A 71,049-nucleotide genomic window follows, 5' to 3' on the forward strand; every position below is an offset into this window, starting at 1 on the left:
CATAAGTTAGATTGTCCCCTTTATTAATTTGGTGGCTCTTCTAGTTCCATAATGTATTTTCTTAGGATTGGTGTCCAAAATTGTACTCCATATTCAAGGTGTGGTCTTACTAATGCTTTGTAAAGGGGCATAATTATGTTTACATCCCTTCCATCCATTGCCCGTTTGATACAAGATAAGATCTTGTTTGCCTTTGCAGCTACTGCATGACATTGGGCACTATTGCTAAGCCTGCTGTCTACAAGCACTCCTAAATCCTTCTCCATCAAAGATTCCCCCAATATATCTCCATTTAATTTGTAAGTCGCCTTTTTATTCTTGCATCCCAAATGCATAACCTTACATTTATCTGTATTAACCCTCATCTGCCATTTACCTGCCCACGTTTCCAGTCTCTACAATTCCTTCTGAAGAGAAATTACATCCTGCTCTGATTCTATTACCTTACACAATTTGGTATCATCAGCAAAGATGGAGACTTTGCTCTCGATCCCAACCTCAAGGTCATTAATAAACAAGTTAAAAAGCAGGGATCCCAGTACCGATCCCTGAGGTACTCCACTCACGACTTTAGCCCAACCTGAAAAAGTTCCATTTATGACAACCCTCTGTTGTTTGTCCTTTAACCAGTTTTCAATTCAGGTGCATATATTATTACTGAGTCCAATTTTCTTTATTTTGTACACCAACCTCTTGTGTGAAACCGTATCAAAAGCCTTTGCAAAATCTAAGTAGACCACATATTAATGAACAATTGGTTAACTGAGGAAGAAGTTCACAAGCGGCTTGAAAAAATTAAAGTAAATAAGGCACCTGGCCCCGATGGCATACATCCAAGAGTTCTCAAGGAGTTAAGCTTAGTAATAGCTAAACCATTATATTTAATATTCAAGGACTCCATTTCCACAGGCCCAGTACCACAACATTGGCGTAAAGCAGATGTGGTGCCTATATTTAAAAAGGGAGCTAGATCACAACCGGGGAATTACAGACCTGTAAGCCTGACTTCAATAGTGGGGAAACTACTTGAAGGTTTAATACGAGATAATATTCAGGAATACCTAATGGAAAACAAAATTATTAGTAATAGTCAGCATGGATTTATGAAGGATAGATCTTGCCAAACTAACCTTATTTGTTTCTTTTCGGAGGTAAGTAGGAATCTAGACCAGGATAATGCAGTTGATGTGTCTACTTAGATTTTGCAAAGGCTTTTGATACGGTTCCACACAAGGTTGGTGTACAAAATAAAGACAAAGAACCTCATTGGGAAAATCCTAGACTCACATAGATCATGAAATTGTAATGATGTACTCACATATTGATGCCCCAGTGCAGTATATCTTGTAGGCGTGCAACCAGGAGAAGTAGTAGAAATCCAAATGAAAAAACGCTCCAACGCACAGCCATTGTTAAAGTACCAGTGTGGTACGAAACGCGTAGGAGGGTACTTACCTCTGTTTTTTTAATATGGACCAATAAAGATTTATTTTTACTATTTCTGCTTGGGACCCACTCTATTTTGGCTGTGCGTTGGAGCGTTTTTTCATTTGGACCTCATTCTCTCCCGTCTCGATTACTGTAACCTCCTGCTGTCCGGCCTTCCTGCCTCTCACCTGTCTCCCCTACAATCTATCCTAAACGCTGCTGCCAGAGTCACTCTACTCTTTCCTAGATCTGTCTCAGCATCTCCCCTCCTGAAATCCCTCTCCTGGCTTCCGATCAAATCCCGCATCTCACACTCAATTCTACTGCTCACTTTTAAAGCTTTACACTCTTCTGTCCCTCCTTACATCTCACCCTAATCTCTCACTATACACCCCTCTGCCCCTCCTTACATCTCACCCTAATTTCTCGCTATACACCATCCCGACTCTTGCATTCTGCTCAAGGATGTCTTCTCTCTACCCCCTTTGTATCTAAAGCTCTCTCCCACCTTAAACTTTTCTCACTGACTGCCCCGCACCTCTGGAATGCCCTTCCCCTCAATACCCGAATAGCACCCTCTCTATCCACCCATCTAATTACATACTTGCTTAACGAAGCATATGAGTAGCACCGTGGCTAATACTATACACCTGATACATAAAGCTTGGCCTCATGCAGACGCACTTACCAGAACGTCTGCCCACTTTATCTGTATGTTCCTCCTACCAATTAGATTGTAAGCTCATCGGAGCAGGGACTTCTTTTCCAAAATGTAAATTTTTATGTCTGAAGCGCTTATTCCCATGATCTGTTATTTATATTATTTGTTATTTATATGAGTGTCACGTGTATTACTGCTGTGAGGCGCTACGTACATTAATGGCGCTATATAAATAAAGACATACATACATACAAGTGTTGCAAAGATCTTGCACTGCTGGGGAGGTGTGCTAAACCTGCTATAGAAATCAAAGGATGCTTTAAAACTAATTAAAAATGCAATTAAAAGGTTAAATAATAATTAAAAAACACAGTCACTATTATCTAATACTACAGAATTGATTTAAAAAAAGGAACCCACATAAGATATCACATGTTTCCTGCTTTAAAAGAAAAGATCACAAAAATGTCTCTGAAAGCAGGGAGGATGAAGAAGCAGGGACCCGGTAACGGGAGCTCTCATAAAACAAGCGGCAGGCAGCAGGTGCATGAGATACCAACCCCAGTAGTGCAGGGTAGTACTGGGAGGGAGTATTACTTGATGCAGTGTAGTGAGTTACCCGAGACACAGCTTCCAATGTCAGTGATCGAGTGTCAGTCTCCTATGTGAGGGACTGAGGGGGGTGGACAGCCCCCCGTGTGTGAGGGACTGAGGGGGGGGACAGCCCCCCCCGTGTGTGAGAGACTGAGGGGGGGACACAGCCCTCCCCCCGTGTGTGATGGACTGAGGCGTGTGTGAGGAACTGAGGAGGGGGACACAGCCCCGTGTGTGTGGGACAGAGGGGGACACAGCCCCCCCGTGTGTGTGGGACTGAAGAGGACACAGCCCCGTGTGTGGGACTGAGGGGGGGCACAGCCCTCCATGTGAGGGACTGAGGGGGGGCACAGCCCCCCGTGTGAGGGACTGAGGGGGGGCACAGCCCTCTGTGTGAGGGACTGAGGGGGGGCACAGCCCTCCGTGTGAGGGACTGAGGGGGAAAGAGCCCCCGGTGTGAGGGGGGGATACAGCCCCCCGTATGTGGGAAGGAGGGGGGGGGACAGAGCCTCTGTGTGTGAGGGACTGAGGGGGGGGACACAGCCCCCTGTGTGTGAGGGACTGAGGGGGGGACACAGCCCCCTGTGTATGAGGGACTGAGGGGGGGAGACACAGCCCCGTGTGTGTGGGACTGAGGGGGACACAGCCCCCCGTGTGTGTGGGACTGAGGGGGACACAGCCCCGTGTGTGGGACTGAGGGGGGACACAGCCCCCCATGTGAGACTGAGGGGGGGGAGGGACACAGCCCCCTGAGTGAGGGACTGAGGGGGGGCACAGCCCCCCATGTGAGACTGAGGGGGGGGAGGGACACAGCCCCGAGTGTGGGACTGAGGGGGGGCACAGCCCCCCGTGTGAGGGACTGAGGGGGGGCACAGCCCTCTGTGTGAGGGACTGAGGGGGGGCACAGCCCTCCGTGTGAGGGACTGAGGGGGAAAGAGCCCCCGGTGTGAGGGGGGGATACAGCCCCCCGTATGTGGGAAGGAGGGGGGGGGACAGAGCCCCTGTGTGTGAGGGACTGAGGGGGGGGACACAGCCCCCTGTGTGTGAGGGACTGAGGGGGGGACACAGCCCCCTGTGTATGAGGGACTGAGGGGGGGAGACACAGCCCCGTGTGTGTGGGACTGAGGGGGACACAGCCCCCCGTGTGTGTGGGACTGAGGGGGACACAGCCCCGTGTGTGGGACTGAGGGGGGACACAGCCCCCCATGTGAGACTGAGGGGGGGGAGGGACACAGCCCCCTGAGTGAGGGACTGAGGGGGGGCACAGCCCTCCGTGTGAGGGACTGAGGGGGGGCACAGCCTCCCGTGTGAGGGACTGAGGGGGGGCACAGCCCTCTGTGTGAGGGACTGAGGGGGGGCACAGCCCTCCGTGTGAGGGACTGAGGGGGAAAGAGCCCCCGGTGTGAGGGGGGGATACAGCCCCCGTGTGTGGGATGGAGGGGGGGGCACAGCCCCGTGTGTGAGGGACTGAGGGGGGGGGGGACACAGCCCCCTGTGTGTGAGGGACTGAGGGGGGTACACAGCCCCCTGTGTGTGAGGGACTGAGGGGGGGACACAGCCCCCTGTGTGTGAGGGACTGAGGGGGGGGACACAGCCCCCTGTGTGTGAAGGACTGAGGGGGGGCACAGCCCCCTGTGTGTGTGTGTGTGTGTGTGTGTGTGAGGGACTGAGGGGGGGGACACAGCCCCCTGTGTGTGAGGGACGGAGGGGGGGGACACAGCCCCCTGTGTGTGAGGGCTGAGGGGGGGACACAGCCCCCTGTGTGTGAGGGACTGAGGGGGGGGACACAGCCCCCTGTGTGTGAGGGACTGAGGGGGGGACACAGCCCCCTGTGTGTGAGGGACTGAGGGGGGGGGACACAGCCCCCTGTGTGTGAGGGACTGGGGGGGACACAGCCCCCTGTGTGTGAGGGACTGAGGGGGACACAGCCCTCTGTGTGTGAGGGACGGCACGGTCCCCTGTGTGTGTGAGGGACGGCACAGCCCCCTGTGTGAGGGACTGAGGGACGGCACAGCCCACCGTGTGAGGGACTGAGGGACGGCACAGCCCCCCATGTGAGGGACTGAGGGGGGACACAGCCCCCCCCCCCCCCGTGTGAGGGACTGAGGGGGGGCACAGCCCTCCGTGTGAGGGACGGCACAGCCCCCTGTGTGAGGGACGGCACAGCCCCCTGTGTGTGTGAGGGACGGCACAGCCCCCTGTGTGTGTGAGGGACGGCACAGCCCCCTGTGTGTGTGAGGGACGGCACAGCCCCCTGTGTGTGTGAGGGACGGCACAGCCCCCTGTGTGTGTGAGGGACGGCACAGCCCCCTGTGTGTGTGAGGGACGGCACAGCCCCCTGTGTGTGTGAGGGACGGCACAGCCCCCTGTGTGTGTGAGGGACGGCACAGCCCCCTGTGTGTGTGAGGGACGGCACAGCCCCCTGTGTGTGTGAGGGACGGCACAGCCCCCTGTGTGTGTGAGGGACTGAGGGGGGGCACAGCCCCCTGTGTGAGGGAGCGTTACCTCAGACCCCCTCACCCACCTCCACACACCGGTCCCCTCCTCCAATCTCCGCTGTGGTCGGGGATAGGATAGAAGGTTGCCGCTGATTGGCCGCTCCCCAGTGCCGGGCCGCGTTGATGGGCCGCGTTGATTGGCCGCTCCCAGGTGCCGGGCCGCGCTGATTGGCCGCTCCTCGGTGCCGGGCCGCGCTGATTGGCCGCTCCCCGGTGCAGGCCGCAGGATCCTCCGGCTGGTAGTAGAGGGAGTCGCGGCGGAGGGATGTCTGGGAGCCGGGCTGGGGAGGCGGCCAGGGCCGGAGCGCTTAGGTAATCCCGCCCGGACAGGTGAGGTCAGAATAACACTGACTAACTGCGTCACTTAGATTGTAAACTCTTCAGCTCAGTCACCACTGTGCAGGAATATGTATATGCACCGACACTGACTTTATATATTTATATATAACACACACTATATATGTGTGTATTTAGGACATGGCTGCACACTAAGTATCCTACAGAGGTTATCTGTGTAAGATGTCCATACATACTGCGCTGTACACCTGTCTCTTACACATACACACGTACTATGTCATCCTATCCCTTTTTATACCAATAGGGACCACATAGCAGCCACACACCTGCACCGAAATGCAACCCCCTCTCACACTCCCACACCATAGTTACACACACACATGCACCACCCTCTCACACTCCCACACCATAGTTACACACACACCTGCACCGAAATGCAACCCCCTCTCACATTCCCACACCATAGTTACACACACACATGCACCCTAATGCAACACCCTCTCACACTCCCACACCTACCCACACCATAGTTACACACACACCTGCACCGAAATGCAACACCCTCTCACACACCTACCCACACCATAGTTACACACACACCTGCACCGAAATGCAACCCCCTCTCACATTCCCACACCATAGTTACACACACACATGCACCCTAATGCAACCCCCTCTCACACACCATAGTTACACACACACATGCACCCTAATGCAACACCCTCTCACATTCACACACCTACCCACACCATAGTTACACACACACCTGCACCAAAATGCAACACCCTCTCACATTCACACACCTACCCACACCATAGTTACACACACACCTGCACCGAAATGCAACCCCCTCTCACACTCCCACACCTACCCACACCATAGTTACACACACACCTGCACCAAAATGCAACACCCTCTCACATTCACACACCTACCCACACCATAGTTACACACACCTGCACCGAAATGCAACCCCCTCACATTCCCACACCTACCCACACCATAGTTACACACACACCTGCACCGAAATGCAACACCCTCTCACACTCCACACCATAGTTACACACACACACACACCATGTTTCTGTGATATCTAATGTATTGGAACATTGTAGCAGTGTGTGCAAGTCAATTAAAAAGCCGTGTCACTGTGTTGCAATGTATCAGTCTCCATCTCCTGCCTGTACTTCACATTCTTCCTCCCCTGTGGATGTGGGACACAGGAGCTGACCTGTGATACCTCCTATGAAGTCTCCATAACACATGGAATTTATTACCATTTCACCAATAACACACTTGTATTTCTGGGTTCCTTTGTACGTTCTTGTATATACATCAGATCGACGCAGTGATATATTCCCTATAACCCGCTGATCACTCAGATCAGTCATTGATCTTCAGCCTGCTGGTATTGGCGGAAGGGACTTTATTCCTGTGCCTTCTTTGCATCATGATCTTCAAACACGCGTCAGATCGGTTGTAGTGTAAACATCTCTGTCTAATGATCGCTATCGAATATAATAATATTGCAGGGTTCTTGCACCGAGCGGGAAACAATGCTATGTAGGTGTCTGGAACATCATTATCTTTGTGTTGATGCCTCTCGGAGATATATGGGTTTTAAGATATTGATCCCGTTGATTTCATTAGGGGCGACTGGAAGAGTGTGTGTGTGCAGGGTAATGCTGCCCTTATAAGAAATCGAGTGTACAATATGTATATCTTTATATAGCACCTACTGTGTACTTTACAAAGAGACAATACAGGGAATTATAAATGGACAAATAAAATCTGGAAGGAAATTCCTTACCCGGAGAGCTTACAATCTAAGTGTATATATTCTTGGATATATGTATATTTGTCTGCGTTTTAGATTGTCTCCTTGGCTTTATTTCCATATCTGTGGTTCTATGTAACTCATTGTAACCTTTTGCAGGACCTGCAGTTCCTACGCCATGTCGGCGAACCCTTTATTTGCTAATAAGAAAAGGAACAACTCCATATTATACGGTCTGGGCCCTGCGCATGTGACTTCCTCGCCCTCAATACATCGAGGTGCCGCCGGCCGAGACCATGATGGGGGCAGGTACCCACCGCCCAAGCGTTGCCGGACTGCCGATGCCGCCGGAGCGAAAGCCACGGAAGACCCTTTTGGCGACCACGAGGATTTTACCGCGGACGACCTGGAGGAAATCGATATCCTGGCTTCGCAGGCGTTCACGCAGGACGGGGGAGCAGGGAGTTCTCCCAAAAGCCATGTCCTAAGCAAAGCACCGCCGGGTAACGGGTCACCCTATGCAGGGAACGCCGTCGTCCAGGACCTTGATCTACGTGTAAAGGGGAATTCTGGGCGGAGAGATCTCGCGGGTATGTCCAGCACATCGTCACAAGCACTCTTATTTCTGCGCCTTCCCATATTAAGGGACAATAAAGGCAGATCACATATGCAATGTTCTCTAGTTAAAAATAAAATCTTCTCTCTTGCTGAGAATTGTTTGTATTTTACCGTAGACCAGTGATTCCGAACAGGGGGTGTGAGATCCCTTACAGCTTCGGGAGGCGTCTCCAAGGGGTTCGCCCAAAAATTTGTAATGGAAGATCCAGGCGGTATAGTGGGGTCCAAAGCCCATGTGGGGACTGCGCACTTATTGATGCCCCAAACTGCAACTTGGCGTGGTGGGTATCGCTGTCACAGCAGGGGTTTTCAAATTCGCTTTCCACAATGCTTTGCATCCACAGCAGCAAAGCATTGTGGGACATGATTGGAAACTCCCACAGTGAGTGACAGCAATACTCCCCCATGCTATCTGCACACACAGAGGGTCAGTTTGGGGGATTATTAAGCAGGTATTCCCCCCACACGGTCAGGACACTATACTGCCTGGGATCGGTCACGCAGTATGGGGGATTATTAAGCGGGTATTCCCCCCCACACGTTCAGGACACTATACTGCCTGGGATCGGTCACACAGTGTGTTAGTGATTGTCTGATAATTCAGCAATATATTTATTCACTAGGGGAAGTAATATTTTCTAGCAGGGGAAGCACAGTGTAACGCAGGCTGGGAACCGCTGACAAAGATCAGGGGTGGCCAACTGCAGTACTCAAGGGCCACCAACAGGCCAGGTATTCGGGGTATCCCTGCTTCAGCAGAGGGGGCTGAAGCAGGGTCATCCTTAAAACCTGGCCTGTTGGTGGCCCTTGGGAGCTGGAATTGGCTGCCCCTGCCATAGACTATGGGGAAGTATTATTTGTTATGTCCGTTTAATTAAATGTCTAATATACCGTTTCTTACATAAAATAAAAAAACAGCGCTTCCCTTTTTCTTAGAATAGGAAGAAAAGCAACCTATTCTGTGTGTGTGTGTGTGTGTGTGTGTGTGTGTGTGTGTGTGTGTGTGTGTGTGTGTGTGTGTGTGTGTGTGTGTGTGTGTGTCCTGTCACTTGTCATTCTAACAATGGAATTCTACCTCTACCTGTTGTAGAAACTCATCCAGACAGAGATACATTTGGGCTGGAGGTTCTGCAGGGTCAGCATGAAGATCTGCAGCAGAAGGCAGGTGTCCCTTATCTTACACAAGTCATTATTTGTCTGCAGGGCTTTGCATGGTTTAACAGCAGAATGTTTCCACCTTTTATTCTGAGCTGTATATGATCGATAGCGATATCTTGAGCTGAAACTCTCAACAAGGGAACTTCTAAATCCGAGTGGACCGGAGACTCGGAGATGTATCGTAGTATAATATAGGATACAATTAAATACTTAGAAACGCTATCAAAATTATGACGTATAATATTTTTGCATCTGTACCATATATACATACATACATTACCTTACTAGTGAGTTTTAGCGGCCCCTTCACTGCCGGGGAAACGACAGTGTCTCAGGGCCACTTTAAGCCCCTGTTGTAGGCGGCATTTGGTCCGTGTTACGACAGTTGAAAGCCATTTGTTATAGCCTCATCTACCGTCAGACATTGTACGAGAGAAGTTATGGAGCATAGAATCTAAGTATTTCTGGAGTATTGTTACTTCCACACTGGCTTGAGTAAAACTACGGGCCGAGCCTGGCTGTTCAACCGTGAAAACCGTACTCTATGTGCTTCTTTTTGTAATGTCCCCGCTACTCGTAATTTCCATGTCTGCCCATACAGCTGAAAGCGCTGCAAGGCGAAGTCCTGGTTAAAAACGGCGAAATCCGAGTCTTGCGGGACATGCTGCGGCAAACTGAGACCGACGCGGAGCAGCAGAAAATCTCCCACGTGACGCTGGAGAAAGAAAGGGCGCAGGTGCAAAACGAGAAGGAGAAAGAGCTGTTCAAAAAGGTATCTTATCTTCATGGCAATTCCCTTAATCCCGTTACACACATATCAGGGGGGTGTACTCGAGACGAGTCGTTACAAAGGAAGTGCTGCTCTGTGAATCTTTCATAAATACAATATAAGGTCTGCGTCCCTAATCAATGCGGCCGGACTGTCTTCTCCTGACTCCCTGCTAACAAATGTTCACCCTGCGCTCTATGTGTGAACACAAATGCAGTGAAGTTCAATCTTAAAATTAGTGCACAGATGAAATAAATATAAAAACTTGTGTGTGTATAAAAATACAGCAAAACTGATCTCTGTGCAAACCGTGAATAATAAACTGTTAAGTGATGTTACACATATTACATCAGGCGATAAAGTGATTCTAATAAAAATAGGGATCCGGTTTTGCAGCTCCAAACCCAAGCGGAACCGTCCTCTGGGGTTCTAGAGGTACTGGTCTCAGAAATATGGGGAGCGCAAAAAAACCCCCCGGAAAACAAGAAAAGAATATACATGGTGCAATATTGTAGTGATCAGGTAGAGAGAATTTCATGTGTCTCACAGAAATGCGCACTCACGGTGTGATAGTTTAAATCAGGCACCAAACACCATGTCCGAATCGGGAGGCTCTTCTCTGGCCTAACGTAGATACTCGGGTAATGTGTCCCCGATATGGTGAGATGCAGTTTCCCCGACGACAGGATGGTTCAGATCGTAATAACAAAGTATTGTAATCGGGTAAGTTTCTCACCAATGTGCACTCACATCTTAAAAGTTCTTTTAAGCATTGATAGAAAAACCAAAACCTGTCACGGCGGTGCGTGATCCCTGCACGGGAGACGGATCTCACCCACACTATTGTGTCGAGGAACAGATGCGCGCCGCCGGCTCTCTCAAACGCCTGGGTCTGCTTGCTTCCGTCTCGTGACCTGCGTGATGACGTCTCTCCCCTCCGATTGGTGACACTAACTATGACGACGCGTTTTGCTGCGTGCTTCGTCAGGAGTCAGCCGGTGTAACACTGAGCGGTCTGATTCCCAAACACTTGGCTCCCCAATCAGAAAGCTCAAATCTATTTAATTGTAACTTGATCCGTGATCTTTCATTCTAATCAGCATGCCTATTTAATTGGAACGATCTATACATTAAAAGTCATAATTTAAACACATCTTTCAAACAAAAGTATTTGCCCAAAAATACAGAAACATTTTATTATATAACCAATGTAACATATTGGTAAAAAATATATTTAAACATGTATATTAGAATAAACATATAAAATATATCAAATATAAAAACAACTATAACCAATCTATCAATTAGAACTACTAGTTCTTGCATGTAGAACCTGTAAGACAGATATGGGGACTCTGTCATAAGGAGAACATGCATAAATATGTGCAGCCATTGAGACTACATATATAGTCCCAATGCTATGAGAGAATGTCCAACTAGATTGAATATCTGACTTGGTAAAAATATCTATATATAAAAAAAACCTATACCCAAACAAAAAAGGGGATTGTTGTGTGTGGGTTTGTGCGCCTGGTCATTGGTTGGCGACGGCTCACGCTGTGATTGGCCTGCATGGTGGGGTGACGTCAGCAACATGGCTACGCACATGCCCTCACGCTCACAGCCTCCTCACACCGCGTGAGAGCCACACGCCGTGCACCCATACCGTCCTGACCTGCCTCAGCCAAAGCCGCCTCCCCTGGAGCCGCCACCCCCTCACCCGAACTACCCCCGCCGCGCCTCAGGCAAACACGCCGCCTCACCTCCACATGTGCCGCCTGCGACTCCGCTCCGCAACATCCGCCTCACCCAAACTACCCCCGCCGTGCCTCAGCGAAACCCGCCACCCCACCTCCACCCGCGCCGCCACCCCGCCGCACCTCACCTCCAGCCCCCCACCGCGCGTGACCTCCAGCCGAGCCACCGCGCCTCCGATCCGCCCGCCCCGCCACGTCACCCAAACTCCCCTCACCTCCACACGCACCGCCCCACGCACGCACTTCCCCCCCACCGCATCACCTCATCTCCACACGCACGCACTTCCCCTCCCTCCGCACCTCACCTCCAGCCGCCACCCCCGCCACACCTCACCTTCTTTTTTTAAAGATAACTCTTCAACCGCATTTCCTAAAATGGGTTCTTCATTTAAAATGTGCCAATACTTTGTAGTTACTTTTTTTTTTCAATTTCTGTAGCTTTCCTGTTATATTTCGGGATGAAGGCAGTTTGAAAATGAATATCAGTATTTCTAACTGGTTTGGGGGTGAGGAGTTCTTTCCTCCTTCATGGAATTTGTCTTGTCCATCGCCATCGTGATTTTTTTTTCTGGATCGTAATTCCTTTCTAGAAACCTTTTATTATTTCTGCCTTATTTTGATGCACCTCTTGTGTAGTACCGTTCCTTTTGATTCGTTTGACTTGTCCAAAAGGGATATTAGAAATCCATCTTGGATGATGGCAACTCATCATGGCAACGACTAAAGTCGTGAGTGGAGACCTCAGGGATCGGTACTGGGACCCCTGCTTTTTAACTTGTTTATTAATGACCTTGAGGTTGGCATCGAGAGCAAAGTCTCCATCTTTGCTGATGACACTAAATTGTGTAAGGTAATAGAATCAGAGCAGGATGTAATTTCTCTCCAGAAGGACTTGGAGACTGGAAACGTGGGCAGGTAAATGGCAGATAAGGTTTAATACAGATAAATATAAGGTTATGCATTTGGGAAGCAAGAAAAAACAGGCGACCTACAAATTAAATGGGGATAAATTGGGGGAATCCTTGATGGAGAAGGATTTAGGAGTGCTTGTAGACAGAAGCTTAGCAATAGTGCCCAATGTCATGCAGTAACTGCAAAGGCAAACAAGATCTTATCTTGCATTAAACGGGCAATGGATGGAAGGGAAGTAAACATAATTATGCCCCTTTACAAAGCATTAGTAAGACCACACCTTGAATATGGAGTATAATTTTGGCCACCAATCCTAAGTATAGACATTATGGAACTAGTGAGAGTGCAGAGAAGAGCCACCAAATTAATAAAGGGGATGGACATTCTAACTTATGAGGAGAGGCTAGCTAAATTAGATTTATTTACATTAGAAAAGAGGCGTCGGAGGGAATATGATAACTATATACAAATATATTTAGGGACAATACAAGGAGCTTACAAAAGAATTCATCCCACGGGCAGTACAAAGGACTCGGGCCATCCCTTAAGGTTGGAGGAAAGGAGATTTCACTAGCAACAAAGGAAATGGTTCTTTACAGTAAGGGCAGTTACAGTGTGGGGTTCATTACCCATGGAGACTGTGATGGCAGATACAATAGATTTGTTCAAAAAAAGGTTGGACATCTTTTTAGAAAGGAAAGGTATACAGGGATATACCAAATAAGTATGCATGGGAAGGATGTAGATCCAGGGATTAATCCGAATGCCAATTCTTGGAGTCAGGAAGGAATTTATATTCCCCGTATGAGATATCATTGGATGATATGTCTCTGGGTTTTTTTGTTTGCCTGCCTCTGGATCAATAAGTAAGTATATATATAGGATAAAGTATCTGTTGTTTAAATTTAGCATAGGTTGAACATGATAGACGTATGTCTTTTTTCAACCTCATCTACCATGTAACTATGTACATGAGCAGGGTGTCGCCTCTGCTGAACCGCATTGGTTTCAGCCTCGGGACCCCCAACTTCAAGAGATACAAGCCCCGTTATGGGGTACCGGTATACTCCTGCAGGATTTAAATCCCCCGGTCACGTGTTGCGGGATCTTTAAAAGCACAGGGGATACCGGCACCCCATAACGGGGCTTGTATCTCTTGAAGTAACTCGATTTGTATATATAATTATTTCAATCAACTGTTGAAAAAAAAAGTCCTAGTATTCATTTTGTCATCTTCTATATTTCTAGGTCTACAAATTCGATCTTTTTCATTCCATTTTGTCGTAAATGTAAGATTTAGCATATTGTTATTTATATATTCCAAAAAGACTTCTAATGTTTCTAAGTCCCCCTTATAGATAAAAAAAGATATCGTCAATATATCTTTTCCATAGTGCCAGGTCTGCACCAAAGGGATTGTTGGACCAGATGTTGTCCAACTCCTAAATTCCCATAAATAAATTAGCATAGCTTGGTGCGAAACGGGTCCCATGGCCGCACCACATTTCTGTAAAAAGAAATCACCATTACACCAAAAGTAATACAGGCATACCCCGCATTAACGTACGCAATGGGACCGGAGCATGTATGTAAAGCGAGAATGTACTTAAAGTGAAGCACTGCCTTTTTCCCACTTATCGATGCATGTACTGTACGGCAACCATCATATACGTGCATAACTGATGTAAATAACCCATGTGTAACAGGCTCTATAGTCTCCCCGCTTGCGCCCACCTTCGGTACAGGTAGGGAGCCGGTATTGCTGTTCAGGATGTGCTGATAGGCGCATGCGTGAGCTGCCATTTGCCTATTGAGCAAGATGTACTTACTCGCGAGTGTACTTAAAGTGAGTGTCCTTAAACTGGGGTATGCCTGTATTGTTTTAAAATGAATAAAATACTATTTAATAAAAAAAAGTTGCTTGTCTATTAAAAAAAACTGGGATCATTATCTAAAGTCCTCCGAATTGCCTCACAACTGTGTTCGTGGTTTATGGAGATATACAGTGATATAACGTCTGAAGTTACTAAATAGTACCCTGGTTGCCAGTTTATCTTATCTAATATATCCAGCATCGGCATAGGTAGTAGGATTTGGTGCCTACTACATATTTGCACAGATAAATATCAACGTATTCAGAGAGATTCTCTGTTGGTGAACCGATACCCAAAATGACCGGTCTTCCCGGAGGTTCATGTAAGTTTTGGTAAGAAGTAAAACGCCGGTGTGGTGGGTTTACTTCTCCATAGATGCCTGAATTCGTCTTCTGATGCCAAACGGTTTCCCCTCGGATAGAAATATAGGCATCTCTTCCAGATATTGACCGGTGGGATCTCTTTCTAATTTAATATAGGTGTTGGGATCTCTTAGGATTTTATTAGCTTCTTGTTTATAGTAGCACGTTTCCGTCACGACTACACCGCCACCTTTTATCTGCTTGTTTGATGGCAATAGCCTCATCACCCATCCGCTCCTTTTGTGGCAGCTTTTCTGCCGTCCTGAGATTACTTCAAAAAGGTGTTTTTTTCACTTGCAATCTTTTCAAAATCCTCCTGAACGAGACTGTGGAAAGTTCCCAAATGCACAATGCGGCACTGATGTCTTCTTCCGACTTCCTCCTAGAGGGGCTGCAACATATTGCAGGGAAGGGGTTAAGCTATTTATTGGGACCCTGGATCTTCCTAAGCATATTGAGTAGGGGCCACTGTTGAAATCACAGTCTCATTATTGGAAGCCTCGCCCCCCCCCCCCCCCCCTGCTTTGGCGAGTCCCGTTGTTGAGCGCGGCCATGGGGAACTCCCGGGAACAGAGGAAGCGTAGATCTGGCCATCATTTTATTTTTGCTGGAAAGTCCTTCAATGGCCGTGCTCGCCAATTCCCACCCAGATGCACGATATTAACGTATATATATTACACGTTTCGGCTTTTGTATCATAAGACTGGCAGGGGGGGAGTGGTTAATTATAGGGTCTCCCACAGGGGGAGCTGTTTCTATCTTATCTCAGCAGTAGGGTGGAGCTTAAGCCAGGGGGCTCAACTCCAGTCCTCAAGCCCCCCCAACTCCCCCAACATGTCAGCTTTTATGGATATCCCAGCTTCAGCACAGGTGGCTAAATCAGTCCCTGCTTCAGCACAGGTGGCTCAGTCGAACCCATTGGTGAGCACTGCCATGGAAGCCCTTCCAGGAAAAGACAATTACAGTAAGATCTTAAACCATTTTCTCTTACCTACCATTCGCACGGTGCATTGCTGAGTCCTCTGGCACGCAAGAGGTTAACTACCCTGGATCCTAAAACCTGTTTTTAGGGATGGGATTCAGTCGGAGGGATCTGTACTGTACTTCTTCAGGTGTAAAGCTCTGTACACTAAAAGCCATCGGAACATACACGGGATCAGAAGACATCGAATCTCCTCATGGATTTTAAATGGATGGTTTTGTTTCTTCTCCGCGTCTTATTTAGGAAGTTTAGTTTCCTGCGTTCTTGGAAAGAGAATCTGTGCCTCTGTTGCAGGTGCATTCTGCGTAAGGCTATGGCCCCAATGGTCACTGCTGCACGCGCGCCTGGCGCCGCGTGAACGGGTGAAAGCCGCGGTCTATTGTGGAGCGATGGGATGCGCGGGGGTGCGGCCATGATGGGGGGGGGGGGTGCGGCCATGATGGTTTACAATACCTGCACTCCTATTGGTCCACATGATCTGCCCTGCCATTGGCTGCCCGCACACCACTTGATCGCGTCGCGGCAAGGAAAGACAAAATTCTTGTCTTCCCTGCGAGCGGACGCATCATTGCGCTTTGCTCGCCCTCACACACGGCGACTGGGGCCTGCCCCATAGAGGGCTGTGCTGTGGTGTGTGGTGCGCACGCCGTAGTGTGCACCGTAGTTACTGCAGACCTAAGAGAATCTGTGCCCCTGTTGCAGGTGCAGTCTGGGTAAGAGAATCTGTGCTCCTGTTGCAGGTGCATTCTGGGTAAGAGAATCTGTGCTCCTGTTGCAGGTGCATTCTGGGTAAGAGAATCTGTGCTCCTGTTGCAGGTGCATTCTGGGTAAGAGAATCTGTGCTCCTGTTGCAGGTGCATTCTGGGTAAGAGAATCTGTGCTCCTGTTGCAGGTGCATTCTGGGTAAGAGAATCTGTGCTCCTGTTGCAGGTGCATTCTGGGTAAGAGAATCTGTGCTCCTGTTGCAGGTGCATTCTGGGTAAGAGAATCTGTGCTCCTGTTGCAGGTGCATTCTGGGTAAGAGAATCTGTGCTCCTGTTGCAGGTGCATTCTGGGTAAGAGAATCTGTGCTCCTGTTGCAGGTGCATTCTGGGTAAGAGAATCTGTGCTCCTGTTGCAGGTGCATTCTGGGTAAGAGAATCTGTGCTCCTGTTGCAGGTGTATTCTGGGTAAGAGAATCTGTGCTCCTGTTGCAGGTGCATTCTGGGTAAGAGAATCTGTGCTCCTGTTGCAGGTGCATTCTGGGTAAGAGAATCTGTGCTCCTGTTGCAGGTGTATTCTGGGTAAGAGAATCTGTGCTCCTGTTGCAGGTACAGTCTCTGCAGTCAGAGCTGCAGTTTAAAGATGCGGAAATGAACGAACTGAGATCGAAACTGCAGAACCACGAGCGGACAAATAGACTTGTTGTGCCATCAATTAGGTATGTAAAAGCGCGAGCGTGTGTGTGTGTGTGTATATGTATATAAATGTGTATGCATACATATAGTGTGTATAAACAGACACACACACACACACACACACACACACACACACACACACACACACACACACACACACACACACACACACACACACACACACACACACACACACACAATCAGACACACACACACACACACACAATCAGACACACACACCCACAGAATCAGACACACACACACATACAGAATCGGACACACACACACACACACACACAGAATCAGACACACACACACAGAATCAGACACACGCAGAATCAGACACACACACACACACAGAATCAGACGCACGCACACACACACAGAATCAGACACACACACACACACACACACACACACACACACACACACACACACACACACACACACACACACACACACACACACACACACAGAATCAGATACACACACTCACACAGAATCAGACACACACACAGAATCAGACACACACACACACAGAGAATCAGACACATACACACACACAGAATCAGACACACACACACACACACACACACAATCAGACACACCGAATCAGACACGCACACACATCGAATCAGACACGCACACACACCGAATCAGACACACCGAATCAGACACACACACCGAATCAGACACACCGGGTTATCCTGTAACATTGGTTTGAAAGAATTGATGAGCTTTCTTTATTATTTTTATAGCCCCAAGAAAAATTCCCCCACAGCTGTGAAAGCCGAGCTGTGTACCTCGCCACAGCCTGGGAGGAACCTTTTCCCTACAAAGGAATCTTTTAATGCAGATACCACCCCGAAAACCTCAACAGCACAGCAGGCCCCGCGCATTCCTGCTAGCAAGGGAGGTACGTTACATGTGCCTGTTACTGTAAGGGGATGCCTCTTCTGTATTTGTGCCCCCCCTCTCTATGTGCTGTCTCTCTGTGCCGTCTCTCTCTCCCCCTTGTGCCCCCTCTCTCTCTGTGCTGTCTCTGTCTCGTCTCTGTCTCTCCCCTCTGTGCCGACTCTCTCTCTCCCCTCTGTGCCATCTCTCTCTCCCCCCTCCTGTGCCGTCTCTCTCTCCCCCCCCCTGTGCCGTCTCTCTCTCCCCCCTTTGCCGTCTCTCTCTCTCCCCCCCTGTGCCGTCTCTCTCTCTCCCCCCTTGTGCCGTCTCTCTCCCCCCCTGTGCCGTCTCTCTCCCCCCCTGTGCCGTCTCTCTCTCCCCCCCCCCTGTGCCGTCTCTCTCTCCCCCCCCCCTGTGCCGTCTCTCTCTCCCCCCCCCCCTGTGCCGTCTCTCTCTCTCTCCCCCACCTGTGCCGTCTCTCTCTCTTTCCCCCACCTGTGCCGTCTCTCTCTCCCCCACCTGTGCCGTCTCTCTCTCTCTCCCCCCCTGTGCCGTCTCTCTCTCTCTCCCCCCTGTGCCATCTCTCTCTCCCCCCTGTGCCGTCTCTCTCTCTCTCTCTCTCTCTCTCTCTCTCTCTCTCCCCCCTGTGCCGTCTCTCTCTCTCTCCCCCCTGTGCCGTCTCTCTCCCCCTTAAGCCGTCTCTCTCTCTCTCCCCCCTGTGCCGTCTCTCTCTCTCTCTCTCTCCCCCCTGTGCCGTCTCTCTCTCTCTCCCCCCTGTGCCGTCTCTCTCTCTCTCCCCCCTGTGCCGTCTCTCTCTCTCTCCCCCCCCCTGTGCCGTCTCTCTCTCTCTCCCCCCTGTACCGTCTCTCTCTCTCTCTCTCTCACCCCCCTGTGCCGTCTCTCTCCCCCCTGTGCCGTCTCTCTCCCCCCTGTGCCGTCTCTCTCCCCCCTGTGCCGTCTCTCCCCCCCCTGTGCCGTCTCTCCCCCCCCTGTGCCGTCTCTCCCCCCCCTGTGCCGTCTCTCCCCCCCCCTGTGCCGTCTCTCCCCCCCCTGTGCCGTCTCTCTCCCCCCTGTGCCGTCTCTCTCTTTCTCCCCCCTGTGCCGTCTCTCTCTTTCTCCCCCCTGTGACGTCTCTCTCTTTCTCCCCCCCTGTGCTGTCTCCCCCCCCTGTGCCGTCTCTTCCCCCCCCTGTGCCGTCTCTTCCCCCCCCTGTGCCGTCTCTCCCCCCCCTGTGCCGTCTCTCCCCCCCCCTGTGCCGTCTCTCCCCCCCCTGTGCCGTCTCTCCCCCCCCTGTGCCGTCTCTCCCCCCCCTGTGCCGTCTCCCCCCCCCCCTGTGCCGTCTCCCCCCCCCCTGTGCCGTCTCTCCCCCCCCTGTGCCGTCTCTCCCCCCCCTGTGCCGTCTCTCCCCCCCTTGTGCCGTCTCTCTCCCCCCCTTGTGCCGTCTCTCTCCCCCCCTTGTGCCGTCTCTCTCCCCCCCTGTGCCGTCTCTCTCTCTCTCCCCCCTGTGCCGTCTCTCTCCCCCCCTGTGCCGTCTCTCTCCCCCCCTGTGCCGTCTCTCTCCCCCCCTGTGCCGTCTCTCTCCCCCCCTGTGCCGTCTCTCTCTCCCCCCCCCTGTGCCGTCTCTCTCTCTCTCCCCCACCTGTGCCGTCTCTCTCTCTCCCCCCCACCTGTGCCGTCTCTCTCTCCCCCACCTGTGCCGTCTCTCTCTCTCCCCCCCTGTGCCGTCTCTCTCTCTCTCCCCCCTGTGCCATCTCTCCCCCCTGTGCCGTCTCTCTCTCTCCCCCCTGTGCCGTCTCTCTCTCTCTCCCCCCTGTGCCGTCTCTCTCTCCCCCTTAAGCCGTCTCTCTCTCCCCCCTGTGCCGTCTCTCTCTCTCCCCCCTGTGCCGTCTCTCTCCCCCCTGTGCCGTCTCTCTCTCTCTCCCCCCTGTGCCGTCTCTCTCTCTCTCCCCCCTGTGCCGTCTCTCTCTCTCTCCCCCCCTGTGCCGTCTCTCTCTCTCTCCCCCCTGTGCCGTCTCTCTCTCTCCCCCCTGTGCCGTCTCTCTCGCTCTCCCTCTTCCCCCTGTGCCGTCTCTCTCCCCCCTGTGCCGTCTCTCTCCCCCCTGTGCCGTCTCTCTCCCCCCTGTGCCGTCTCTCTCCCCCCTGTGCCGTCTCTCTCCCCCCTGTGCCGTCTCTCTCCCCCCTGTGCCGTCTCTCTCCCCCCTGTGCCGTCTCTCTCCCCCCTGTGCCGTCTCTCTCTTTCTCCCCCCTGTGCCGTCTTTCTCTTTCTCCCCCCCTGTGCCGTCTCTCCCCCCCTGTGCCGTCTCTCCCCCCCCTGTGCCGTCTCCCCCCCCCCCCCCCTGTGCTGTCTCTCCCCCCCCCTGTGCCGTCTCTCCCACCCCCTGTGACATCTCTCCCCCCCCTGTGCCGTCTCTCTCCCCCCTGTGCCGTCTCTCTCTTTCTCCCCCCCTGTGCCGTCTCTCCCCCCCCTGTGCCGTCTCTCCCCCCCCCTGTGCCGTCTCTCCCCCCCCCTGTGCCGTCTCTCCCCCCCCTGTGCCGTCTCTCCCCCCCCTGTGCCGTCTCTCCCCCCCCTGTGCCGTCTCTCCCCCCCCTGTGCCGTCTCTCCCCCCCCCTGTGCCGTCTCTCCCCCCCTGTGCCGTCTCTCCCCCCCCCGTGCCGTCTCTCCCCCCCCCTGTGACGTCTCTCCCCCCCCTGTGCCTTCTCTCCCCCCCCTGTGCTGTCTCTCCCCCCCTTGTGCCGTCTCTCTCCCCCCCTTGTGCCGTCTCTCTCCCCCCCTTGTGCCGTCTCTCTCCCCCCCCTGTGCCGTCTCTCTCTCTCTCCCCCCTGTGCCGTCTCTCCCCCCCCCCTGTGCCGTCTCTCCCCCCCCTGTGCCGTCTCTCCCCCCCCTGTGCCGTCTCTCTCTCCCCCCCCTGTGCCGTCTCTCTCTCTCCCCCCTGTGCCGTCTCTCTGTCTCCCCCCTGTGCCGTCTCACTCTCTCCCCCCTGTGCCGTCTCTCTCCCCCCTGTGCCGTCTCTCGCCCCCCCCTGTGCCGTCTCTCCCCCCCCGTGCCGTCTCTCTCTCCCCCCCCTGTGCCGTCTCTCTCTCTCTCCCCCCTGTGCCGTCTCTCTCTCTCTCCCCCCTGTGCCGTCTCTCTCTCCCCCCTGTGCCGTCTCTCTCTCCCCCCTGTGCCGTCTCTCTCTCCCCCCTGTGCCGTCTCTCTCTCCCCCCTGTGCCGTCTCTCTCTCCCCCCTGTGCCGTCTCTCTCTCTCCCCCCTGTGCCGTCTCTCTCTCTCCCCCCTGTGCCGTCTCTCTCTCTCTCCCCCCTGTGCCGTCTCTCTCTCTCTCCCCCCTGTGCCGTCTCTCTCTCTCTCTCCCCCCTGTGCCGTCTCTCTCTCTCCCCCCTGTGCCGTCTCTCTCTCCCCCCCCCCCTGTGCCGTCTCTCTCTCCCCCCCCTGTGCCGTCTCTCTCCCCCCCCCTGTGCCGTCTCTCTCCCCCCTGTGCCGTCTCTCTCCCCCCTGTGCCGTCTCTCTCTCTCCCCCCTGTGCCGTCTCTCTCTCTCTCTCCCCCCTGTGCCGTCTCTCTCTCTCCCCCCTGTGCCGTCTCTCTCTCCCCCCTGTGCCGTCTCTCTCTCCCCCCTGTGCCGTCTCTCTCTCTCCCCCCTGTGCCGTCTCTCTCTCTCTCTCTCTCCCCCCCTGTGCCGTCTCTCTCTCTCTCCCCCCCTGTGCCGTCTCTCTCTCTCTCTCTCTCTCTCTCCCCCCTGTGCCGTCTCTCTCTCTCCCCCCTGTGCCGTCTCTCCCCCCCCTGTACCGTCTCTCCCCCCCTGTGCCGTCTCTCTCCCCCCCTTGTGCCGTCTCTCTCCCCCCCTTGTGCCGTCTCTCTCCCCCCCTTGTGCCGTCTCTCTCCCCCCCTTGTGCCGTCTCTCTCCCCCCCTTGTGCCGTCTCTCCCCCCCCCTTGTGCCGTCTCTCTCCCCCCCTTGTGCCGTCTCTCTCCCCCCCTTGTGCCGTCTCTCTCCCCCCCCTGTGCCGTCTCTCTCCCCCCCTGTGCCGTCTCTCTCTCTCTCTCCCCCCTGTGCCGTCTCTCCCCCCCCCTGTGCCGTCTCTCCCCCCCCCTGTGCCGTCTCTCCCCCCCCTGTGCCGTCTCTCTCTCTCCCCCCTGTGCCGTCTCTCTCTCTCCCCCCTGTGCCGTCTCTCTCCCCCCTGTGCCGTCTCTCTCTCTCTCCCCCCTGTGCCATCTCTCTCTCCCCCCTGTGCCGTCTCTCTCTCTCCCCCCTGTGCCGTCTCTCTCTCTCCCCCCTGTGCCGTCTGTCGCCCCCCTCTGTGCCGTCTCTCTCCCCCCCCCCTGTGCTGTCTCTCTCTCCCCCCCCTGTGCTGTCTCTCTCCCCCCCCCTGTGCCGTCTCTCTCCCCCCCCCCCGTGCCGTCTCTCTCCCCCCCCCCGTGCCGTCTCTCTCCCCCCCCCCCGTGCCGTCTCTCTCCCCCCCCCGTGCCGTCTTTCTCCCCCCCCCCTGTGCCGTCGTTCTCTCCCCCCCCCCCCTGTTCCGTCTCTCTCTCCCCCCCCCCTGTGCCGTCCCTCTCTCCCCCCCCCCTGTGCCGTCTCTCTCTCCCCCCCCTGTGCCGTCTCTCTCTCCCCCCCCTGTGCCGTCTCTCCCCCCCCCCTGTGCCGTCTCTCTCCCCCCCCTGTGCTGTCTCTCTCTCCCCCCCCCCCGTGCCGTCTCTCTCCCCCCCCCCCTGTGCCGTCTCTCTCTCTCCCTCTCCCCCCTGTGCCGTCTCTCTCTCTCTCTCTCCCCCCTGTGCCGTCTCTCTCCCCCCTGTGCCGTCTCTCTCCCCCCTGTGCCGTCTCTCTCCCCCCTGTGCCGTCTCTCTCTTTCTCCCCCCTGTGCCGTCTCTCTCTTTCTCCCCCCTGTGCCGTCTCTCTCTTTCTCCCCCCCTGTGCCGTCTCTCCCCCCCCTGTGCCGTCTCTCCCCCCCCTGTGCCGTCTCTCCCCCCCTGTGCCGTCTCTCCCCCCCCCTGTGCCGTCTCTCCCCCCCCTGTGCCGTCTCTCTCCCCCCTGTGCCGTCTCTCTCTTTCTCCCCCCTGTGCCGTCTCTCTCTTTCTCCCCCCCTGTGCCGTCTCTCCCCCCCTGTGCCGTCTCTCCCCCCCTGTGCCGTCTCTCCCCCCCCTGTGACGTCTCTCCCCCCCCTGTGCCGTCTCTCCCCCCCCTGTGCCGTCTCTCCCCCCCCTGTGCCGTCTCTCCCTCCCCTGTGCCGTCTCTCCCCCCCTGTGCCGTCTCTCCCCCCCTGTGCCGTCTCTCCCCCCCTGTGCCGTCTCTCCCCCCCCTGTGCCGTCTCTCCCCCCCCCTGTGCCGTCTCTCTCCCCCCTGTGCCGTCTCTCTCTTTCTCCCCCCTGTGCCGTCTCTCTCTTTCTCCCCCCCCTGTGCCGTCTCCCCCCCCTGTGCCGTCTCTTCCCCCCCCTGTGCCGTCTCTTCCCCCTCCTGTGCCGTCTCTTCCCCCTCCTGTGCCGTCTCTTCCCCCCCCTGTGCTGTCTCTTCCCCCCCCTGTGCTGTCTCTCCCCCCCTGTGCCGTCTCTCCCCCCCCTGTGCCGTCTCTCCCCCCCGTGTGCCGTCTCTCCCCCCCGTGTGCCGTCTCTCCCCCCCCTGTGCCGTCTCTTCCCCCCCTGTGCTGTCTCTCCACCCCTGTGCCGTCTCTCTCCCCCCCTTGTGCCGTCTCTCTCCCCCCCTGTGCCGTCTCTCTCTCTCTCTCTCTCCCCCCTGTGCCGTCTCTCCCCCCCCTGTGCCGTCTCTCCCCCCCCTGTGCCGTCTCTCCCCCCCCCCTGTGCCGTCTCTCTCCCCCCTGTGCCGTCTCTCTCTCTCTCTCCCCCCCTTGTGCCGTCTCTCTCCCCCCCTGTGCCGTCTCTCTCTCCCCCCTGTGCCGTCTCTCCCCCCCCTGTGCCGTCTCCCCCCCCCCCTGTGCCGTCTCTCCCCCCCCCCTGTGCTGTCTCTCTCCCCCCTGTGCCGTCTCACTCTCTCCCCCCTGTGCCGTCTCACTCTCTCCCCCCTGTGCCGTCTCTCTCCCCCCTGTGCCGTCTCTCTCCCCCCTGTGCCGTCTCTCTCCCCCCTGTGCCGTCTCTCGCCCCCCCCTGTGCCGTCTCTCCCCCCCCGTGCCGTCTCTCTCTCCCCCCCCTGTGCCGTCTCTCTCTCTCTCCCCCCTGTGCCGTCTCTCTCTCTCTCCCCCCTGTGCCGTCTCTCTCTCTCTCCCCCCTGTGCCGTCTCTCTCTCTCTCCCCCCTGTGCCGTCTCTCTCTCTCTCCCCCCTGTGCCGTCTCTCTCTCTCCCCCCTGTGCCGTCTCTCTCTCCCCCCTGTGCCGTCTCTCTCTCTCCCCCCCCTGTGCCGTCTCTCTCTCTCTCCCCCCTGTGCCGTCTCTCTCTCTCTCCCCCCTGTGCCGTCTCTCTCTCTCTCCCCCCTGTGCCGTCTCTCTCTCTCTCCCCCCTGTGCCGTCTCTCTCTCTCTCCCCCCTGTGCCGTCTCTCTCCCCCCTGTGCCGTCTCTCTCTCTCTCTCCCCCCTGTGCCGTCTCTCTCTCTCTCTCCCCCCTGTGCCGTCTCTCTCTCTCTCTCCCCCCTGTGCCGTCTCTCTCTCTCTCCCCCCTGTGCCGTCTCTCTCTCCCCCCTGTGCCGTCTCTCTCTCTCTCTCCCCCCTGTGCCGTCTCTCTCTCTCTCTCCCCCTGTGCCGTCTCTCTCTCTCTCCCCCCCTTGTGCCGTCTCTCCCCCCCCCCTTGTGCCGTCTCTCCCCCCCCCTTGTGCCGTCTCTCTCCCCCCCTTGTGCCGTCTCTCTCTCTCTCCCCCCCTTGTGCCGTCTCTCCCCCCCCCTTGTGCCGTCTCTCCCCCCCCCTTGTGCCGTCTCTCTCCCCCCCTTGTGCCGTCTCTCTTCCCTCGCCTGTGCCGTCTCTCTCCCCCCTTTGCCGTCTCTCTCCCCCCTGTGCCGTCTCTCTCCCCCCCCTGTGCCGTCTCTCTCTCTCCCCCCTGTGCCGTCTCTCTCTCTCCCCTGTGCCGTCTCTCTCGCTCCCCCCTGTGCCGTCTCTCTCTCTCCCCCCTGTGCCGTCTCTCCCCCCTGTGCCGTCTGTCGCCCCCCTCTGTGCCGTCTCTCCCCCCCCCCTGTGCCGTCTCTCTCTCCCCCCCTGTGCCGTCTCTCTCCCCCCTGTGCCGTCTCTCTCTCCCCCCTGTTCCGTCTCTCTCTCTCTCTCCCCCCTGTGCCGTCTCTCTCTCTCTCCCCCCTGTGCCGTCTCTCTCTCTCTCCCCCCTGTGCCGTCTCTCTCTCCCCCCTGTGCCGTCTCTCTCTCTCTCTCCCCCCTGTGCCGTCTCTCTCTCTCTCTCCCCCTGTGCCGTCTCTCTCTCTCTCCCCCCCTTGTGCCGTCTCTCCCCCCCCCTTGTGCCGTCTCTCCCCCCCCCCTTGTGCCGTCTCTCCCCCCCCCTTGTGCCGTCTCTCTCCCCCCCTTGTGCCGTCTCTCTCTCTCTCCCCCCCTTGTGCCGTCTCTCCCCCCCCCTTGTGCCGTCTCTCCCCCCCTTGTGCCGTCTCTCTCCCCCCCTTGTGCCGTCTCTCTTCCCTCGCCTGTGCCGTCTCTCTCCCCCCTTTGCCGTCTCTCTCCCCCCTGTGCCGTCTCTCTCCCCCCCCTGTGCCGTCTCTCTCTCTCCCCCCTGTGCCGTCTCTCTCTCTCCCCTGTGCCGTCTCTCTCGCTCCCCCCCTGTGCCGTCTCTCTCTCTCCCCCCTGTGCCGTCTCTCCCCCCTGTGCCGTCTGTCGCCCCCCTCTGTGCCGTCTCTCCCCCCCCCCTGTGCCGTCTCTCTCTCCCCCCTGTGCCGTCTCTCTCCCCCTGTGCCGTCTCTCTCTCCCCCCTGTGCCGTCTCTCTCTCTCTCTCCCCCCTGTGCCGTCTCTCTCTCTCTCCCCCCTGTGCCGTCTCTCTCTCTCTCCCCCTGTGCCGTCTCTCTCTCTCCCCCCTGTGCCGTCTCTCTCTCTCTCTCCCCCCCTGTGCCGTCTCTCTCTCTCTCCCCCCTGTGCCGTCTCTCTCTCTCTCCCCCCCTTGTGCCGTCTCTCTCCCCCCCTTGTGCCGTCTCTCTCCCCCCCTTGTGCCGTCTCTCTCCCCCCCCTTTGCCGTCTCTCTCCCCCCTTTGCCGTCTCTCTCCCCCCTTTGCCGTCTCTCCCCCCCTGTGCCGTCTCTCCCCCCCCCTGTGCCGTCTCTCCCCCCCCCCCTGTGCCGTCTCTCCCCCCCCCCCCTGTGCCGTCTCTCCCCCCCCCCCTGTGCCGTCTCTCCCCCCCCCCCTGTGCCGTCTCTCTGTCTCCCCCCTGTGCCGTCTCTCTCTCTCCCCCCTGTGCCGTCTCTCTCTCTCTCCCCCCTGTGCCGTCTCTCTCTCCCCCCTGTGCCGTCTGTCGCCCCCCTCTGTGCTGTCTCTCTCCCCCCCCCTGTGCTGTCTCTCTCTCCCCCCCTGTTCCGTCTCTCTCTCCCCCCCCTGTGCCGTCTCTCTCCCCCCCCCCGTGCCGTCTCTCTCCCCCCCCCCTGTTCCGTCTCTTTCTCCCCCCCCGTGCCGTCTCTCTCCCCCCCCTGTGCCGTTTCTCTCCCCCCCCCCTGTGCCGTCTCTCTCTCTCCCCCCCCGTGCCGTCTCTCTCCCCCCCCCCTGTGCCGTCTCTCTCTCCCCCCCTGTGCCGTCTCTATCTCCCCCCGTGTGCCGTCTCTCTCTCTCCCCCCTGTGCCGTCTCTCTCCCCCTCCTGTGCCGTCTCTCTCTCTCTCTCCCCCCTGTGCCGTCTCTCCCCCCCCTGTGCCGTCTCTCCCCCCCCTGTGCCGTCTCTCCCCCCCCTGTGCCGTCTCTCCCCCCCCCCTGTGCCGTCTCTCTCCCCCCTGTGCCGTCTCTCTCTCTCCCCCCTGTGCCGTCTCACTCTCTCCCCCCCTGTGCCGTCTCTCTCCCCCCTGTGCCGTCTCTCTCCCCCCTGTGCCGTCTCTCGCCCCCCCCTGTGCCGTCTCTCCCCCCGTGCCGTCTCTCTCTCCCCCCCCTGTGCCGTCTCTCTCTCTCTCCCCCCTGTGCCGTCTCTCTCTCTCTCCCCCTGTGCCGTCTCTCTCTCTCTCCCCCCTGTGCCGTCTCTCTCTCTCTCCCCCCTGTGCCGTCTCTCTCTCTCCCCCCTGTGCCGTCTCTCTCTCTCCCCCCTGTGCCGTCTCTCTCTCCCCCCTGTGCCGTCTCTCTCTCCCCCCCCTGTGCCGTCTCTCTCTCTCTCCCCCCTGTGCCGTCTCTCTCTCTCTCCCCCCTGTGCCGTCTCTCTCTCTCTCCCCCCTGTGCCGTCTCTCTCTCTCTCCCCCCTGTGCCGTCTCTCTCTCTCTCCCCCCTGTGCCGTCTCTCTCTCTCTCCCCCCTGTGCCGTCTCTCTCCCCCTGTGCCGTCTCTCTCTCCCCCCCCTGTGCCGTCTCTCTCTCTCTCTCCCCCCTGTGCCGTCTCTCTCTCTCTCTCCCCCCTGTGCCGTCTCTCTCTCTCTCTCCCCCCTGTGCCGTCTCTCTCTCTCCCCCCTGTGCCGTCTCTCTCTCCCCCCTGTGCCGTCTCTCTCTCTCTCTCCCCCCTGTGCCGTCTCTCTCTCTCTCTCCCCCCTGTGCCGTCTCTCTCTCTCTCCCCCCTTGTGCCGTCTCTCTCCCCCCCTTGTGCCGTCTCTCTTCCTCGCCTGTGCCGTCTCTCTCCCCCCTTTGCCGTCTCTCTCCCCCCTGTGCCGTCTCTCTCCCCCCCCCCTGTGCCGTCTCTCTCTCTCCCCCCTGTGCCGTCTCTCTCTCTCCCCCCTGTGCCGTCTCTCTCTCTCCCCTGTGCCGTCTCTCTCTCTCCCCCCTGTGCCGTCTCTCTCTCTCCCCCCTGTGCCGTCTCTCTCTCCCCCCTGTGCCGTCTGTCGCCCCCCTCTGTGCCGTCTCTCCCCCCCCCTGTGCCGTCTCTCTCTCCCCCCCTGTGCCGTCTCTCTCCCCCCTGTGCCGTCTCTCTCTCCCCCCTGTGCCGTCTCTCTCTCTCTCTCCCCCCTGTGCCGTCTCTCTCTCTCTCCCCCCTGTGCCGTCTCTCTCTCTCTCCCCCCTGTGCCGTCTCTCTCTCTCCCCCCTGTGCCGTCTCTCTCTCTCTCTCCCCCCCTGTGCCGTCTCTCTCTCTCTCCCCCATGTGCCGTCTCTCTCTCTCTCCCCCCCTTGTGCCGTCTCTCTCCCCCCCTTGTGCCGTCTCTCTCCCCCCCTTGTGCCGTCTCTCTCCCCCCCCTGTGCCGTCTCTCTCCCCCCTTTGCCGTCTCTCCCCCCCCTGTGCCGTCTCTCCCCCCCTGTGCCGTCTCTCCCCCCCTCCCTGTGCCGTCTCTCCCCCCCCCCCTGTGCCGTCTCTCTCCCCCTGTGCCGTCTCTCTCCCCCCTGTGCCGTCTCTCTCCCCCCTGTGCCGTCTCTCTCTCCCCCCTGTGCCGTCTTTCTGTCTCCCCCCTGTGCCGTCTCTCTCTCTCCCCCCTGTGCCGTCTCTCTCTCTCCCCCCTGTGCCGTCTCTCTCTCTCCCCCCTGTGCCGTCTGTCGCCCCCCTCTGTGCCGTCTCTCTCCCCCCCCCTGTGCTGTCTCTCTCTCCCCCCCTGTTCCGTCTCTCTCTCCCCCCCCTGTGCCGTCTCTCTCCCCCCCCCCCCGTGCCGTCTCTCTCCCCCCCCCCCCGTGCCGTCTCTCTCCCCCCCCCCCTGTTCCGTCTCTTTCTCCCCCCCCCTGTGCCGTCTCTCTCTCCCCCCCCCTGTGCCGTCTCTCTCCCCCCCCCTGTGCCGTTTCTCTCCCCCCCCCTGTGCCGTCTCTCTCTCTCCCCCCCCCGTGCCGTCTCTCTCCCCCGCCCCTGTGCCGTCTCTCTCTCCCCCCCTGTGCCGTCTCTATCTCCCCCGTGTGCCGTCTCTCTCTCTCCCCCCTGTGCCGTCTCTCTCTCTCCCCCTGTGCCGCCTCTCTCTCTCCCCGATGTGCCGCCTCTCTTTCTCCCCCCTGTGCCGTCTCTCTCTCTCCCCCCTGTGCCGTCTCTCTCTCTCCCCCCTGTGCCGTCTCTCTCTCTCCCCCCTGTGCCGTCTCTCTCTCTCCCCCCTGTGCCGTCTCTCTCTCCCCCCTGTGCCGTCTCTCTCTCCCCCCTGTGCCGTCTCTCTCTCCCCCCTGTGCCGTCTCTCTCTCTCCCCCCTGTGCCGTCTCTCTCTCTCCCCCCTGTGCCGTCTCTTTCTCCCCTCCCCCCGTGCCGTCTCTCTCTCTCCCCCCTTTGCCGTCTCTCTCTCTCTCTCTCCCCCCTGTGCCGTCTCTCTCTCTCTCCCCCCTGTGCCGTCTCTCTCTCTCTCCCCCCTGTGCCGTCTCTCTCTCTCTCCCCCCTGTGCCGTCTCTCTCTCTCTCCCCCCTGTGCCGTCTCTCTCTCTCTCTCCCCCCTGTGCCGTCTCTCTCTCTCTCCCCCCTGTGCCGTCTCTCACTCTCTCTCTCTCCCCCCTGTGCCGTCTCTCTCTCTCTCTCTCTCCCCCCTGTGCCGTCTCTCTCTCTCTCTCTCTCCCCCCTGTGCCGTCTCTCTCTCTCTCTCTCTCCCCCCTGTGCCGTCTCTCTCTCTCTCCCCCCTGTGCCGTCTCTCTCTCTCCCCCCTGTGCCGTCTCTCTCTCTCCCCCCTGTGCCGTTTCTCTCTCTCTCCCCCCTCTGCCGTCTCTCTCTCTCTCTCCCCCTCTGCCGTCTCTCTCTCTCCCCCCTGTGCCGTCTCTCTCTCTCTCTCCCCCCTGTGCCGTCTCTCTCTCTCTCCCCCCTGTGCCGTCTCTCTCTCTCTCTCCCCCCTGTGCCGCCTCTCTCTCTCTCTCCCCCCTGTGCCGTCTCTCTCTCTCTCTCTCTCCCCCCTGTGCCGTCTCTCTCTCTCTCTCTCTCCCCCCTGTGCCGTCTCTCTCTCTCTCCCCCCTGTGCCGTCTCTCTCTCTCCCCCCTGTGCCGTCTCTCTCTCTCCCCCCTGTGCCGTTTCTCTCTCTCTCCCCCCTCTGCCGTCTCTCTCTCTCTCTCCCCCCTCTGCCGTCTCTCTCTCTCCCCCCTGTGCCGTCTCTCTCTCTCTCTCCCCCCTGTGCCGTCTCTCTCTCTCTCCCCCCTGTGCCGTCTCTCTCTCTCTCTCCCCCCTGTGCCGCCTCTCTCTCTCTCTCCCCCTGTGCCGCCTCTCTCTCTCTCTCTCCCCCCTGTGCCGTCTCTCTCTCTCCCTCTCTCCCCCCTGTGCCGTCTCTCTCTCTCTCCCCCCTGTGCCGTCTCTCTCTGCCCTGTTTTCGTTGCCATGTTCTGCAAGTGTGCATATGCCCCCTGTTACTCTGAGTCCCCCTGGAAGGATGACACTGTGTATTAACCATTTATTCCAAATACAGCACAGATAATACTTGAAAACCAGCTAATGATCCACACAGCAGGGGTACATCTAAACTCCCTACATTTGCGGGTCCCTCGTCAGTGAATGGGTTAATAAGCATTGTAATGATCTCCAGGGAAGTGTTAATATTCTAAGCAACGCTGTAAATGTCGTCCTCTCCTATACTGCTCTTTCCTTCTTCTGCAGAGAGCGAGACCCAGCCCCCCGCAGCTGGGACACTGCAAACCTTCTCTTCTTCTTATTCTTCTCAAAGGCAAAACGGTCAAGGTGAGCAAATCAAAACGTCTGTGTCTGTCTTTCTGTCTGTGTGTGTCTCTCTCTCTCTCTCTCTCTCTCTCTCTCTGTGTGTATGTCTCTTTTTCTGTGTCTGTGTGTGTCTGTCTGTGTGTGTCTGTGTGTGTCTGTGTGTGTCTGTGTGTCTGTGCTTAACACTAAGGCTGCGGCCATGGTTGGGGAAACGGCGCGGAGGCGTGCGTGCACACAATGCGTTAAGACAATGATTGCAGCCACAGACCGCGCAAGGAATCGGTTAAATTTGATCCCAGGGCGCGACGGCTGGGTCATGTGAGCGGTTCCCCCAATGAGGGCGAACCAGCTCTGACGTTACGGCCACACACCCCGACGCGTGTGTGCTAAAAGCGGGTGACGGCACGCACCTGGACGCAGCCTAATTTTATGCGTTCTATTAAAATAGATGTGATCTTTCCTATGAATATATTTGTGTGTGTGTGTGTGTGTGTGTGTGTGTGTGTGTGTGTGTGTGTGTGTGTGTGTGTGTGTGTGTGTGTGTGTGTGTGTGTGTGTGTGTGGTGTGTGTGATGCTGAATCTGCTGCAGTGCCTGGCTTTTATATAGACAGGATGTGTAAGGCGCTGTTTTGTTTGTGTGCAGGTTCTGTTCTGCTGAACGCGTTGCTGTCACAGCCGATACGCCCGGGGAACCTCAGCCTGTGCCAGCTTCTCAGCAGCGGCCCCGAAACCTTTCCAGGGTCTCCCACGCACAGTAACAGTATGAGCAAGTGAGGGGCTGTATCTGTGTATAACAGCGCGGCTGTATCTGTGTATAACAGTGCGGGCTCCATATGGACCAAATTAGGCCCAGATCTGCAAAAGGGTGCAAAGCTTTAGGCGTGGCTCTGGGCCTTTGCAGGCATTGGCCCTGACATTGGCTTATCCATCTAATCACTGGGTACTGTATACATGCAGAATTGTATATGTATATACACAGGGCGAGAAAACATTGGTGAACCCCTTGGGATTTTCACATATTTCAAAACGTAAATGTTGTTCGATCTTAATCCAAGTCCTAATAATAGATAAAGATTACCTCATCAAAAAATGAGACAAAAACATGATACGTTTTCAACATTACCCACAAATGATTCAACATTCAATATCCGTGCGTGAGAAAGCATGGGACCCGTTATATTCAGTACCTGGTGGCGCCCCCTTGAGAAGCGATAACTTCAACTGCGTTTTTCCTGTAACTGGCGGTCGGTCTCTCACATCGGGTTTGAGGAATTTTGGCCCATTCCTCCTTACAGAACCGCTTCAACTCAGTGACATTTGAGGGCTTCCTTCCATGGACAGCTCGCTTCAGGTCCTGTCACAACATTGAGATGGGGTTTAGGTCCGGACTTTGATTAGGAACATTTCTAAAATGTGGAACTTATTCTTCTGCAGCCGTTCTTTTGTAGATCTGCTTGTATGTTTAGGATCAGTGTCTTGCTGAATGACCCACTTTCCCTTCAGCTCACGGACGGACGGCCTGACATTCTCCTCTAGAATCTTCTGATACAATGCAGAATTCAGGATTGTGTCAATAATAGCAAACTGTCCAGGTCCTAAAGCTGCCCCAAACTATCACACTCACACCACCATGCTTGGGGGTTGGGATGAGGTTCTTCTGTTTTGAACGCAGTGTTTGGTTTTCACCAAACAAGGTTTCTCATTGAGGCCAAAAAGTTCTGCCTTTGACTCGTTTGTCCAGAGAACATTGTTCCAGAAGTCTTGTGGATCATCTATGCCAGGGGTGCACAAACTTTTCAGTCTGCGACCCCCCCCCCCCCACCCTGCTCGCGCCCCTCCTTACCTGGTGTCCGGAGTTTTCTGACATCACGACAACATTACCATGGCAACACGTCGCTGGAAGCACCGGAGATCAGGTAAGGGAAGTAACAGAGCCTGGTTGCGCTCCCCAGCATTTAATTTAAATGGCTTGGGGAAGAGCGCGGGCCCTCTGTAACTGCCCCAAAATAAATAAATCTCGGGGCGCGCCCCCCAGTTTGCACACCCCTGATCTATGTGCTCTTCGGCGAACTTCAGACGGCAGCAATGTTCTTTTTAGAGAGCAGTGGTTTCCTCCTGGCTATCCTTCCATGGAGACCATTCTTGTTCAGTCTTTTTCTGATAGTTGAGTCAGGAGCACTCACATTAGCCCAGGTGAGAGCGGCCGGCAGGTCCTTGGGTGTTACTCTGGGGTGCTTTGTGACTCCCCTGGATGAATTGCTGGTTTGTTCTTGGAGAGATTTTGGTAGGACGACGCTCCTAGGTAGAGTGACTGTGGTCTTGAAGTTTCTCCATTTGTAATCAGTGGATTGGTGGAGCCCAAATCCTTAGAAATGGTTGTATTGTATTGTATGTCTTTATTTATATAGCGCCATTAATGTACATAGCGCTTCACAGTAGTAATACATGTGGTAATCAAATAAATAACAAATACAGCTAAACTCCGTTATAACGCGGTCCTCGGGGTCCACCCCGAGACCACCGCGTTACTAACGGGGTCGCGCTAATTAAAAAAAAAAAAAATGGCCGCCGCATCAGTGCATATAGTATTTACCCCGCGGTCACGGCTTCCCCCTGTCACCGCGTGACAGGAGATGGGAGGGGGGATGCCCCTCCGGCTTCCGCTTCCCCTGTCACCGCGTGACAGGAGATGGGAGGGGGGATTCCCCTCCGGTCCGGCTCCCCCTGCCACCGCGTGACAGGAGATGGGAGGGGGGATTCCCCTCCGGTCCGGCTCCCCCTGCCACCGCGTGACAGGAGATGGGAGGGGGGATTCCCCTCCGGTCCGGCTCCCCCTGCCACCGCGTGACAGGAGATGGGAGGGGGGATGCCCCTCCGGTCCGGCTCCCCCTGCCACCGCGTGACAGGAGATGGGAGGGGGGATTCCCCTCCGGTTCCGGCTTCCCCTGCCACCGCGGTACAGGAGATGGGAGGGGGGATGCCCCTCCGGCTTCCGCTTCCCCTGTCACCGCGTGACAGGAGATGGGAGGGGGGATTCCCCTCCGGTCCGGCTCCCCCCGCCGCAGCACAGGGCCCTCGCGCCGCAATACAGGGCCCCCTGGCCCTGCCGTAGCGCAGGGTCGTCCTGCCCTCCCCCCCCCCCCCCATGCCCCCCCGCGCTGCACCGGGCCATCCCACCAGCCCCCGCAGCATCGGGGGCCCCCGCAGCAGCCATCATCCCCCTCCACCGCAGCACCACCCCCACCCTGCAGCCACATGCCTCAAAAATCATCCCCAAGGTAAGGTAAGGCTGATTTATGTATAAGTGTAGTGTGTGTGTGTGTGTGTGTCAGTGTGAGCAGTGTGTGTGCAGTGTGCAGTGTGAGCAATGAGCAGTGTGTCAGTGTGTGCAGTGTGAGCAATGAGCAGTGTGAGCAGTGTGTGTGCAGTGTGTGTCAGTGTGTGTGCAGTGTGAGCAATGAGCAGTGTGAGCAGTGTGTGTGCAGTGTGAGCAATGAGCAGTGTGCAGTGTGAGCAATGAGCAGTGTGCAGTGTGAGCAGTGTGTGTGCAGTGTGAGCAATGAGCAGTGTGTCAGTGTGTGCAGTGTGAGCAATGAGCAGTGTGTGAGCAGTGTGTGTGCAGTGTGAGCAATGAGCAGTGTGTCAGTGTGTGCAGTGTGAGCAATGAGCAGTGTGTGTCAGTGTGAGCAGTGTGTGTGCAGTGTGAGGTGTGTGCAGTGTGAGCAATGAGCAGTGTGTGTCAGTGTGAGCAGTGTGTGTGCAGTGTGAGCAATGAGCAGTGTGTGTGTAGTGTGTCAGTGTGTGCAGTGTGAGCAATGAGCAGTGTGTGTGCAGTGTGCAGTGTGCAGTGTGTGTGCAGTGTGAGGTGTGTGCAGTGTGAGCAATGAGCAGTGTGTGTCAGTGTGAGCAGTGTGTGTGCAGTGTGTGAGCAATGAGCAGTGTGTGTGTAGTGTGTCAGTGTGTGCAGTGTGAGCTATGAGCAGTGTGTGTGCAGTGTGCAGTGTGTGTGCAGTGTGAGGTGTGTGCAGTGTGTGTGCAGTGTGCAGTGTGTGTGCAGTGTGAGCAATGAGCAGTGTGTGTGTAGTGTGTCAGTGTGTGCAGTGTGAGCAATGTGCAGTGTGCATTGTGTGTGCAGTGTGTCAGTGTGTGCAATGTGCAGTGTGCAGTGTGTGTGCAGTGTGAGCAATGAGCAGTGTGTGTGCAGTGTGTGCAGTGTGTGCAGTGTGTGCAGTGTGTGCAGTGTGCAAAAAAAAAAAAAAACGGGAGCCATGGGAAAACCGCGTTATAACCGAATCGCGGTATAGCGAGGCGCGTTATAACGGGGTTTAGCTGTAATATGAATAACAGAGCATGGGAATAAGTGCTTTAGACACTTTGTAACTTTGTAACCCTTTCTAGACTGATGAGCATCAATAACTGCTTTTCTGAGGGCCTGTAAGATTTATTGTGATCGTGGCATTACGTGTTTCCACACCTGTACGCTGAAGACCAAACTCACAAAGTTTCTGATTTTTATATAGGGTGGGGGCTCCCAAACTCACCCCTGAAGATCTACCTAATTATTTAAACACCTGATTCTAATTATCCCCTTTTAATTTAGCTGATAAACCAGGGTTTCACTTACTTTTGCATATACCCTGACTCTTAATTACTCAATGTTTGTCTAATTACACAGTTACATAGATGAGGTTGAAAAAAGACACACGTCCATCAAGTTCAACCTATGCTAAATTTAGACAACAGATACTTTATCCTATAGCTATACTTACTTATTGATCCAGAGGAAGGCAAACAAAAAAACAAAAAAAACAGTGACACATTATCTAATATCCCATAAGGGGGAAAAAAAAAACTTCCCGACTCCAAGAATTGGCAATCGGATTAATCCCTGGACCAGCATCCTTCCCATGTATACTTATTTGGTATATCCCTGTATACCTTTCCCATCTAAAAAGATGTATTTTTTTGAAGTTAAAAGTTTTTGAAGGGTTAATATAAGCCCTATTGGATATTTAAGAAAATACTTTTTTATTCAAGAATATTGTCATGGAAAAAACTTTGGTATTTCCGTAATTATCATTGGGGTTCACTTTTTCTCACCACTGTAAGTATCTCCGGAAGCGGGGGGTCCCCGGAGCTGAAATGAATGGGTTCAGCTCCAAAGACCCCCTGCTTCCAACCCGTGTTTAAAAAAATTCAAACCGAATAGACGGGGTCATGAATATGGAGAGACTGACAGCCGTGCTGAAGCAGAGAATGCCTCAATTCTATAGAACCTGGGAGCCTTGGCCAGGGTCGGGGGCCCCGACACTGATGCAAGCCCTGGTCCAACACTGATACCCTCGGGGCCGAGGGCCGATGCGCCCTACCCGCCACAATTCCTTCCCCCCTCCCCCCCTCCACCCCTCTCTCCCCCTCTTTTTCCCCATGTCGTTTCCAACTATCCACCCGTCCCTCGTCATCCCCTCTCTTTTCACTACTGAAAATAGGAAAAAAGGTTTATTGTGTGTCTCAGAATTCCTCACTGCCGTGTGCCTGTATTTTACAACGATTTGTCATGCTATGCTGTGAATGTTATATCAATATCTACATGTATGTGCTTTAAAAGACACCAATAAAGGGAAAAAAAAAAAAAAATCCAAACCGGCATGTATTGCTCCTTTTTAATAAGCAGAATGTAACTGTGATCTCTTTACTCAGCACCACCGGATCCTCCACCTGCAGTGTCCTGCCTCCCCCACGCAGCTCCGCTCTAAGGGACGCTCAGAAACTGGCCATCACCGGGCTGAACGCCATCGCGATGGGCGAAGACCCAGCAGAGAAGAGAGAAGTGCAAAGCCGGGGCGGGTTATTCCACCTGAACAAGCTCGGCCGTCTCCCCGGAGCTGTCCACCTCCTTCCCCTGGTTGAGCATCACATCACCGCTTACTGCCAAGCGCTGCGGACCTTCGAGAAGTCGGGCGCCGGCCTTTCCGAAAACCAGTCTCTTTCCTCCTCCAGCACCGGACGAAGCGTAGCCTCCAGCACCGAGGATTCCCTCTCGAGTATCGTGGACCCCGCACTGGCCTCGCTCGGGATCCTCCATCACTTAGTGTTTTACAGCCTCGACACGGTGAGCGTCTTGCTGCAGAGCACCACAAGCGCAGGGCCGCCGGCCGCCCCCACTTCAGAGGCAGGCCAGGAGTCTAGGACGTTGAGGCCGCCAGAGACAGTCGTTGAGGAGCCAAGTCCACATTCTTTGTTTAAAAAACTGGTCCAGCCCTTGTGCTCCTTGTCCGTGACCTGCCACAGGGACGTGGTCCGAAATGAAACCCTCCGAGTCTTGGTGAAGCTGGCAGAAAATTCCCCATATGAACTGTTGACCAGGTAAAAAAAAACACGAGCTGGTCTTCTGCCTCCATCTTTCATGCACGGTTCCTCTGTAAGGGTTTCATCCGCAGCACGGAGTAAAACCCCATCAATCCCCTCCTTAGCTGGAATGAAGCGTGTGAGCCACTCCACGAGCAGGAGGCCGCCTCCCTGGAAATAAACGTGCTGCGGTGTATAGCTATGCTGGGTATACAGGCTCGGGCTGGTACTTGGGTTATGGGGGAATCTTTGAGGCCCTGTACCTGCCAAGTGTTCAGGAATGACGGGGAGACTCCTGAAATCCTGGGTAAATTCAGGAGACTGACCAATCGCCCAGGGCAGTGTGTGTGTGCGTGGTGTGGGGTGTATATATTTCTTATAGTTCTGAGGCGCAATCTCTGCAAGGTGTGTGTGTGTGTACGATACACACACACCGCTATTACAGCAACTAAACTATAACATTTACCTTTTAAACTCACGTTTCATGCGATGATCGCGCCTTTTCATATATTTAGACTTTGTATACGGCCAGGAAAATCTTGTAGTCGTATCTGCTCAAAGAGATCAAAGACAGAACAGAAAGTATCGGGTCAAATCGCTTACTAAACTGACACGCAAATGAAGATAGCAATGCGCTCACACGACATCCAATAACACAGGCTTCAGGTCTATTTCTATTCTATATATACACCTAGGAGAGAGCGCAACTCAGAACTATCCAGAATTAACCCTTTTGACCGGAGGAGGGGGAGACCCTAATGTGGGAGCAGCAGCTGCCCCAGGAGTCGTACCCGTGTTGATTATCACGTTAGCACTTCTTCTTCTTGTAATTACAGTCACTATAATGGAGGAGTTGTGGGTGCTTTTTATCTTTTCACTTTATGAGCCTATATTTGTATGCACGAGTGGACTTTGAGCTACGGCCATATATCGGGCCCCTACAATAACAACATGGGAAGGATGTTGATCCAGGGAGTAATCTGATTGCCAATTCTTGGAGTCAGGAAGGAATTTATTTATTTTCAGATCTGTCACTGGGGTTTGTGTTTGCCTTCCTCTGGATCACTATACTGTAAGTACGGATATAGGATCAAGTATCTGTCGTGTAAATGTAGCATAGGTTGATCTTGATGGACGTACGTCTTTTTTTCAACCTCATCCTCTATGTAAGCCATTGGATATCCCAGTGGGAAAGCGTCTGCTTGTGAGGTCACACAATGTTCTTTATTTGACTCGGTGGCAAAGAAAATGACGTTTTTTGAGTGCAACATCAGTTTGCTGCTGTTCTCCTACTCCTTGCTTGTTGGTGTTGGAAGTATGTAGAGTTTTCTCATTGGGATTGAGCAGAGGAAGGATGAGACATTGACCGGATCTGACACATTACACCGAGCTGTGATGTTTCCAGAACGTGTCCGCTAATCCCACAACGATCTCTCCAGTTTTCAGAGCTTGTTCACCAGGCCGGCGCTGTTGCGATGTTTGTTACCCGAGTCTCCCCTGTCAGTGGCCCACATGACCGTCCGGCTGCTGGCCGTTCTGACTGACCACCAGAAACTGGCTGACCTGCTCTGTTCTCGCTCCGGTAGGTAACTGTAGTCACTGGAACGTTTGGTTTTTCGGTCCTTTGTAGACACTCCCCCGGGAGACTATATGGCACGATCGTCATATGTATCATTTTATTTATATAGCACTAACCATGTACTCAGCACTTGGCAGCAGGACAATAGGAGGTAAATGCAGTAGAAACAAGGGGAATAAGGGCAACAGGTACATGACAACATAAGGCTAAAGGAGACCCTGACCCAAAGGGCTTACAAGCTAAGGGTTATGTAGAGAGGCGTACTTACACAGGAGTAAGGGTTATGTAGAGAGGCGTACTTACACAGGAGTAAGGGTTATGTAGGGAGGCGTACTGACGCAGGAGTAAGGGTTATGTAGAGAGGCGTACTGACACAGGAGTAAGGGTTATGTAGGGAGGCGTACTGACACAGGAGTAAGGGTTATGTAGGGAGGCGTACTGACGCAGGAGTAAGGGTTATGTAGGGAGGCGTACTGACACAGGAGTAAGGGTTATGTAGGGAGGCGTACTGACACAGGAGTAAGGGTTATGTAGGGAGGCGTACTCACACAGGAGTAAGGGTTATGTAGGGAGGCGTACTGACACAGGAGTAAGGGTTATGTAGGGAGGCGTACTGACGCAGGAGTAAGGGTTATGTAGGGAGGCGTACTGACACAGGAGTAAGGGTTATGTAGGGAGGCGTACTGACGCAGGAGTAAGGGTTATGTAGGGAGGCGTACTGACACAGGAGTAAGGGTTATGTAGGGAGGCGTACTGACACAGGAGTAAGGGTTATGTAGGGAGGCGTACTGACACAGGAGTAAGGGTTATGTAGGGAGGCGTACTGACGCAGGAGTAAGGGTTATGTAGGGAGGCGTACTGACGCAGGAGTAAGGGTTATGTAGGGAGGCGTACTGACGCAGGAGTAAGGGTTATGTAGGGAGGCGTACTGACACAGGAGTAAGGGTTATGTAGAGAGGCGTACTGACACAGGAGTAAGGGTTATGTAGAGAGGCGTACTGACGCAGGAGTAAGGGTTATGTAGGGAGGCGTACTGACACAGGAGTAAGGGTTATGTAGGGAGGCGTACTGATACAGGAGTAAGGGTTATGTAGGGAGGTGTACTGAAACAGGAGTAAGGGTTATGTAGGGAGGTGTACTGACACAGGAGTAAGGGTTATGTAGGGAGGTGTACTGACACAGGAGTAAGGGTTATGTAGGGAGGCGTACTGACGCAGGAGTAAGGGTTATGTAGGGAGGCGTACTGATACAGGAGTAAGGGTTATGTAGGGAGGTGTACTGACACAGGAGTAAGGGTTATGTAGGGAGTCGTACTGACACAGGAGTAAGGGTTATGTAGGGAGGCGTACTGACACAGGAGTAAGGGTTATGTAGGGAGGCGTACTGACGCAGGAGTAAGGGTTATGTAGGGAGGTGTACTGACACAGGAGTAAGGGTTATGTAGGGAGGTGTACTGACACAGGAGTAAGGGTTATGTAGGGAGGTGTACTGACGCAGGAGTAAGGGTTATGTAGGGAGGTGTACTGACACAGGAGTAAGGGTTATGTAGGGAGGCGTACTGACGCAGGAGTAAGGGTTATGTAGGGAGGCGTACTGACACAGGAGTAAGGGTTATGTAGGGAGGCGTACTGACGCAGGAGTAAGGCTTATGTAGGGAGGCGTACTGACGCAGGAGTAAGGGTTATGTAGGGAGGCGTACTGACGCAGGAGTAAGGGTTATGTAGGGAGGCGTACTGACGCAGGAGTAAGGGTTATGTAGGGAGTCGTACTGACACAGGAGTAAGGGTTATGTAGGGAGGCGTACTGACACAGGAGTAAGGGTTATGTAGGGAGGCGTACTGACGCAGGAGTAAGGGTTATGTAGGGAGGCGTACTGACGCAGGAGTAAGGGTTATGTAGGGAGGCGTACTGACGCAGGAGTAAGGGTTATGTAGGGAGGCGTACTGACGCAGGAGTAAGGGTTATGTAGGGAGGCGTACTGACGCAGGAGTAAGGGTTATGTAGGGAGTCGTACTGACACAGGAGTAAGGGTTATGTAGGGAGGCGTACTGACGCAGGAGTAAGGGTTATGTAGGGAGGCGTACTGACGCAGGAGTAAGGGTTATGTAGGGAGGTGTACTGACACAGGAGTAAGGGTTATGTAGGGAGGCGTACTGACACAGGAGTAAGGGTTATGTAGGGAGGCGTACTGACGCAGGAGTAAGGGTTATGTAGGGAGGTGTACTGACGCAGGAGTAAGGGTTATGTAGGGAGGCGTATTGACGCAGGAGTAAGGGTTATGTAGGGAGGCGTACTGACGCAGGAGTAAGGGTTATGTAGGGAGGCGTACTGACGCAGGAGTAAGGGTTATGTAGGGAGGCGTACTGACGCAGGAGTAAGGGTTATGTAGAGAGGCGTACTGACGTAGGAGTAAGGGTTATGTAGGGAGGTGTACTGACACAGGAGTAAGGCTTATGTAGGGAGGCGTACTGACGCAGGAGTAAGGGTTATGTAGGGAGGTGTACTGACGCAGGAGTAAGGGTTATGTAGGGAGGCGTACTGACGCAGGAGTAAGGGTTATGTAGGGAGGCGTACTGACGCAGGAGTAAGGGTTATGTAGGGAGGCGTACTGACGCAGGAGTAAGGTTAATGTAGGGAGGTGTACTGACGCAGGAGAAAGGGTTATGTAGGGAGGCGTACTGACGCAGGAGTAAGGGTTATGTAGAGAGGCGTACTGACGCAGGAGTAAGGGTTATGTAGGGAGGTGTACTGACACAGGAGTAAGGCTTATGTAGGGAGGCGTACAGACGCAGGAGTAAGGGTTATGTAGGGAGGCGTACTGACACAGGAGTAAGGGTTATGTAGGGAGGCGTACTGACACAGGAGTAAGGGTTATGTAGGGAGGCGTACTGACGCAGGAGTAAGGGTTATGTAGGGAGGCGTACTGACGCATGAGTAAGGGTTATGTAGGGAGGCGTACTGACGCAGGAGTAAGGGTTATGTAGGGAGGCGTACTGACGCAGGAGTAAGGGTTATGTAGGGAGGCGTACTGACACAGGAGTAAGGGTTATGTAGGGAGGCGTACTGACGCAGGAGTAAGGGTTATGTAGGGAGGCGTACTGACACAGGAGTAAGGGTTATGTAGGGAGGCGTACTGACGCAGGAGTAAGGGTTATGTAGGGAGGCGTACTGACGCAGGAGTAAAGGTTATGTAGGAGGCGTACTGACGCAGGAGTAACTGCATTGTTAGAAGTGCAGTCGGGCGGTCACTGCGCATCTGGAGTTCTTAGCAGAGTATTTATTTACTTATTTATAACATTTATATAGCGCCCTTACCCAGAGCTCTGTATGTTCGTTAGTAAAACTTGTTTGGTTGGTGGGCAGGGGAGGAAACATTTATGGACCGGGCTATGGGTTGGGAGCATTTAAGAACTTGCTTGATTGGTGGACAGGGGTTGGGGTAAGGGCTCTGGATATTTTTACTTTTTGGGGTGAATGTCTCTGTTTGGGGTAATATATCTTATACAATGTTTTCCCATTCAGTAACACACTGAGTTACCTCTCGTTTTCACGTATGTCCTGGGCACAGAGTTATAACAATACATGGTTACATTAAAAGAACAGGGTTATACAGACACTTCACGGACATTTCATGGACAGATAGAGTTGGACAATTAGGTGCAGGGGATAAAGGCCTGGTGAGTTTCACATTGAAATAGAGCAGCTTTAACATTATCAAACATCAGCAAACGGCTCACACCGTTTGCTGCCCTTCAGCTTTCAGCCTTTGGGGCGACGCACATGTACACTGAAGGGGTTCAGATTGAAACCACAGCTGCATTCAAAGTCCTTTGTCCTCCAGGGTCATTAACATTCCAGTGGGCTGGGTTCACCAAACACATAGCAAACACAGATATTAACCCGTAGCACGCTGGTTCTGTGCAGAGGGGGAGCAGCTCTTGGGGAACCCCATCAGGCACCTGCCTTTGGGGCGACGCAGATGTAGAATGTTTAACAAGAGGTTTCCTTTAAGAGGGGGGGGGGGGGGTTCAGCTGAGCTTTGAAAGCAGAAAGTTACGATTCCAGGCAGATTAAAGTCCACCTCCAAATATTCACTTTCACATCTGGCCGCTCTGGGGCTGTGCCGTCCCCTGCTCGGCTTATATGAAGTGGACAATTTGATTAGGTATCAGCGCTTCACACCCCTGTGCTGGAGGTGAATGTTTGTGGGACAGGCTTGTGATATGGGCTGTGGTAATGGTGGGGGGCGGGGTGGGGGGACAATTTTACCAGACACGTGACAACTGGGTTTCTGGATTTTGAATGCGTTTTACTCTGCATCTCCATCTTTTCTGCACTTTTTATGGATCCGAAAGTCCACTTTGGGCTATAATTGTGCTACAACTATATTCGCCAGTAGATCTGCTGTTTGTACCTATAATTAAGTGCCGTTCCTCCCTGTGCAGAAAGCTGTGTACTGCGCGCCTTGTACGCCTACGTCACTTCCCGGCCAGACAAGTCCGCATCGCAACCGCGCTGGCTCCAGTTAGAACATGAGGTATAACTTGCATCCGGTTTTCTCATGGTATCTGCAGATACAGGAATGTGTATTTATCCTGCCACTGAGACCAATTTTTAACGTTTGGGGCTAATCCTTGGGGCAGGGTCCTCAAGGGCCACAACAGATCAGGTTTTAAGGATATCCCTGCTTCAGCACATGTGGCTCAATCAGTGGCTCAGTCCTTCTCACTCTATCTTTCATGCACGGTTCCTCTGTAAGGGTTTCATCCGCTGCACGGAGCAAAACCTCATCAATCCCCTCCTTAGTAGGAGAGAAGCGTGTGAACCACTCCATGAGCAGGAGGCCGCCTCCCTGGATATAAACGTGCTGCGATGTATAGCTATGCTGGGTATATAGGCTCGGGCTGGCCCTGGGGTTATGGGGGAATCCTTAGGGTCCTGTACCAGCCAAGTGTTCAAGAATGACCGGGAGACTCTCCTTCCCCCTTCTCTCGGCTCCTGCGTCAAATGGCGCTGCTGGGACATGTGACGTCACGTTGCCATGGCGCAGCGTCGCTGTTAGCTAAGGTAAGTGAAGTTACAGTTGCCATTGGATGTAGCACTGGGCTCTCTTTATGTTTGTTTGTAGTATATATTGATTATGAGCTTACTGGGTATCTGCGTGTTTGTCTAGAAATATGTTACCAGATTTGCCATTCCTCTTGCTAGGTGGTTCGGTTCCTGACTAAGCTCTCGGTCCAGGGTCCCAGCTCTAACAGCGACCTCTCTGGGGAGAAATGTCAGTGCAACAGGGAGGTAAGTACCCAGCTGATGCCGTAATAAGGAGATAGAAACGCTGTCCCTCCCCCGCCCCCCCCATATATAAACTGTACAGCGCTGATGGATTCGTTTCTTAATTTGGGATTTCAAGGTAACAGCAGAGGATATAACCCACGCTAAATTCATTTTGTTTATTGGGGAATGTGAATTCCTGATACACCATTTGGCAGGGCGGGCAACGCCAGTCCTCAAGGGCCAGGATCTCAGGCCTCGGGTTTTACAGATAGCCCTGCTTCAGCACAGGTGGCTCAGTCGACGACACAGCCACCTGTACTGAAGCAGGGTGTAATAAAAATGGTGGGGGGTAGTATTTTCATCGATCTGATACCTCAGGGGTTAACGTTGGTTTGAAATTGTGTTAAACATACAATAATAGTTTTTTATGACAGGCCAAGACCCTTCCTGTGTCTGCTGATCTACAAAGAGGGCTTAATTAGGGGGGCTTATCACGGATGGCTCACTAAATGTGACACGTGTGTAGTTTAGAAGGCTGGGAATGATAGCCAGATCCTGGTCTGTCAGCCTCAAAGAAAACAAACAGTCGAGAGAGGAGACCCCCTGTGCATCCCAGAGAGAGAGGAGACCCCCTGTGCGTCCCAGAGAGAGAGGAGACCCCCTGTGCGTCCCAGAGAGAGAGGAGACCCCCTGTGCGTCCCAGAGAGAGAGGAGACCCCCTGTGCGTCCCAGAGAGAGAGGAGACCCCCTGTGCGTCCCAGAGAGAGAGGAGACCCCCTGTGCGTCCCAGAGAGAGAGGAGACCCCCTGTGCGTCCCAGAGAGAGAGGAGACCCCCTGTGCGTCCCAGAGAGAGGGGAGACCCCCTGTGCGTCCCAGAGAGAGAGGAGACCCCCTGTGCGTCCCAGAGAGAGGGGAAACCCCCTGTGCGTCCCAAAGAGAGGTGACCACCTGTGCATCCCAGAGAGAGGGGAGACCCCCTCTGCATCCCAGAGAGCGGGGTGACCCCCTGTGCGTCCCAGAGAGAGGTGACCCCTGTGCATGCCAGAGAGAGGGGAGACCCCCTGTGCGTCCCATAGAGAGGGGTGACCCCCTGTGCGTCCCAGAGAGGGGAGACCCCCTGTGCGTCCCAGAGAGAGGGGAGGCCCCCTGTGCATCCCAGAGAGAGGTGACCCCCTGTGCATCCCAGAGAGAGGGGTGATAAACAGGGAACCACGGGACCCTCGGTTCAGGCAAGTTAAAAGATTGCTGCTTCAATGCATTGGCCCCTGTAACTTGGACATGTACATGCGTGTGTAAAGGCTGCTTCCCATGTTCGCTGGGCGGACCCTCTCTCGGGAAAGGGTTAAGGGGGGGATGGGGCGGGGTAGAATGGCTCCCCTTTGTCCTCAGACCCCGCGTAGCCCCCCCCTTCCCCCCTGACTGCGTGCTCTCCTCCTGCCGCAGGTGGTAAAGACTCTGGTCATCATGCTGCACCAGGAATGGCTCGGGGTCCGGCGTTCCGCCCACAGCCCGCGCACGGCGCACAGGAGAGTGGTGCAGTTTCTGCGGGACACGGTGCTGCTGCTGCACGGCCTCTCCCAGAAGGACAAGCACTTCAGCGAGCACTGCCTGGAGGTCCTGCACCAGTACGATCAGGCCATGCCGGGGGTCCGAGCCGTGTTCAGGAAGTTCAACGTCTTGAAGGAGAGCGAAGGTAGACGGTGCAGAGCATGGGGCTGTGAGCATAACTGCACTGTGTGTGTGTGTGTGTGTGTGTGTATATATATATATATATTCCTGATCACACTCGCACAACCTCCTGTCTCTCCGCTGTCCTACTAACGCTTGCACATTTCCCGTCTCTCCGCTCTCCTACTCGCACACAACCTGCTCACTCACACAACTTCCTATATCTCCGCTGTCCTGCTCACACTCACACAACCTAAATGAACTGAATAGATGAGGATACAAGGGGTTATGGAGGTAGAATGGGGGCAAGTGCGAGTTTGACAAGCAGTGAGACACCCATAGTAAATACAGATAATACTAGAAAACTTCTAAAGACTAAACCAAGTGGGCACAGAAAGGAAGGAGCAGATAAGATAATAGTACAGGCTGAAAAAGAACTGAAATGCATGCTTGCTAATGCAAGAAGCCTGACAGATAAAATGGGGGAGCTTGAATTAATAGCTGCAAGGGAGCAGTATGATATCATAGACATTACTGAAACATGGTGGGATGAAACTCATGACTGGACAGTTAATTTAGAGGGTTATTCCCTTTTTCGGAAGGATCGAACAAATAAAAGGGGAGGTGGAGTATGTATATATGTTAAACCGGATCTAAAACCTATTATAAGGGATGATGTCTATGAAGGGAATGATGAAAATGTAGAGACTTTGTGGATAGAAATTAGCAGTGGAGGTAAAAGTATAAAGAAAATGTTTGTGGGAATATGCTATAAACCACCAAATATCTGTGAGATTGAGGAAGCTAAAATACTTTTGCAAATGGAGAAGGCATCAAAACTGGGTCATGTTTGCATAATGGGGGATTTTAATTATCCAGACATAGACTGGGGCAATGAGATGAGCGTTACAACAAAAGGAAACAGGTTTTTGGGGGTGCTTAAAGACAATTATATGACCCAAATGATTGAGGAACCAACCAGGAGAGGGGCAGTTCTGGATTTGGTCATATCAAACAATGTAGAAGTAATAACAAATATTCAAGTCCTGGAACATTTGGGTAACATAGTTACATAGTTACATAGTTACATAGTAGATGAGGTTGAAAAAAGACGTACGTCCATCAAGTTCAACCTATGCTAAATTTAGACAACAGATACTTTATTCTATATCTATACTTACTTATTGATCCAGAGGAAGGCAAACAAAAAACCCCATTAAGGAGAAAAATTAATTCCTTCCTGACTCCAGAATTGGCAATCGGATTAATCCCTGGATCAACATCCTTCCCATGTATACTTATTTGGTATATCCCTGTATACCTTTCCCATCTAAAAAGATGACCAACCTTTTTTTGAACAAATCTATTGTATCTGCCATCACAGTCTCCATGGGTAATGAATTCCACATTTTAACTGCCCTTACTGTGAAGAACCCTTTCCTTTGTTGCTGGTGAAATTTCCTTTCCTCCAACCTTAAGGGATGGCCCCGAGTACTTTGTACTGCCTGTGGGATGAATAGTTCTTTTGAAAGCTCATTGTATTGTCCCTGAATATATTTGTATATAGTTATCATATCCCCTCTTAGGCACCTCTTTTCTAATGTAAATAAATCTAATTTAGCTAGCCTCTCCTCATAATTTAGAATGTCCATCCCCTTTATTAATGTGGTGGCTCTTCTCTGCACCCTCTCTAGTGCCATAATGTCTTTTCTTAGGATTGGTGCCCAAAATTGTACTCCATATTCAAGGTGTGGTCTTACTAATGCTTTGTAAAGGGGCATAATTATGTTTACTTCCCTTCCATCCATTGCCCGTTTGATGCAAGATAAGATCTTGTTTGCCTTTGCAGCTATTGCATGACATTGGGCACTATTGCTAAGCCTGCTGTCTACAAGCACTCCTAAATCCTTCTCCATCAAGGATTCCCCCAATATATCTCCATTTAATTTGTAAGTCGCCTTTTTATTCTTGCATCCCAAATGCATAACCTTACATTTATCTGTATTAAACCTCATTTGCCATTTACCTGCCCACGTTTCCAGTCTCTCCAAGTCCTTCTGAAGAGAAATTACATCCTGCTCTGATTCTATTACCTTACACAATTTAGTATCATCCGCAAAGATGGAGACTTTGGTCTCGATCCCAACCTCAAGGTCATTAATAAACAAGTTAAAAAGCAGGGGTCCCAGTACCGATCCTTGAGGTACTCCACTCACTACTTTAGCCCAACCTGAAAAAGTTCCATTTATGACAACCCTCTGTTGTCTGTCCTTTAACCAGTTTTCAATCCAGGTGCATATATTATTACTGAGTCCAATTTTCTTTATTTTGTACACCAACCTCTTGTGTGAAACCGTATCAAAAGCCTTTGCAAAATCCAAGTAGACCACATCAACTGCATTACCCTTGTCTAAATTCCTACTTACCTCCTCAAAGAAACAAATAAGGTTAGTTTGGCAAGATCTATCCTTCATAAATCCATGCTGACTATTACTAATAATTTTGTTTTCCATTAGGTATTCCTGAATATTATCCCGTATTAAATCTTCAAGTAGTTTCCCTACTATTGAAGTCAGGCTTACAGGTCTGTAATTCCCCGGGTGTGATCTAGCTCCCTTTTTAAATATAGGCACCACATCTGCTTTACGCCAATCCTGTGGTACTGAGCCTGTGGAAATGGAGTCCTTGAATATTAAATATAATGGTTTTGCTATTACTGAGCTTAACTCCTTGAGAACTCTTGGATGTATGCCATCGGGGCCAGGTGCCTTATTTACTTTAATTTTTTCAAAACGCTTATGGTCTCATTTGAAATACATTATCAAAAAACAGATTACTTGGGTTCAACAAAGACTTTAAACTTTAGAAAGGCAGATTTTAATAAACTGAGGTCTAATCTAGTAGTAATACAATGGGATGATGTTTTTGCAGGAAAAATGTAGAAGATAAATGGGCAGTCTTTAAAACATTGTTAGAAAAGCACAATTATCAGTGTATACCCTTGGGTAATAAGTATAAAAGAAATAAGTCAAAACCAATGTGGCTAAATAAACAGGTAGGGGAGGAAATGGACAAGAAGAGGAAGGCGTTTAGATTCTTTAAGTCAGAAGGGACAGAGACATCGTATCAGAATTATAAGGAATGTAACAAAAATTGCAAAAGGGCAATCAAATGAGCAAAAATGGATAATGAAAAAAGGATTGCAATAGAAAGTAAGATCAACCCTAAAAAGTTCTTTAAGTACCTTAATAACAAAAAAATGAGAAAAGAAAATATAGGACCCTTTCAGTGTGAGATGGGTAGGCAGATTATTGGAGATAAGGAAAAAGCTGAGGTATTAAACAAATTCTTTGCCTCTGTGTTTACCAGGGAAGAATCAAGTTCAATAGTAGCGCCACAGGAGGAAGCCACAACCTCCATATTAATGAACAATTGGTTAACTGAGGAAGAAGTTCATAAGCGACTTGAAAAAATTAAAGTAAATAAGGCACCTGGCCCTGATGGCATACATCCAAGAGTTCTCAAGGAGTTAAGCTCAGTAATAGCCAAACCATTATATTTAATATTCAAGGACTCCATTTCCACAGGCTCAGTATCACAAGATTGGCGTAAAGCAGATGTGGTGCCTATATTTAAAAAGGGAGCTAGATCACAACCGGGAAATTACAGACCTGTAACCTGACTTCAATAGTAGGGAAACTACTTGAAGGTTTAATACGGGATTATATTCAGGAATACCTAATGGAAAACAAAATTATTAGTAATAGTCAGCATGGATATTTGAAGGATAGATCTTGCCAAACTAACCTTATTTGTTTCTTTGAGGAGGTAAGTAGGAATTTAGACCAGGGTAATGCAGAGGATGTGGTCTACTTAGATTTTGCAAAGGCTTTTGATACGGTTTCACACAAGAGGTTGGTGTACAAAATAAAGAAAATTGGACTCCGTAATAATATATGCACCTGAATTGAAAACTGGTTAAAGGACAAACAACAGAGGGTTGTCATAAATGGAACTTTTTCAGGTTGGGCTAAAGTCGTGAGTGGAGTACCTCAGGGATCGGTACTGGGACCCCTGCTTTTTAACTTGTTTATTAATGACCTTGAGTTTGGGATCGAGAGCAAAGTCTCCATCTTTGCTGATGATACTAAATTGTGTAAGGTAATAGAATCAGAGCAGGATGTAATTTCTCTTCAGAAGGACTTGGAGAGACTGGAAACGTGGGCAGGTAAATGGCAGATGAGGTTTAATACAGATAAATGTAAGGTTATGCATTTGGGATGCAAGAATTAGAAGGCGACTTACAAATTAAATGGAGATATATTGGGAGAATCCTTGATGGAGAAGGATTTAGGAGTGCTTGTAGACAGCAGGCTTAGCAATAGTGCCCAATGTCATGTAGTAGCTGCAAAGACAAACAAGATCTTATCTTGCATCAAACGGGCAATGGATGGAAGGGAAATAAACATAATTATGCCCCTTTACAAAGCATTAGTAAGACCACACCTTGAATATGGAGTACAATTTTGGGCACCAATCCTAAGAAAAGACATTATGGAAATAGAGAGTGCAGAGAAGAACCACCAAATTAATAAAGGGGATGGACATTCTAAATTATGAGGAGAGGCTAGCTAAATTAGATTTATTTACATTAGAAAAGAGGCGTCTAAGAGGGGATATGATAACTATACAAATATATTCAGGGATAATACAAGGAGCTTTCAAAAGAATATTCATCCCACAGGCAGTACAAAGGACTCGGGGCCATCCCTTAAGGTTGGAGGAAAGGAAATTTCACCAGCAACAAAGGAAAGGGTTCTTTACAGTAAGGGCAGTTACAATGTGGAATTCATTACCCATGGAGACTGTGATGGCAGATACAATAGATTTGTTCAAAAAAAGGTTGGACATCTTTTTAGATAGGAAAGGTATACAGGGATATACCAAATAAGTATACATGGGAAGGATGTTGATCCAGGGATTAATCCGATTGCCAATTCTTGGAGTCGGGAAGGAATTAATTTTTCCCCTTAATGGGGTTTTTTGTTTGCCTTCGTCTGGATCAATAAGTAAGTGTAGATATAGGATAACGTATCTGTTGTCTAAATTTAGCATAGGTTGAACTTGATGGACGTACGTCTTTTTTCAATCTCATCTACTATGTAACTATGTAACCTCCCGTCTCTCCACTCTCCTGCTCACTCGCACAAACTCCCATCTCTCCTGCTCACACTCGCACAACCTCACGTCTCTCCACTCTCCTGCTCACTCGCACAACCTCCCGTCTCTCCGCTCTCCTACTCGCACTCGCACAACCTCCCATCTCTCCTGCTCACACTCGCACAACCTCCTGTATATCCGCTCTCCTGCTCGCACTCGCACAACCTCACGTCTCTCCTGCTCACACTCGCACAACCTCCTGTATCTCCGCTCTCCTACTCGCACAACCTCACGTCTCTCCGCTGTCCTGCTCACACTCGCAAAACCTCGGCCGTCTCTCGACACTCTCCTGCTGACTTGCACAACCTCCCATTTTTCCGCTCTCCTGCTCACTCGCACAACCTCGCCTGTCTCTCCGTTGTCCTGCTTTCACTCACACAACCTTGCCTGTCTCTCACTGTCCTGCTCACACTCGCACAACCTCCCATCTCTCCTGCTCACTCGCACAACCTCCCATCTCTCCGCTCTCCTGCTCACTCGCACAACCTCTCGTCAATCCGCTCTCATGCACACACTCACACAACCTCCCTTCACTACGCTCTCCTGCTCATGCTCACCCAACCTCGTCTGTCTCTCCGCTCACACTCGCACAACCTCCCGTCTCTCCTCTCTCATGCTCACACTCGCACAACCTCCCATCTCTCCTCTCTCGTGCTCACACTCGCACAACCTCCCGTCTCTCCTCTCTCGTGCTCACATTCGCACAAAGTCCCGTCTCTCCTCTCTCGTGCTCACACTCGCACAACCTCCCTTCTCTCGTGCTCACGCTCGCACAACCTCCAGTCTCTCCACTCTCCTGCTCACACTCGCACAACCTCTCACGCTCGCACAACCTCCCATCTCTCCGCTCTCCTGCTCACACTCGCACAACCTCCCCTCTCTCCGCTGACCTGCTCACACTCGCACAACCTTCCGTCTCTCTCCGCTGTCCTGCTCACACTCGCACAACCTCCTGTATCTCTGCTCTCCTGCTCGCACTCGCACAACCTCACGTCTCTCCGCACTCTTGCTCACACTCGCACAACCTCCTGTATCTCCACTCTCCTGCTCACACTCGCACAACCTCCTGTATCTCCGCTCTCCTGCTCGCACTCGCACAACCTCACGTCTCTCCGCTGTCCTGCTCACACTCGCACAACCTCCCGTCTCTCCACTTTCCTGCTCACACTCGCACAACCTCCTGTATCTACGCTCTCCTGCTCGCACTCGCACAACCTCACGTCTCTCCGCACTCTTGCTCACACTCACACAACCTCCTGTATCTCCGCTCTCCTGCTCACACTCGCACAACCTCCTGTATCTCCGCTGTCCTGCTCACACTCGCACAACCTCGGCCGTCTCTAGACACACTCCTGCTCACTTGCACAACCTCCCATTTTTCCGCTCTCCTGCTCACTCGCGCAACCTCGCCTGTCTCTCTGCTGTCCTGCTCACACTCGCACAACCTCCCATCTCTCCGCTCTCCTGCTCACTCGCACAACCTCTCGTCAATCCGCTCTCATGCACACACTCACACAACCTCCCTTCACTACGCTCTCCTACTCATGCTCACCCAACCTCGTCTGTCTCTCCGCTCACACTCGCACAACCTCCCGTCTCTCCTCTCTCATGCTCACACTCGCACAACCTCCCATCTCTCCTCTCTCGTGCTCACACTCGCACAACCTCCCGTCTCTCCTCTTTCGTGCTCACACTCGCACAAAGTCCCGTCTCTCCTCTCTCGTGCTCACACTCGCACAACCTCCCCTCTCTCGTGCTCACGCTCGCACAACCTCCCATCTCTCCGCTCTCCTGCTCACACTCGCACAACCTCCCCTCTCTCCGCTGACCTGCTCACACTCGCACAACCTTCCGTCTCTCTCCGCTGTCCTGCTCACACTCGCACAACCTCCTGTATCTCTGCTCTCCTGCTCGCACTCGCACAACCTCACGTCTCTCCGCACTCTTGCTCACACTCGCACAACCTCCTGTATCTCCACTCTCCTGCTCACACTCGCACAACCTCCTGTATCTCCGCTCTCCTGCTCGCACTCGCACAACCTCACGTCTCTCCGCTGTCCTGCTCACACTCGCACAACCTCCCGTCTCTCCACTTTCCTGCTCACACTCGCACAACCTCCTGTATCTACGCTCTCCTGCTCGCACTCGCACAACCTCACGTCTCTCCGCACTCTTACTCACACAACCTCCTGTATCTCCGCTCTCCTGCTCACACTCGCACAACCTCCTGTATCTCCGCTGTCCTGCTCACACTCGCACAACCTCGGCCGTCTCTAGACACACTCCTGCTCATTTGCACAACCTCCCATTTTTCCGCTCTCCTGCTCACTCGCGCAACCTCGCCTGTCTCTCTGCTGTCCTGCTCACACTCGCACAACCTCCCATCTCTCCGCTCTCCTGCTCACTCGCACAACCTCTCGTCAATCCGCTCTCATGCACACACTCACACAACCTCCCTTCACTACGCTCTCCTACTCATGCTCACCCAACCTCGTCTGTCTCTCCGCTCACACTCGCACAACCTCCCGTCTCTCCTCTCTCATGCTCACACTCGCACAACCTCCCATCTCTCCTCTCTCGTGCTCACACTCGCAAAACCTCCCGTCTCTCCTCTCTCGTGCTCACACTCGCACAAAGTCCCGTCTCTCCTCTCTCGTGCTCACACTCGCACAACCTCCCCTCTCTCGTGCTCACGCTCGCACAACCTCCAGTCTCTCCGCTGTCCTGCTCACGCTTGCACAACCTCCAGTCTCTCCACTCTCCTGCTCACACTCGCACAACCTCTCACGCTCGCACAACCTCCCATCTCTCCGCTCTCCTGCTCACACTCGCACAACCTCCCCTCTCTCCGCTGACCTGCTCACACTCGCACAACCTTCCGTCTCTCTCCGCTGTCCTGCTCACACTCGCACAACAACCTGTATCTCTGCTCTCCTGCTCGCACTCGCACAACCTCACGTCTCTCCGCACTCTTGCTCACACTCGCACAACCTCCTGTATCTCCACTCTCCTGCTCACACTCGCACAACCTCCTGTATCTCCGCTCTCCTGCTCGCACGCGCACAACCTCACGTCTCTCCGCTGTCCTGCTCACACTCGCACAACCTCCTGTCTCTCCACTGTCCTGCTCACACTCGCACAACCTCCTGTATCTACGCTCTCCTGCTCGCACTCGCATAACCTCACGTCTCTCCGCACTCTTGCTCACACTCGCACAACCTGCTGTATCTCCGCTCTCCTGCTCACACTCGCACAACCTCCTGTATCTCCGCTGTCCTGCTCACACTCGCACAACCTCCTGTATCTACGCTCTCCTGCTTGCACTCGCACAACCTCACGTCTCTCCGCACTCTTGCTCACACTCGCACAACCTCCTGTATCTCCGCTCTCCTGCTCACACTCGCACTACCTCCTGTATCTCCGCTGTCCTGCTCACACTCGCACAACCTCGGCCGTCTCTCGACACTCTCCTGCTCACTTGCACAACCTCCCATTTTTCCGCTCTCCTGCTCACTCGCGCAACCTCGCCTGTCTCTCCGCTGTCCTGCTCACACTCGCACAACCTCGCCTGTCTCTCGCTGTCCTGCTCACACTTGCACAACCTCCCATCTCTCCGCTCTCCTGCTCACTCGCACAACCTTCCATCTTTCTGCTCTCCTGCTCACACTCGCACAACCTCGCCTGTCTCTCCGCTGTCCTGCTCACACTCGCACAACCTCGTCTGTCTCTCCGCTGTCCTGCTCACTCGCACAACCTCTCGTCAATCCGCACTCATGCACACACTCACACAATCTCCCTTCTCTACGCTCTCCTGCTCATGCTCACCCAACCTCGTTTGTCTCTCCGCTCACACTCGCACAACCTCCCGTCTCTCCTCTCTCATGCTCACACTCGCACAACCTCCCGTCTCTCCTCTCTCATGCTCACACTCGCACAACCTCCTGTCTCTCCTCCCTCGTGCTCACACTCGCACAACCTCCAGTCTCTCCGCTGTCCTGATCACGCTTGCACAACCTCCAGTCTCTCCGCTTTCCTGCTCACACTCGCACAACCTCTCACGCTCGCACAACCTCCCATCTCTCCGCTCTCCTGCTCACACTCGCACAACCTTCCGTCTCTCCGCTGTCCTGCTCACACTCACACAACCTCCTGTATCTCCGCTCTCTGCTCGCACTCGCACAACCTCACGTCTCTCCGCTCTCCTACTCACACTTGCACATCCTCCCGTCTCTCTCCGCTGTCCTGCTCACACTCGCACAACCTCCCGTCTCTCCGCTGTCCTGCTCACACTCGCACAACCTCACGTCTCTCCGCTGTCCTACTCACACAACCTCCTGTATCTCCGCTCTCCTGCTCACAATCTCACAACCTCCCGTCTCTCCGCTGTCCTACTCACGCTTGCACAACCTCCCGTCTCTCTGCTCTCCTGCTCACGCTTGCACAACCTCCCGTCTCTCTGCTCTCCTGCTCACATTCACCCAACCTCCCATCTCTCCGCTCTCTTGCTCACACTCGCACAACCTCCCATATCTCCGCTCTCCTGCTCGCGATCACACAACCTCCCGTTTCTCTGCTCTCCTGCTCACACTCGCACAACCTCCCGTCTCTCCTCTCTCCGCTCTCCTGGTCACACTCGCACAACCTCCCGTTTCTCTGCTCTTCCGCTCACACTCGCACAACCTCCCGTCTCTCCGCTCTCATGCTCACACTCGCACAACCTCCCGTTTCTCCGCTCTCATGTTCACACTCACACAACCTCCCGTCTCTCCGCTCTCATGCTCACACAAACTCCTGTATCTCCGCTCTCCTGCTCACACTCGCACAACCTCCCGTCTCTCCGCTCTCATGCTCACACTCGCACAACCTCCCGTATCTCCGCTGTCCTGCTCGTACTTGCACACAACCTCCCGTCTCTCCGCTCTCCTGGTCACACTCGCACAACCTCCCGTCTCTCTGCTCTCCCGCTCACACTCGCACAACCTCCCGTCTGTTTCAGAATTTGCCCTGGATGAGCTGTGTCCCCCTGAAGCGGAGATGGCGGATGAAGACCTGGATTGCGCGTAACGGATCCGGACAACTCATACCTCACGGCGTCGCACCCCGCTGTTTACACCGCTCTTTCATGAACACAAAGAGTTTTTCCTATATCCGACGATCGTGTGTTTCGGCCATAAACCTCTCCTGGCTTCAACAGAGAGTTTGGGACGAAGAGCTGCGCGATCGGCCACTTCTGCTGAGCTAGAATTAGCACCAAGGAGCTGGCGGGAGACCTTCCAAGAGAGGAACGTGTCGCTGTAACTCTGAGCCAGATCTGCATTATTGCTTCTATTTATGTGTTGGGACTTTTTGGGAGAAATCTCATTCATTCGATAATATATTGTAAGTTTTTGGCAAATTTTTAAAATTCTAAATAAATTCAAGACGAAATATAAAACCCCTTTGTAACTTTTGCAGTCCGCGTCGCGTCTGATGGACGGTGTTCCAGTCCCGCGTAGGCCGTCTCCGCGTCGCTTACGCCCACAGAACACGAAGACTCATTGTGATTCGCACTGTAATAAGTAAAGCGTTTCTTATAAAAAGCAATGTATCATTGTTAAAGTTGGGATTTTAGATCTTGGGTAATTGCTGTTCTGCTACCAATAACTGCCCCTAAAGGTGGTAATTATTTAGTGTCAATTTTCTTGTATAGCGCTGTACATAGAAATTGTGCTCGCACAGTCCCTGCCCTGCAGAGCTTACAATCTATGTTTTTGGTGCCTGAGGCACAGGGAGATAAAGTGACTGCTCAAGGTCACAAGGAGCCGAGACTGGGAATTGAACCGGACTGCACACTCAGTGTTATTGTTTTCGGAGTCGGGGAGCAACGGTTACACAATATTAACAAGGTGGCAGCCAAGCCACATCGGGTTTGTTGCAGAGAAAGTTACCTAGTTTAGAACTAGCACAGCGAGTGGCGCTGATTCGTGGCTGATTCGTGGCTGCCTCCTTCACAGCATTGCTTTAAAAAAGATCAAATTGGAAACCTATTACCTAAGCTGCCGATTGCTTTTGGTTCTCCCGTGTTCGAACTGCAGAGATCCTGCTTCCCTGGGTTCACTTAATGGCTGCCTTTTAGTTTCAATGAATCCTTCAGCCAGTGTAACTCAGCAGCTACAATGTATCATTGCATTACTAAAGTAAGTATTGTCTGTTGTTACAATGTGTTGTAAACCGAATATAAGCTCATAGGAAATTACATTGTGGTTTTTTTTGTTTTTTTTTTAAATAAATCAGTTCTGTACTATGAGAAAATACTTGTAGCATTTAAAAAAAATGTTATAGACATTTTTAATGTTTCTAATGTAGGAAGCATTTCCAAAGTGTCTTCCCCTTCCGATAGGCTCTGGCTCTTGAGCCCCCCTCCCTTTCTCTCTAGCAGTGCACCAATTGTATCTAGTAACTGCCCAGTCAATCATATTCCAGGATTACATTGCCCAGAATGCTGTGCAAGAACTGAATTAAATAACCCGGAGCAAGCGATCGATTACAGGAGAACGGATCGATCTGCTGCTTAGCTAATCACTTGTCAGTGTGCAGATTGTATTGATGCACATATTGAATGGGGAAAAAAAAAAAATATATATATTTTTTCAAAAACGGCAGCTTGAACTGCAGCTTTAAATATATATATGTTGTTGAAAAACCGGGGTACTGATCAGGTTAAAACGGAGTTTGTGTGAGACTTCCACTGCTGGATATAACATACAGTATTTAGAGAGAGACAGAAAAGCCCAATGCTACATCCAATGTGACAAAAATACATAGTGACATACTTCAATATTCTCATTAATAAGGGTCATTTAGTTAAAACCTTTGGCCAAAGCGTTAAGCCTGCAGCCACGTCAAGGCATGACCAGTAAGCAGCCACGTCAAGGCATGACCAGTAAGCAGCCACGTCAAGGCATGACCAGTAAGCAGCCACGTCAAGGCATGACCAGTAAGCAGCCACGTCAAGGCATGACCAGTAAGCAGCCACGTCAAGGCATGACCAGTAAGCAGCCACGTCAAGGCATGACCAGTAAGCAGCCACGTCAAGGCATGACCAGTAAGCAGCCACGTCAAGGCATGACCAGTAAGCAGCCACGTCAAGGCATGAACAGTAAGCAGCCACGTCAAGGCATGAACAGTAAGCAGCCACGTCAAGGCATGACCAGTAAGCAGCCACGTCAAGGCATGACCAGTAAGCAGCCACGTCAAGGCATGACCAGTAAGCAGCCACGTCAAGGCATGACCAGTAAGCAGCCACGTCAAGGCATGAACAGTAAGCAGCCACGTCAAGGCATGACCAGTAAGCAGCCACGTCAAGGCATGACCAGTAAGCAGCCACGTCAAGGCATGACCAGTAAGCAGCCACGTCAAGGCAGGACCAGTAAGCAGGTCCTAATACTCTGTAGACCTACTTACTGGTCATGCCATGACGTGGCTGCAGGCTTATAACGCTTTGGCCAAAGGGTTTAACTAAATGACCCTTACTCACGAGAATATTGAAGTATGTCACTATGTATTTTTGTCACATTGGAGGTAGCATTGGGCTTTTCTGTCTTTTGGGGGAGAGGCTAATTTTTGGGGTTCTGAGCTTGCTGGGAGTGTGTGTTTAATATATAGAGGAAGTAAGGACACACATTTATGGGGAAAGGTAAAAAAAAGCCCAGTGACTCCCGTGAGAGGCAAGTGTATTGACCCTACGGGGGATCGCTGCGGTTGGAAATCTTACCCCGTGTATCCGGTATGCCCGGTGTGGAGCTTACTACTGCTCACAACAAATCCCTGTCTTAGTCCTGGGACATAGTAGGGTGAGCCGCGCTGAGGGGAAACATTATCCCTATCAGCGCGGCTTTAGGCGGCGCTACCGCAGGCGTGCGGAAATGCAGGAGACAGGCAAGTTTAAATGTTGCCGCTCATGCAAGCGCAGGGCCGATCACGTGGCTGCCAGAAGCCAATGGCAGTCCGTGACGTGGCGCCCTAGCCCCGGCTCCCACCCTGCACACAAGCGCGCTCGCTGACGCTCATGCAGGGACAAGAAAAATCTCCTGCGTGAGCAGGTGAGCATGAGCGTCAGCGCTGCCCAGCGCTCTTCACCCTACTATGTCCCAGGCCTTACTCCTGCAAAAGATTCAGCTTTCTGTGATCAGTGGTGTGAAAGAGCGCTCCGTGACCCCCGTGTGCGTCACTCCAATCCTAGGATAACAGAACAAAAAGTTTTAGGATAGGTAGGACTGCTGCCCCTGGTGAAAAAAAGGTCAGAACTCACCAGCAATGAAAAAATAAAAGTTTAAAGTTTATTTACTATATATTAAAAAGAAAATGCACAGACAGGACAAAAACAAATCTCCCACGCGTTTCACGCCCACCCTGGCGCTTTCTCAAGGAGTATAACCGCGGAGAGGAGAATGTTATTTAAACCTCTTCCACACAATCAAAAATACATCTGATATCAATTCATTCATTAACAGAAAGAGGAATTGATAGTTAATGATTAATTTGATTCATATGAAATGCCGTTGGAGATAAACAAAATGCACATATAAATTTATTTACAAACCCCGTGGCCAGATAGATAACCTTTGACTTGAAATTTGCAAACCTGTATATATGACAGACATAGGTAATATTTGACTTGAAGAATGTTGTGCTATCTGGCCACGGTCAGATAATCATATACAGCTGTGTCTTTGGACGGCATAACTGTCTCTATATTTACCAATTGACTAAACACCTTGTTCATTCCTTTCCATGGATATTGTGTTACTTTTTCTTTCTAGTATATCTAGATGAGGCTATTGATAGCTAATATGTTTGTAACATTTTCAAATAGCTGCAATGATTTTGGATTGCTATTTTGTGTGCTTATTTTTTCAATTAAATGCCTACTTTGAAACTTGCCATGTTGCCTTTGGATTTTATACAATAAATTGTTATACATTATTTAGCTGGGGAATTTATTTACAAACAATAGATATATGTGCATTTTGTTTATATCCAATAGCATTTCATATGGATCAAATTACTCATTAACTATCAATTCCACTCTTTCTTTTAATGAATTAATTGATATCATATGTATTTTTGATTGTTTGGGAGAGGTTTAAATAACATTCTCCTCTGCCAGGATTACACCCCTTGCGAAAGCGCCAGGGTGGGAGTGAAATGCGTGGGAGGAGATTTTTTGTCCTGTCTGTGTATTTTTATCTCCTTTTTTTAATATATAGTAAATAAACTTTGTATTTTTTCATTGCTGGTGCGTTCTGACCTTTTTTTCACACGGGGCGCAGTTCTACCGATCCTAAAACGTCTTTTTTTTGTCTAGTGTTTGTTTGAAGCTCGGAACATTGGAAACAAATGGTCACAAACAGGAAAGTGTTGCAAAGATCAAACCCACGTATGAGATGAATGTTTCCCACTAACTTCCTGCACGAAACGTTCATGTAGCAGCCTTATTTCTGCCTAGTACTGTATCACCGGTAACTGCTTGTTGTAATCGGCTACACTTGCACCTAGCACAGCATGCAGCGTTCACTTCTCAGACAGTCTTTGCATTGCAGCTTCCCTTATCTTTTCTATCTTGTAATAATGTTTAACTCTTCACATCACGGACCATTCCGGGGACATACTGTTATAGCAAAACTAAGGGATTCACTTTATTGCACTAAAATGGTCTCCCTTCCCATGTACTCATTGGGCCAAATCCCACAACGTCCTCACCATTGAAGGTGAGAGGTTAGCTGTGTATTAACCCTCATCACGTGCTCACAGGTGTGCCGTGTGACAGGTGTATAAGGGGACGGACTGAGTGGAGATATTTATTTCCGTTTGCCGAAGGTGAAAAGTGGGTCACCTACATAAGTGTATTAACTCTGGTCCCATACACAAGTCACGTGCTCACAGGTGACAAATTGAGCTACTATAGGTTTAGAGTGCATATCATTGGGGCTTTTCCCCCTGTGTTTGGGGGGATAATTTTCTCTTTATTACTACTTTTCCCCTAGTGCACCCGCCTCTATATAAAGGGCTCAGCAGGTATCACCCTCTGTTCTCCTTGAAAACCTTCGCCCCAATTTGGGACAGGCCATGGGGGGGTTGTGACTTTTATATTAAATGAAAAAGTTTAATAAACACAGGACAACGTACGAAGACCAGATTAGAGTTATCGTGCCATAGGGCCATACTCCCCCACATACGCGGGACGCTATCACTGTGACCGCAACATTTACTGATACTGATTCCAAGTTGCAGAGTCCCTGCGTTATATATCAATACAACAATCCTGTGTGTAGCCATTTAAGCCTCGCAGGATCTCTCTACATAAGGGACCTCTATTTCTCCTGCTGGCATTTATTTAGGCATGCGCTCGAGCACATCAGCATTGATATATTATGATCAGTGCTGATGTAGGGGACAGTGCATACAAGAGATAGTGTCTGCACTGTAATTTGGTTACTTCACCCTGTTGTTTCTGGATGCGCCCGAGAAACACTTTACCTGGTGATCCTCTCATACTACTTATGGATATTTAATCTATTCCCTCTGTATACATCTTAGTTTATTTCTGCCGTTAAGTGTACATACGGATCTGCCGTGGGTCCGCTTCTATCATAAGCTGGGAATTGCGGGTGATTGGCTGTAATACATGGTTAATTAACGGCACAGCCGCTCACCTACTTTGGGCTACGATGTCTGCTGCCACATACAGCAGGGATGTAACCTATCCGAGACACAAGGACCCTCCTATGTAATTACTGCCTCCTCTTACTTACCTTCCGCAGCAGTGATTATATCCTCATCCCTGCTGACGGTACAGGCATACCCCGCTTTAAGGACACTCAATTTAAGTACACTCGCGAGTAAGAACATATCGCCCAATAGGCAAACGCCAGCTCACGCATGCGCCTGTCAGCACGTCCTGAACAGCAATACCGGCTCCCTACCTGTACCGAAGCTGTGCGCAAGCGGGGAGACTATAGAGCCTGTTACACATGTGTTATTTACATCAGTTGTGCACGATGATTGCAGTACAGTACATGCATTGATAAGTGGGAAAAGGTAGTGCTTCACTTTAAGTACTTTTTCACTTTACATACATGCTCCGGTCCCATTGCGGAAGTTAATGCGGGGTATGCCTGTGTTACATACATGCTCCGGTCCCATTGCGGAAGTTAATGCGGGGTATGCCTGTATAGCGGTTGTGTGCTCCCACGGAGGGAGACACTCTCTGCTCGGCAGTGCCCAAAATCATTTGGGAACTGCACACTTGCCGGTCTTGTATCTTTCTACACCTTGATGTGTATCTGCATTTTACACACAACTGTAGCAGATTCACCCTTATATTGTAGCTTATAGCTATTGAGCCACAATTACTTCAGGTATACGAATTGATACTACTGGCCGTTTGAGGTAGTTACAATACAGTGGTTTAATTACTGGCCCCTAATCTATTTCACAATAGGCTGTTTACTTACAGTATGAGATTCTGATTACTTGTCATACAATCTCCCATATGTACAATCAACAGAGGTGGTACAGCAATGTTATTTTGATCACAGTCACAGTCTATGCTGTTTGATCTAATTTTAAACCCCTTTATTTTATATTCATAGATGACAATAAAGAATATTTTTAATAATACCACAATACTCCTGCAGTGATTGAGTGCTCACCAACTAGGTTTCTTTTTTCTCTCATGTATAGAGTTGTCGTGCGTCAACGTTTTAGCGCTAACCAGTTGTACAAGTCTTCGTATAATGTGCGTGGTACGTATAAAGATCATGGGGCATACACATACCTTGCAGGTCGCTGTTTGAAATGAATATTGACGCACCGCTTCGTGAAATTCCTGATCGATGCAATTCAAACATTGTAGATATATTTTTATCTTATTAATGTCTTACTAAATTATTAGAGAAGCAAAAAATATCACTGATAAATAGTGCACCCGTGCTTAATATTTATTTATCCAACATTTCTCCAGCGCAGCAGCCCTCTCACTTATTAGTGTAATATTTCCGTTGTGTAATCTGCATGGAACAAGCGGAAAACATCAAAATACATTGTATAATCCACGGCTGAAATTGGGAGAGAGAAAAAATTACATATTTTAAAAAGCACATGTAACATTTTTAATTAACGTTTCCAGTTGAACAACGGATAGAAAACACCGATGTAGCATATAGACCAAACGGATAAGTCCCTATATCGTGCACTCAATGAGAAACGTTTCTCTCCCTTCCCTGTGTGAGGCTGTATATTGCTTTGAGGACCAGCTTATGCGGGGTCTCTACACAGACACCCAGTTGCCACACTATGTATTAATATCATACATCTAGCGCTGACGTGATCCACTAATCACAGCGCTTTAAGAATGTGTTTCTAAAAATTAGGGTTCTGAGCTGGCACCATATCTTTGACTGTCCACCTGCGTATGTGCCCTCGTGGTCATTTAAGGGGGCTGATACTTAAGCTTCCATGGCTCTAAAGCTGCCTTACCGATAAGGCTGTGGACTGTATTATACTACCCAACGGTTGTTGCTTGGTATTTTGGGTCACTGTACCCTTTGCCATTTTTTGGCCTGCTGGGTCACTGTACCCTTAGCCATTATTTTCTTGCGTGACCTCTTTTTAGAGGCATTTCTTTACCAGTTGCACTGTACTGGTTATTCATTTAGTCCGTTTTTATTGTACTCACCATATTTAGTCTGGTCCGAATATTTTAAAGTATATCAATGAAATAGTTATTTTAACCCACCAATTACGCAATACATATACTACCAGCATCACTGTTTCCATTGGCTTCTCATATCTGCATGAAGGTACTTTCCCACAGACATGGAGTGCACGATATAGGGACTTCTCCGTTTGGTAGTGTCTATGCTCCATCGGTATTTTCTATCCGTTGTTCATTAATTGCCCATGTGCACCCGTCTGTATGTACGACCTTGGGTCACTATAGGTTGAGCGAGTTCCCTTTTTCCTTTGTTTATATTTCCAGTCGGCGAAGTTAAATTGAATGATGAATTTGACATTCTGGTGCGTTCTCCTCTGGAAAGTAGCAGGAAGATGTCAAATTGTATTAACTGAAAATATTTAACATGTAGGTGGAAGTATGATTAATTAAAGACATTCACCAGCCCAAGTACAGTCTTCAAAGTTAACATGGACAAAGGTGTCCATCCGTTTTACAGTAGATGCTTTTAACTATGTACCAATGAGTAAAGTAGGTTATGCGGTAGTAACTACTGTATGTACCAAAGAGTAATGTAGGTTCAAGTAACTATGTACCAATGAGTAAAGTAGGTTATGCGGTAGTAACTAGGTACCAAAGAGTAATGTAGGTTCAGGTAACTATGTACCAATGAATAATGTAGGTAATCCGGCAGTAACTATGTACCAAAGAATAATGTAGGTTATCCGGCAGTAACTATGTACCAATGAGTAATGTAGGTTATGCGGTAGTAACTATGTACCAATGAGTAATGTAGGTTATGCGATAGTAACTATGTTACATAGTTACATAGTTACATAGTAGATGAGGTTGAAAAAAGACGTACGTCCATCAAGTTCAACCTATGCTAAATTTAGACAACAGATACTTTATTCTATATCTATACTTACTTATTGATCCAGAGGAAGGCAAACAAAAAACCCCATTAAGGGGAAAAATTAATTCCTTCCTGACAATGGCAATCGGATTAATCCCTGGATCAACATGCTTCCCATGTATACTTATTTGGTATATCCCTATATACCTTTCCTATCTATAAAGATGTCCAACCTTTTTTTGAACAAATCTATTGTATCTGCCATCACAGTCTCCATGGGTAATGAATTCCACATTTTAACTGCCCTTACTGTAGAGAACCCTTTCCTTTGTTGCTGGTGAAATTTCCTTTCCTCCAACCTTAAGGGATGGCCCGAGTCCTTTGTATTGCCCGTGGGATGAATAGTTCTTTTGAAAGCTCCTTGTATTGTCCCTGAATATATTTGTATATAGTTATCATATCCCCTCTTAGACGCCTCTTTTCTAATGTAAATAAATCTAATTTAGCTAGCCTCTTGTAGAGGGAGAAAGGGGGTGGCCCGGTATTAAAGGGATTGCACCCCATTTGGCCATCCCCTGACCTCAGCAGGGAGACAAGGGGTTAACTGGGCTGCGGTCCAGAAAGGTGATTTAACCCTTGTTATAACATGAAAATGTATATTCCCCTGTTCCCATGCTTTATTGTTATATTTGGTTATATCAGTGTCTGCATCACACATACACTGGGATCCATCCGGGAGTGCAAGGGTTAATAATTCGTTAGTGATTATAGCCCTTTGTGTAATTTTCCCGCCTTTTCAGGCACCATTTTGCAGGGTCCCATAGGCCGCCATTAGAGCTCAATGCATTTCAATGGCGGATCTTGCTGTTTTAGTCCTGTTTCCGGTGAAGCCCAGCAGGTGGCGTCCGAGAGGAGGGGTGGCGGTTTCCCATTGTAAAAGGAAAGGACAGTGGGAACAGCGCTAATGCAAAAAATAACAATTAGTGACAATTGAGTGACTAACATAATATAAGTACACACTTTGATATTAAAGTGGGGGCTGCCAGGAAAAGAGGTCCACACAGACCAATACAGACAGTAAAAACACATAAACTGGGAGGCGCATGCGCAAAGGATTGGAGTATGGAAGCATAAGAGACTAGCTCTGTCCCGCGCGATCAAAAGATAACGAATAAAACTACCCAAAAAATAAAACCGGGTTCTCACACTTATACCCAGAGCACTATTAACACCCCACGATGGCTCCAAAGAAACCAGGAGGGCAAAAAAAGCAGAAGTTATCAGATGTACGGACATATTTTGGAGGAGCAGCAGAAAGTGCCCCAACCAGGGAAATGGCCGACACAGATACAGAAATAGAAGGAGATGATGAAGACACAAACGGTCAATCCCAACTCCCAGTCAGACGCTGTGACTTTGAACGACTATACACTGACTTGAAAAAACTTTTACAAAAAGATATCAAGGAAGTCAAGCGAGAGATTACCAAACTGGGGACGCGAACGGATGACTTAGAAACTAAAGTTGATCTCACGATTAAAGCAGGGAGGAAAACGGATAAAAAAACTGCAGACTTACAAAAACAAATCGATGACCTAAGAGAGCGGCAGGAGGACGCGGAAAACCGCGATAGACGGAACAACATAAGGATCCGCGGTGTCTCGGAGGAGATGGGGGACTGTGAGGCCTTTACCGCAAGATGGCTGGAGTCCCTAATGCCAGACAGCCCAAAAGAAAAACTTATGATGGACCGCTGTCATCGGGCCCTACGGTCCCGTCCAACCCAGAACGAGCAACCGAGGGATATCATCCTCCGGTTGCACTATTATACCACCCGGGAAGCAGTACTGCGGCTAACAAGAGCATTACCGGCGATTGAATTCGAGGCCAATAAACTACAAATCTTCCAAGACCTGTCCCCGCTCACCTTGGCGAGACGTCGCTCCCTGTTCCCCGTAACTAAAGTGCTCCGGGACTCTAACACACGATATATCGCTGGACCTTCCCGTTCGGACTCCAAGTCACGAAAAACGGGAGATCCCTCACGCTGAAGGATATCGGAGAGGGCCCGGGGTTCCTTAAAGCACTAGGTCTGCAAAGCCCCCTGACGGAAACGGCAGAGGAAGAGCCAGCCCTGGAGCCGGAATGGACAGGAGGACCAGCCTCACCAAAACCTAAGCGAATAAAATGAAAATCGCAATAAAATGCATTTTTTGGACACATAAAAAAACACGTTGTTTTTGGTTACTTGAGTTTAAAGTTATAAGCCAAACCCGGGCCACGTTGTGCACTGACCCAGAGCAGACCCGCACCTCTACAGTGTCCTCAGATCCCAAGCGGAACACCTACAGAAACCCCTGGAATGAAACTTAAGTCCCCCCGCAGAGTCCGGTCAAAAGAACCAAGTCCTAGCGGAAGAAATTAAGGGACTCACTTTTTGATGATCACCACGAGGGCAGGGGAAGATGGCCGTCATGCTGGAGCTTCTTGCACCCCACCGTGAGGCGCAGAATGCGGAAATGGCCGACGAGCGGGAACGAAGAGCAGCACGCCCTCCTCGAGCCATCAGGAGATCCAAAATGTCCGCCGCCGGAAACCGGAAGCGGATATCACCAAACAGCGCGAGAGACACCGGCGCCATCTTGGAGGTGGCAAATCTGTCCGGAGCGACCGCAAGCCACGAAGACCCCACAGGCAGGCGGGGGCAACTATAAACACAGACACAGGCAAAATAGGAGCGACGGAGGCCTGACAGGACCAGGGCTGCGGCGCTGAGAACGGCGCGGAGACAAAGGGACAAAGACAACTGGGGGGAACAACAACATACAATCACACACACAGATAAGGGTATAGGAGAGGGAGCTAAGCAGGGACACCCACTTTACAGCAGAAGGGCACTCCAGAGGCATCAGACATTAAAGTTAAAGGAGATGCAGGGAGAAGGGGTCACAGAGAGAAAAGGAAAAAGCTCTAAAAAAAAAAAAAGCATAAAGAGCACCGGGGTGTTAGCAAGATGCATGGCGATGGATAGAGGCACAACACAAGTTAAAGTTACAGGTTAAGTTGTAGAAACAAATAAGACCCTAAACAAAAGTACAGGTATACGAGCAGTTTAATTTAACAATTACATAAGGTTGCATAAGGAATAAAGTTGTTACCTATGTAGACTTACAGAGGGTAGTTAACAAGAGAGAGCGGGCCGGAGGATAAGAGAGAGCTTCATACCCCGAGGTCGGCATGTGCTGTGGACGAGATCTGGGATGGAGGGTCTCCCAGAATCCCGTCAAAGTCCTTTGGGGAGGGAGAGAGGGTGAGGGCCCTGAGGGTGCGGGGCCACACTCCCCGAAGGCACTGGACTCTACTTCAGGACAGGGCAGTCTTGAAAAGGAGACCATACTGTTTATACATGTTTATTTACATGGCGTTTTTTCTTTTTTGTTATTTCTGTACCTAACCTCTTGTGTCTTTCCCCCCCCCCCCCCACCTATCCCTCCAGCGACTGAGGTCATCAACAGAGCTGAAGACACAGCCCTACCAGATCGAAAATGGAGAAGGACCCCACAGTGTGAGCCCAGCCAGAGGTTAGCAGTTACCTCACAGAAGCCACTAGAAGATGTTCCTAATGGGTAGAGAGATACGTTGCCTTTCCCATAATGTAAAGGGACTGAATAACCCAGCTAAACGTAAGTTGGCCTTTAAAGACTATAAAAGACACAAAGCTGACATCCTCTTCCTTCAAGAGACTCATTTTTCAAAAAAAAAGCTACCCCAAATACATAGACAAAGATTTTAACACAATATATCTAGCCTCAGCTTCAGTGAAGAAACGAGGGGTGGCCATTGTATTACACAAAAATCTGCTGTTCGAGCTAGAAAAAAAAGGTAATACAGTAGCGACATCTTTTATTGCACTGAATGCCGCCGGCAAGCCGGGATCTACCCCAGCTGCCGCCAGTAACAACCGCGCGCCGCCGCGTTTCCCCCACGCACCCCCCCTCCACTTCGCGCGCAATTTTCCTCCCTTCCCGACCCCGTACCCGGCTCCTGCTCTGCCCCTCTGCTTCCCCGCACCCCCGCTTACCTTAATTTGATCTCCAGGGGTGTCGGGGAAGCCTGCGGAAGCCGGGGAAGACGGGGAAGCCGGGCGCGCATGTTACTGTGACGTCACAGTGCGCCGCCACGCGCCGCGGCTACCCGCTTCCCAGACGCATGCAGCCGGCGGCTTTTACTCGAATAAAAGCTGCCGCTGCTGTAGATGCCGAGGGCAGATACATCATTTTAGTGGGATCCATCCAAGGTCAAGCTCTCACACTGGCCTCGCTATATGCCCCATGCGAACAGGCAGCAGATTTTTTTGCCCTTTTTTTCAGGCGCTTACAGCGGGAGGCAAAGGGTCAAATAATACTGGCAGGAGACCTGAATAGGACGTTAAATCCAAAGCTAGACAGATGTACGGCCCCTAACCCACCCAATAAATGGGACATACTAACAATCTTACACGGACTTCGAGACTGTCAGCTAGTAGACATATGGAGGGAGCAACATCCACAGAACAAGGACTATACTTTTTACTCCCACCCCCATGACCGGTATAGCCGGATAGATTACTTCCTTGTGTCCAACAGACTGGTCCCAATGGTCTCCCATTCGGGCATACACGATATTTCGTGGTCAGACCATGCACCTATAGAGCTGCGGTGCGAGCTACAGTTGCGGGATAGACCGGGAGCGAACTGGAGATTAAATGAACTACTGCTAAAAATCCCTAAATTTGACTTAGAGATTGCAGACAAAATCAGAGAATATTTCGAAGAGAACGAGGGGAGTGTATCCTCACCTGCCACACTGTGGGAGGCCCATAAGGCTACCCTCCGAGGATCTCTTATGTGCCTAGCTGCTAGACGCAAAAGAGAACAAGAGAGTCAGATAAAGGATCTGAAGGGGAAATTGGCATCCCTGACAGCATTACATAAAACTTCCAAAAAAGAGGCAATCTTGTCACAAATCCAAGATACCAAAAAGCAACTAAATCTAAAACTGACATCTCAAGCTGAAAAGGAAATGAGCTGGACGAAGCGTCGATTCTTCGAGAAGGCGAACAAGCCAGACACGCTTCTAGCGACTAGACTTAGAAATAAACAACCATATTGTCAAATACAATCAATACGCACGCAGGGAGGGGAATTTAACTCTAATCCTAAGCGAATCGTGGAGGAATTCAAGCGCTACTACGAGTCACTCTACGATGGGGGTAAGGTTATCCACAATCAAAAAACAAATAATAATCTCCGAGAATTCCTGAAAGAGGCAAATTTGCCCACATTGGGTCGAGTGGAAAGAGAGGCACTACAGGAAGACTTCTCTTTAGAAGAGTTGACGGACGTCGTAAAGTCTCTTAAGCCAGCCAAGGCGCCCGGCCCAGATGGCTACTCCAACCTTTACTACAAAAAATACTTAAAACTTCTAGCCCCACACCTATTGAAACTCTTTAATTCGATACTACAGGGAGCTTCGTTCCCGGCGCAGATGCTCCAGGCGTCTATTTCATTGATCTATAAAGCAGGAAAGGACCCGGCAGACTGTAAGAGCTACCGGCCCATCTCTTTAATCAATACGGACATTAACATTTTCTCAAAACTTATAGCCAATAGAGTGGGTATCGTCCTTCCCAAGCTGATACATCCAGATCAGGTGGGGTTCATTAGTGGCAGACAGGCGGCAGACAACACCAGACGCATAATCGACGTAATAGATTTGCCCCAAAAGCAAAATATCCCTTCGATGGTGCTCAGTCTGGACGCCGAAAAAGCGTTTGACCGGATTGACTGGCCCTACCTGAAAGAGACGCTGGGGGCGTTTGGCTTCGGAGGAAACTTGTTGGGGGCCATTCTGGCACTGTACGAGGGGCCGGCAGCGAGGGTGAGACATCAGGGGTTCCTTTCAGAGCTTTTTCAGATTCATAGTGGCACGAGACAGGGATGCCCGTTGTCCCCTTTGCTGTTTGCCCTTTGTATAGAACCCTTGGCGGCGCATATTAGGAACAGCCCGGATGTCACGGGCATAACTCTCAAAGAGCAGTCACACAAAGTGGCCCTGTACGCTGATGATGTGATCCTGACATTATCACAGCTTCTTACCTCTCTACCCAATGTGTTCTCAATCCTAGGGAGATTTCATCAAATTTCGGGTTTCAAAATTAATCAGGCCAAATCAGAAGCTCTCAATTTAAATCTGCCCAAATCAACAGAAAAACTAATTGGACTCAATTTTAATTTTAAATGGCAGCCCTCCACGATCAAATATTTAGGGGTTAACCTCACCAAAGACTATAAAACCTTATATAAGGCAAATTACCCACAGTTGTTTAGGACACTAAAGGAGGACCTATGGCGATGGGCAGAATATAGCATCTCGTGGATAGGCAGGATACAAAGCGTAAAAATGAATCTTCTCCCACGGGTGCTATATCTCTTTCAGACCCTCCCGATTCCCCTGCCAAAAGAAGAGATCACAAATATTTATTTGGAACCAAAAAAGTCCCAGAATTAAGAAAGCTATCTTGAGGAGGCCGACCTCGAGAGGAGGGCTGGGTGTGCCGTGCTTGTTCGCTTACTACGAAGCAGCTCAATTAACGCAGATTCTGCAGTGGCACACAGACCCGACCCTTAGGAGATGGGTGGCACTGGAGAGGGAGTGCTGCGCTCCGGTGGATCTGAAAAACCTGATATGACTACCCAGGAGTAGCCATGTACGGATGCAAACACCACTGCAGGCCATGAGAAATTCCCTGAAAATATGGGAGGCCACTAAATTCAGATGTTCTCTCACAACACAGCAGTCAGCGATGA

General features: G+C 51.7%; 1 protein-coding gene across 3 annotated transcripts; it reads left to right on the forward strand.

Moving 5' to 3' along the window:
* Positions 1-5,367: 5,367 nt before the first annotated feature.
* ATRIP (ATR interacting protein) lies at positions 5,368-56,865 on the forward strand. 3 transcript variants are annotated; one of them, XM_075573811.1, is made up of 14 exons: positions 5,368-5,493; positions 7,415-7,845; positions 8,964-9,034; positions 9,633-9,803; positions 16,998-17,107; positions 17,843-18,000; positions 30,480-30,560; positions 31,184-31,310; positions 36,241-36,906; positions 38,328-38,470; positions 42,913-43,004; positions 43,676-43,762; positions 45,186-45,435; positions 55,627-56,865. In XM_075573811.1, the coding sequence occupies exons 1-14, from the start codon at positions 5,447-5,449 to the stop codon at positions 55,692-55,694; spliced, it is 2,502 nt and encodes an 833-aa protein (XP_075429926.1). In that variant the 5' UTR covers positions 5,368-5,446; the 3' UTR covers positions 55,695-56,865. The 3 variants fall into 3 exon arrangements, with proteins under 3 accessions (XP_075429926.1, XP_075429927.1, XP_075429929.1); XM_075573812.1 differs by having other exon boundaries at positions 5,381-5,511; XM_075573814.1 differs by having other exon boundaries at positions 5,389-5,516.
* Positions 56,866-71,049: the final 14,184 nt, after the last annotated feature.

The sequence above is a fragment of the Ascaphus truei genome, chromosome 17 (assembly GCF_040206685.1).
Source record: "Ascaphus truei isolate aAscTru1 chromosome 17, aAscTru1.hap1, whole genome shotgun sequence".
NCBI classification, from domain to species: Eukaryota; Metazoa; Chordata; class Amphibia; order Anura; family Ascaphidae; genus Ascaphus; species Ascaphus truei.

What these genes read in the sequence shown, in the direction of transcription:
- ATRIP (XM_075573811.1), top strand. Translation starts at nt 5,447, where the DNA reads ATGTCTGGGAGCCGGGCTGGGGAGGCGGCCAGGGCCGGAGCGCTTAG. An exon ending in ATGAAGATCTGCAGCAGAAG is followed by an intron (nt 9,035 to 9,632) that starts GCAGGTGTCCCT and finishes CTGCCCATACAG; the next exon opens with CTGAAAGCGCTGCAAGGCGA. An exon ending in CACAGTAACAGTATGAGCAA is followed by an intron (nt 31,311 to 36,240) that starts GTGAGGGGCTGT and finishes CTCTTTACTCAG; the next exon opens with CACCACCGGATCCTCCACCT.